Here is a 71,611-nt window from a genome sequence, read left to right on the forward strand (position 1 = left end):
TGACTAGTGCTCGAGAATATAGGATTATGCATGCTTGTATATTTGATATTGCTCTTAGATAGGTTATGTTGAATCTTAAAGGTTGTTATACTAGGGATGAAATAAGGTATAAGATATGCATGTCATTGGAAAGCTAGCGAAAAATTAAGAACTTTTCATTTAGATATCGAATGGATTCGATGAACGGTTAGAAAGTTATGAATTAAACAATTAATTTCGTAATTAAAATTGCTGATAATAATTAGTGAACTAATTTTCTGGGTAATAAAAAGTGGTTATTTGGATTCTACTCGTCGAGTAGATGAATTTTCATATAAAGCACGTCTCGTTTCGTTGAACGGTTGTCAAGTTATGGATAAAAGAAGTTTTGTAAATTTTGATGAAACGTCAATACGGAAACTGAAATTCTCGCTTATCTGCGTTGTTTCAGATTAAAACAAAAATACCACTGAATTCTTTGCTGTAAGGTCTAACAAACCACTCTAGCCAATTGTCAATTCGAGTCTCGACGATTTTTCTAAAAATCGTCAAAGTTGACTGTTGGGTCACATTTTAAAATTCTAAAAAGAGCTGAAACTTTTTTGTTAAAAATGTCAGTTTTGTATCAGTTGTCATGGTCGACCTGATGTGTGTTTACTTTTGCTAAAAATCATGTTATATCTTTGTGGTAACGAGAATTTGAAGGCTTTGACCGTTTGTCAATCCGAGTTTCGAGGAATTTTCTAAAAATCTCCAAAGTAGGCTACTCGGTCACTTTTGTAAATTTATTAAAGTTGAAAAATTAACTTTAAAACACCGAAACCGCGTTGGCAACTACGAGTTGTCTAGGTTTAGTTTACTTCTGTAAAAATTTATGCTTAATCTTTTTGGTAATGTGTAACTTTTATCTTTGGCCGTTTATCAATCGGAGTTCCGATAATTTTTCTAAAAATCGCTGAAGTGGCCGTTTAGTCATGTTTGACCGAAAAATCATTTTTGTATAAGTTATTGTATTTTTGCATGCGACCTCGTTTTTACTTTAACCTTTGACTTTTGCACATTAGTCTCGAGCATTAGATTGTGGTACACTATGACTTGGCCTAATTTATTAGACAAATATTGACAAATACATAAATATATATAATTACTATAGGTTCGTGAATCCGAGGCCAACCCTACACTTGTTCAATGATGTTATATGTATTTTTACTACAAAATACAGTATGGTGAGTTTCAATTGCTCCCTTTTACTCTTTACATTTTTGGGCTGAGAATACATGCAAATGCTTTAATAACTGTTTTACAATATTTATATGCGTGAGTTTCATTTGCCTTTTTACCCTTTATATTTTTGGGCTGAGAATACATGCGCAATTTTTATAAATGTTTTTCGAAATAGACACAAGTAATCGAAACTACATTATATGGTTGAATTATCGAAATCGAATATGCCCCTTTTTATTAAAGTCTGGTAATCTAAGAATTAGGGAACAGACACCCTAATTGACGCGAATCCTAAAGATAGATCTATTGGGCCTAACAAACCCCATCCAAAGTACCGGATGCTTTAGTACTTCGAAATTTATATCATGTCCGAAGGAGGATCCCGGAATGATAGGGGATATTCTTATATGTATCTAGTTAATGTCGGTTACCAGGTGTTCACCATATGAATGATTATTTTTGTCTCTATGCATGGGACGTATATTTATGAGAACTGAAAATGAAATTCTTGTGGTCTATTAAAATGATGGAAATAAATGATTATGATAAACTAATGAACTCACCAACCTTTTGGTTGACACTTGAAAGCATGTTTATTCTCAGGTTTGAAAGAGATCTTCCGCTGTGCATTAGCTCATTTTAAAGATATTACTTGGAGTCATTCATGACATATTTCAAAAGACGTTGCATTCGAGTCGTTGAAGTTCATTAAAGATTATTATTAAGTAAATGACAGATTAGGTCATTTATAGTTTGAATATTATGAAATGGTATGCATACATGTCAATTTTCGATGTAAAGAAAGATTGTCTTTTAAAAACGAATGCAATGTTTGTAAAATGTATCATATAGAGGTCAAATACCTCGCAATGTAATCAACTATTGTGAATCGTTTATAATGTATATGAACGGGTCCTTTCACATATGGCTCGTGAGTGTCCGAAACCACGTTCCGGGAACAAAGTCACTTGTTTTAATTGCGGCAAAGAAGGGCATAAGAAGCCGGAGTGTCCCGACTTGCGAAACGACAATGTGAAACGGTTAGAGAAGGCGGCGGGTACGGCTAGGGGTCGCAACTATTTGATGACCAATGATGAAGCCAAACAATCGCATGAAGTTGTCTCACGTACTTACATGGTTAATTCTAATCCGGCAAGGATTCTTTTCGATAGCGGTGCAAATTTGTCGTTTGTGTCTCCTAAATTTGTGCCTAAACTTAATAGACCGTTAGCTAAGTTAAGTCGTCCGATAGAAGTCGAAATAGCGGACGGCAAGACGGTGCTAGTGGTTGATGTGTGTGAAAATTGTGATGTTGTTTTTGGTGCCGAAACCTTTAAAATTGATCTTATTCCAATGACCTTGGGCGACTTTGATATTGTCATTGGTATGGATTGGCTCGATCGTTATAGAGCCGATATTGCATGCCATGATAAGTTTATTCGTGTGAAGACCCTAAGTGGGGGAGAGTTAATTATTCATGGTGATAAGCGAAGGAGACCGGTGCCGATATGCACTTTTGTACGGGCACGTCATTTTGTTGTTACCGGTGGCATGGCTTTCCTTGCTCATGTTGTTGATACTCGCAATGAGCCACCACCTATTCGTGAAATTCCGGTTGTTAGTGAATTCGAAGACGTTTTTTCGGACGAATTACCGGGTGTTCCGACGGAAAGACAAGTTGAATTTCGCATCGAGTTGGTTCCGGGGGCTACCCCCATTGCTAAAACTCCTTATCGTTTAGCGCTAACGGAGATGCAAGAGTTGTTAAATCAAACCCAAGAGTTGGGCAAGAAGGGTTTTATTCGACCGAGTGCTTCGCCATGGGGCGCTCCGGTGTTATTTGTGAAGAAGAAAGATGGTAGTATGCGTATGTGCATTGAATACCGTGAGTTGAATAAAGTGACGATCAAGAATCGTTATCCATTACCTAGGATTGACGATTTATTTGATCAACTTCAAGGTGCAACGTATTTCTCTAAGTTCGACCTACGGTCCGGCTATCACCAAATGCGGGTCCGTGAGGAAGACATAGAGAAAACGGCTTTTCGAACGCGTTACGGGCATTATGAGTTTGTAGTTATGCCCTTTGGTCTTACGAATGCACCGGCGGCATTCATGGATCTTATGAACCGAGTGTGCCAACCTATGTTGGACAAGTCGGTAATAGTGTTCATTGACGACATACTAGTCTACTCGAAAAGTATGAACGAACATGAACGTCATTTGCGTGAAGTATTGAAGACGCTACGAAAGGAGAAGTTGTATGCTAAGTTCTCCAAATGTGAATTTTGGCTAAGGGAAGTCCAATTCCTTGGTCATATTGTGAACAAAGACGGTATTCAAGTAGATCCGGGGAAGATAGAGACGGTGAAGAGTTGGGGACGACCGACTACACCTACGGAAATCCGAAGTTTTCTCGGATTGGCCGGTTATTATCGTCGGTTTATCCAAGACTTTTCTAAGATTTCTTCTCCATTAACGAAGTTGACGAGGAAGAATGCTAAGTTTATTTGGGAGAACGAACAAGAAATTACTTTTCAATTGTTAAAAGTGAAGTTGTGTCAAGCTCCGGTGTTAGTATTACCGGAAGGTGTGGAAGATATGACGGTTTATTGTGATGCTTCGCTAAATGGGCTCGGGTGTGTTCTAATGCAAAGAGGTAAAGTCATCGCTTATGCCTCTCGACAATTAAAGGAACACGAAACAAGATATCCGACTCATGATCTTGAGTTGGCGGCGGTAGTGCATGCGTTGAAAATTTGGCGCCATTACTTGTATGGTGTCAAGTGTACGATTTATTCGGATCATAAGAGTTTGAAACATCTCTTTAATCAACGAGATTTGAATTATTGCCAACGTAGGTGGATGGATGTGGTGAAAGACTACGATTGTGAAATACTTTATCATCCGGGTAAGGCGAATGTTGTCGCGGATGCGTTGAGTCGAAAGAGTCAACATCCGGCAATAAAAGTGGGGTCGTTACGTTTGATTATTTCCAACGATTTTCTTGAGAAGCTTGGCGAGATTCAAATAGAGGCTTACGTTCACAATAAGCATGTGGAACGAATCGTGGGCCAATCGGAGTTCATTACTATGGGCGCGCGTGGTTTGTTGTCCTTTCAAGGAAGGGTGTGGGTGCCTAAGATGGGTGATTACCGACGGGTGCTACTTGATGAAGCACATAAGTCAAAATATTCCATTCATCCGGGCGCGACAAAATGTATCATGACTTGAAGAAAGATTATTGGTGGCAGGGCATGAAACGTGATGTTGTGAAGTATGTTGAGCAATGTGTCACGTGTTTACAAGTAAAAGCCGAACACCAAAAGCCGTATGGTAAGTTGCAACCGTTATAAATCCCAAAATGGAAATGGGAGCACATTACCATGGATTTCATTACAAAGTTACCTAAAACGGTGAGAACCCAATTCGATTTGATTTGGGTTATAGTTGACCGATTGACAAAAAGCGCTTTGTTTCTTCCCATTAAAGAAGTGATATCGTCGGAGACCTTGGCTAAGTTGTTTATCAAGGAAGTGGTCTCGCAACATGGGGTTCCTATATCTATTATTTCGGATCGAGATACCCGTTTTACATCTCGGTTTTGGGAAAAGTTTCATGGAGATATGGGTACGCAATTGAAGTTGAGCACGGCGTATCATCCTCAAACGGACGGTCAAATCGAATGTACGAATCAAACTTTGGAAGATATGCTAAGAGCGTGCATCATTGACTTCGGTGATAGTTGGGATGAGCATTTGCCTTTGGTGGAATTCTCGTACAATAATAGTTATCATACTAGTATCGGGATGCCACCTTACGAAATGCTTTATGGGCGTAGGTGTCGAACTCCCGTTTGTTGGGGAGAAGTGGGTCAAAGGGAGATCGGGAGTACCGATTTGGTTTTAGAGACTAATAGCAAGATCGATTTGATTCGGGAACATTTGAAGAAGGCTCAAGATAGGCAAAAGTCGTATGCCGATAGACGTAGGCGATTGATTGAGTTCCAAGAAGGCGATATGGTGATGCTTAAGGTTTCGCCATGGAAAGGTATTATTCGATTTCGAAAACGGGGAAAGTTAGCTCCTCGGTTTATTGGACCGCTCAAGGTTTTAGCTCGTGTTGGTGAAGTTGCATATCGATTAGAATTACCCAAAGAGCTTGCGGGGATCCATAATACATTTCATGTTTCCCACCTCCGTAAGTGTCTTGCGGATGATTCCTCATGGATGCTTTTAGACGAGATCGAGCTAAACAACAAGTTAGAATATGTCGAAGAACCGATTGCTATCCTTGACGAGAAGGTGAAAATGTTGAGGAATAAAGAGGTGAGGACGTTTAAGGTTCAATGGCGACGAAGTAAAGGTTCCGAGTTCACTTGGGAGCCCGAAGAGTTCTTGTTAGTTTATCTTCCCTCGTGTCATGCGGCTTGGATTGCGAGGACGCAATCCGAATAAGTGGGGGAGAGTTGTAAGACCCGAATATTCGTAGTGTACATATGTGTATATGAGTTACTCGAGTTTGGGGTTTTTGTGGCACATAATTAAAAAGATAAAAGATGCTGAACTGGGAGGTCGCGCACCGCGCGACTAGGTGGCGCGCCGCGCCATCTGTCTGCGACAGATTCCCCTTTTCTTTTTAATTAGATATTTTGAGGGCATTTTGGTAAAATCACCTTGGGGTCCGAAATTTAATGCCTTAGATCAGTTTTGGGAGCTCATTAACTCCATTCACAACCACCTTATCCTCTCCAATTCAATTCTAGTGAGAGAGTGCATTTCTTGAGTGAGAAAGCTTCATTAAAGGGTAAAGGAGGTTGAATCGGGTCTTAGTGCGAGTTCTAAAGTCGTTCATCTAGTCGCTAGCTACGTAGTGATTGTGTTGGTAAGTTCTAAAACCTAGATTCTTACTTTAATTGCATTAAGGGTTAGGGTTTGGGTTAGTGATGCACACAAAACCCACTTGCTAGTAATTTGGGGGTTTTGGGTGAATTTGGGTCATGTAGACTCAAAGGTAACTAATTAGGGTTTTCAAAGTGTTAATTTATGTTTATGAACCTAATTAGTTAGTTAAAGTACTAGAACACTTCAATGATATGTAAATGGGTGTTAATTGGGCATGGATGACCCAAATGGGTGTGTTGACCTTGAAATGGGTCAAATGGGTCTTTAATGACCTAAGTGGCCTAGCAATTATGAAAACGAGTTAGCCTTGTGACCTAAATGTGTTTTAAACCCATCTTGACGAATGATTAGGGTTTTGGTGTGTGTTGACCCAATTTAGGGTTAAGGGTGCAAATGGGTTGAAATTGCACCATTGGGTCAAAATGGCTTAGAATGGTGAAAGGGTTGGGTTGACCGACTTGAGTTGCGTTTAATGAGGTGTATGATATGATAGGTACGTTACTTTAAGGTCTTGCAAGCTCGGGTATCTTTTCACAAGACTTTGAGGTGAGTGGAATAATTATATGTGTATGTATATAATGTATCTATTTGTTGTAGCGTGAAAGGTGTAGTGCCGAGGTGTTAAGACACCACGTTTCACGTGAAGAGTGTAGCATCGAGGTGTTAAGATGCCACTCGGGTGTAGCATCGAGGTGTTAAGATGCCACCTAGGAGTGTAGTGTCGAGGTGCTAAGACACCACTCCGTAAATTAACGAGTGATGCATCGAGGTGTTAAGATGCCACTCGGGGTGATGTGCCGAGGTGTTAAGGTGCCACCCTAGGGGTTAGTGGTGCGAGGTGTTAAGTGCCCTAACGGATGTTATGAACACCGATGGCATTTTCGCGAGCGTCGTTCCCTTGTACTATTGGTTAACCATGGTTATTTGTGTTGTAAGCATATTATATTATTCGAGTTATATTTATATGCGGATGTTATGCTAGCTTGGGGGTATTGGTGAATTATAGCTTGTTATTGCGACGATAAGCTAATGTTGTTTTCTAGCATGTTTGCGGTTGTGTAAGTGTATGCAAGTAGGTATAATTATATATGTATTCGTATAATTATTGCATTCACTAAGCTTTGCTTACCCTCTCGTTGTTTACCATTTTATAGGTTCGGTTTTGGATAAGGGTAAGGGCATCGTTTTGGACTAGAGATCCCGCTTGATGCTAGGGGACGCTTTTGGCTTTAGTAGCTCTTGGAGTTTGACAGATAGTTGGGTAGTTTAATCCCAAACGCCATGCTCATTGTGTAGTTTGGAACTTAAACTTTTTGGTGGTCGAAACTCGTAAATTGTATTAAACTCGTAAAACGGCCGATGTGGGCCCCACTTGTAAAACATCATTTTTATGTTTGAATCGTGATAGTTTTACATATTTGAATGTGTGGTTAAAGCGTGTCGTCTAAAAATGTCGGGAACTAGCCGATCTTTTTCGCATTTTTAAACTTTCCGGACAGACCACTTTGGCGCGCCGCGCCCCTACCTGGCGCGCCGCGCGGGTATGCTGCACAGGAATATTTTTTTTTTGTTTGTATTTTCGCGTGGTTTGGTCGAGGGTTGGTTTGGGTTGTTACAAAAAGGCTTTCCTTTGATAGGTGGGGTATATCGCATTGGGGAGACCATAAGTTACGCCGTGTTTTCTTTAAAGCGTTAAATGCGGGGAACCCAAATGCAATTTTACGCTACGGGTTAAGAACCTATTTTGACTCAACATATCCCAACATAGGATTTCGTGAGTTAGAAAGAGCTTCTAACATGCAACATAAAGAAGCATGTTATACTTACGGGTTAGTGATGTTCGCTTCTTACCAAAGTGAGAAAAAAAACATCGGATTACAACTTTTAAATAAAACCTTCCCACAAGTGACAGATTCAGTAGTTGGGGTGAGAAACAAGGTTTTTAGATTATTACGGGGCTGTTGGACATTACGAAACCCTCGTCCTTTTGACGACATTACAACATGCTGCCTAGCCAATGGTCATAACGGTTACTTTCCACAAGACCAAGGATGGGAAGTCGTCTTAGTAAAACCAGAATGCATGACTTGTTTCTGGATTTATGAATTACGTGTCTTTATTTCTTTTGCTGAACAACTTGCGTATTAACTAGAATTGCCTTTATAGCTGCCGAGTAGCAAAGTTATTATGTGCTATATTTCATCCTATATGTATAATAGCGGTATTGTAAGTTTGTAAAATATTGTATAAAATTTGAACGGGAAATTTTATTATAATCAGTTTTTTCATATAGAATTGTAGTAGTTGAATTGTATATTAGCTACTAAGTATGAACTTAACGGGTAGGTACTACCCGAATTAAAACTATAAGACGCTAATATGAAGAAAAAGCTTTTATAAATGAGTTCATACTATGCTACGAAATACTATTGGCTACTCTTAAAATTCTATATGATTAACTTAATTCTGTTGGGCTATTTTTGAAGGAAATGGCACCGACGACTCGTCAGAATTTGAACATGAGCGAGGAAGACTTTCGTGTTTTCCTTGCAACAAACATAGCCGCAGTACAAGCTGCGATGCAAAATAACAATAAATCTGGATCTAGCAGTGGAACTAATGTCACAAGAAATCGTGTAGGATGCTCCTACAGAGAATTCACTGCCTGCAAACCTTTGGAATTTGATTGAACCGAAGGACCAATTGGATTGAAAAGGTGGACCGAGAAGGTCGAATCGGTGTTTGCCATAAGTAATTGTACTGAAGAGGACAAAGTTAAGTATGCTGCGCATACCTTCACAGGTACTGCATTAACGTGGTGGAACACCTATCTTGAACAGGTAGGACAAAATGCTGCTTACGCACTACCGTGGTTGGCATTCAAGCAATTGATGAACGAGCAGTACCGTCCTAGAAACGAAGTCAATAAGCTCAAGGTAGAGCTTAGAGAGTTACGAACACAAGGGTTTGACATTACCACATATGAACGACGATTCACAGAGTTGTGCCTATTGTGTCCAGGAACGTTCGAAGATGAAGAAGAGAAGATCGACGCGTTTATAAAAGGGTTACCAGTAAGGATTCAAGAAGATGTGAGTTCACACGAGCCCGCTTCCATACAAAAGGCAAGTCGAATGGCTCATAAACTCATAAATCAAATTGAGGGAAGAATTAAAGAGCAGGCGGCCGAAGAAGCCAACACGAAATAACTCAAGAGGAAGTGGGAGGAAAACGGTGACAAGAATCACCAGTACAACAACAATAACAATTACAACCACAATCGCAACAACTATCCCAACAACCGCAACAATAATCGTAACAATAACCGCAATCCTAACAATAACTACAATAAACGTCCCAACAACAACAACAACTACAACAACCGTTTCAACAACAATAACAATCCCAACAACAACCTCAATAACAACAACGGCAACAAAAACCAAAATCAGCCATGTCATAGGTGTGAAGAAAATCACCCGGGGTTTTGCACGACATTTTGCAACAGGTGTAAAAGAAATGGTCATAGCGCGACAAAGTGTGAGTTTTACGGACCAAGGTTTTACAGAACTAATGGAACAAATAGTGTCAGAACAAGTAATGCCAGAATGAATAGTGCCGGAGCAAGTAATACCAACGCTGTTTGTTATAAATGTGGAAAACCAGGCCACATTATTAGAAATTGCCCGAAACAAGGGAATACTAATGGGCAGGGCCGCGGAAGAGTTTTCAATATTAATGCGGCAGAAGCACAGGAAGACCCGGAGCTTGTTACGGGTACGTTTCTTATTGACAATAAATCTGCTTATGTTTTATTTGATTCGGGTGCGGATAGAAGCTATATGAGTAGAGATTTTTGTGCTAAATTAAGTTGCCCATTGATGCCTTTGGATAGTAAATTTTTACTCGAATTAGCAAACGGTAAATTAATTTCAGCAGATAATATATGTCGGGATAGAGAAATTAAACTGTGGGATGAAACGTTTAAAATTGATTTAATACCAGTCGAGTTAGGGAGTTTTGATGTAATAATTGGCATGGACTGGTTGAAAAAGGTGAGAACATAGGTCGTTTATTCGCATTGTGCGTGAAAAAGGAAAACCTTTAATGGTGTACGGAGAAAAGAATAACGCGAAATTAAATCTTATTAGTAGTATGAAGGCGCAAAAACTAATAAGAAAAGGTTGTTACGTCATTCTAGCACACATCGAGGAAGTTAAACCTGAAGAAAAGAACATCAGTGATGTTCCCGTCGCAAAAGAATTTCCCGATGTATTTTCGAAAGAATTACCGGGATTACCCCCACATCGATCCATTAAATTTCAAATAAACCTTGTACCAGGAGCTGCACCAATAGCTCATGCTCCATACAGACTCGTACCTAGCAAAATGAAAGAATTACAAAGTCAGTTACAGGAACTTTTAGAGCGTGGTTTCATTCGACCAAGCACATCACCGTGGGGAGCTTCTGTTTTGTTTGTCAAGAAGAAGGATGGTACATTTAGGTTGTGTATCGACTACCGAGAGTTGAACAAACTTACCATCAAGAACCGCTACCCACTACCGAGAATCGACGACTTATTTGATCAACTACAAGGTTCGTCGGTTTATTCGAAGATTGATTTACATTCTGGGTATCATCAAATGCGGGTGAAGGAGGATGATATTCCAAAGACTGCTTTTAGGACGCGTTACGGTCATTACGAGTTTATGGTTATGCCGTTTGGGTTGACTAATGCACCAGCTATGTTCATGGACCTCATGAACCGAGTGTGTGGATCATACCTTGACAAGTTTGTCATTGTTTTTATCGATGACATACTTATTTACTCAAAGAATGACCAAGAGCACGAAGAACATTTGAGAAAAGTGCTAGAGTTGTTAAGGAAAGAAAAACTGTACGCTAAGTTTTCAATGTGTGAATTTGGTTGGAAGAAGTTCAATTCCTCGGTCATATAGTGAACAAAGAAGGTATTCAGGTGGATCCAGCAAAGATTGAAACCGTTGAAAAGTTGGAAACCCCGAAAACTATGAAACATATACGCCAATTTTTAGGACTAGCTGGTTACTACAGAAGATTCATTCAAGATTTTTCCAAAATAGCAAAACCCTTAACTGCATTAACGCATAAAGGGAAGAAATTTGAATGGAAAGATGAACAAGAGAAAGCGTTTCAATTTTTGAAGAAAAAGTTAACTACGGCACCTATATTGTCATTACCTGAAGGGAATGATGATTTTGTGATATATTGTGACGCCTCAAAGCAAGGTCTCGGTTGTGTATTAATGCAACGAACGAAATTAATTGCTTATGCGTCCAGACAATTGAAGATTCACGAGCAGAATTATACGACGCATGATTTGGAATTAGGCGCAGTTGTTTTTACATTAAAGACTTTGAGGCACTACTTATATGGGGTCAAAAGTATTATATATACCGACCACAAAAGTCTTCAACACATATTTAATCAGAAATAACTGAACATGAGGCAGCGCAGGTGGATTGAATTGTTGAATGATTACGACTTTGAGATTCGTTACCACCAGGGGAAGGCAAATGTGGTAGTCGACGCCTTGAGCAGAAAGGACAGAGAACCCATTCGAGTAAAAGCTATGAATATCATGATCCGCACTAACCTTACTACTCAAATAAAGGAGGCGCAACAAGGAATTTTAAAAGAGGGAAATTTAAAGGATGAAATACCCAAAGGATCGGAGAAGCATCTTAATATTCGGGAAGACGGAACCCGGTATAGGGCTGAAAGGATTTGGGTACCAAAATTTGGAGATATGAGAGAAATGGTACTTAGAGAAGCTCATAAAACCAGATACTCAATACATCCTGGAACGGGGAAGATGTACAAGGATCTCAAGAAATATTTTTGGTGGCCGGGTATGAAAGCCGATGTTGCTAAATACGTAGGAGAATGTTTGACGTGTTCTAAGGTCAAAGCGGAGCATCAGAAACCATCAGTTCTACTTCAACAACCCGAAATCCCGGAATAGAAATGGGAAAACATTACCATGGATTTCATCACTAAAGTGCAGGTCTCCGATTTGTTGAAGTGAAGTGGGGGATAGACAGATTACGGGTCCAGAGATAATACAAGAAACTACCGAGAAGATCATCCAAATTCAACAACGGTTGAAAACCGCCCAAAGTTGACAAAAGAGCTACCCTGACATTAAAAGAAAAGATAGAATTTGAAATTGGAGAGATGGTCATGCTTAAAGTTGCACCTTGGAAAGGCGTTGTTCGATTTGGTAAACGAAGGAAATTAAATCCAAGGTATATTGGACCATTCAAGATTATTGATCGTGTCGGACCAGTAGCTTACTGACTTGAGTTACCTCAACAACTCGCGGCTGTACATAACACTTTCCACGTCTCGAATTTGAAGAAATGTTTTGCTAAATAAGATCTCACTATTCCGTTAGACGAAATCCAAATCAACGAAAAACTTCAATTCATCGAAGAACCCGTCAAAATAATGGATCGTGAGGTTAAAAGACTTAAGCAAAACAAGATACCAATTGTTAAGGTTCGATGGAATGCTCGTAGAGGGCCCGAGTTCACCTGGGAACGAGAATATCAGATGAAGAAGAAATACCCGCACTTATTTCCAGAAGATACGACAACACCTCCAACTGCTTAAAATTTCGGGACGAAATTTATTTAACGGGTAGGTACTGTAGTGACCCGAACTTTTCCATGTTTATATATATTAAATGAAATTGATATTTACATGATTAAGTGTTTCCAACATGTTAAGCAATCAAACTTTTTAAGACTTGATTAATTGAAATAGGTTTTATATAGACAATTGACCACCCAAGTTGACCGACGATTCACGAATGTTAAAACTTGTAAAAACTATATGAAGACATATATATGGATATATATATATATATATATATATATATATATATATATATATATATATATATATATATATATATATATATATATATATATATATATATATATATATATATATATATATATATATATATATATATATATATATATATATATATATATAGTTAACATATTATTATGATAGGTAAGTATCTCATTAAGTATTTTAACAATGGGTTATATACATAGAAATGAGACTATTGAATTAAGAAACTCGTAAACGATATATATATAACGATTATCATTATAACAACGTCTTACTAATTACATATGCATCATATTAAGATATTTTTACACTATATAAACATGATAAATGATAAGTAAACATATCATTAAGTGTATTAACAATGAACTACATATGTAAAAACAAAACTACTAACTTAATGATTTCGAAACGAGACATATATGTAACGATTATCGTTGTAACGACATTTAACTGTATATATATCATACTAAGATAGTAGTATATTAATATATCATAATATCATGATAAAGTAATAATTTAACATCTCTTTAGATATAATAAACAATGGGTTAACAACATTTAACAAGATCGTTAACCTAAAGGTTTCAAAACAACACTTACATGTAACGACTAACGATGACTTAACGACTCAGTTAAAATGTATATACATGTAGTGTTTTAATATGTATTCTTACACTTTTGAAAGGCTTCAAAACACTTATCAAAGTACTTCTACTTAACAAAAATTCTTACAATTACATCCTCGTTCATTTTCATCAACAGTTCTACTCGTATGCACCCGTATTCGTACTCGTACAATACCCAGCTTATAAATGTATTTAATATTGGTATATACACTCCAATGATCAGCTATTAGTAGCCCTTGTGAGTCACCTAACACATGTGGGAACCATCATTTAACATCTAACAAGAAATATCTAACAAAACAACAAACTAATGGAGCCTATATTGACTCATACATTCACGTGAATGAGGAACCAAAAACATACTTTCATTTTCAATTTTCATGCATCAAACTACTCTCTCTCAAGTGTTCTTCCATTATTCTAAGTGTTCTTCATTATCTTCATCAAAATCTAGCTCAATATAGTTAATAAATCCATACATAAACCAAGTTATAAAACAACTACTCAAGAACACACCAACAACACTTTCAAGTTTGCTAACTTACTTCCAATCTTGCAAATTCACTTTGAGTGATCATCCAACCTCAATAAATCTTTCTTATTTACAGTAAGATATCTTTCTAATACAAGGTAATACTCATATTCAAACTTTGATTCAATTTCTATAACTTTAACAATCTTATTTCGAGTGGAAATCTTACTTGAACTTGTTTTCGTGTCATGATTCTACTTCAAGAACTTTCAAGCCATCCAAGGATCCTTTGAAGCTAGATCTATTTTTCTCACTTCCAGTAGGTTTATCCACAAACCCTGAGGTAGTAATGATGTTCATAACATCATTCGATTCATTTATATAAAACTACCTTATTCGAAGGTTTAAACTTGTAATCACTAGAACATAGTTTAGTTAATTCTAAACTTGTTCGCAAACAAAAGTTAATCCTTCTAACTTGACTTTTAAAATCAACTAAGCACATGTTCTATATCTATATGATATGATAACTTAATGATTTAAAACCAGAAAATACGAAAAACACCGTAAAACCGGATATACGCCGTTGTAGTAACACCGCAGGCTGTTTTGGGTTAGTTAATTAAAAACTATGATAAACTTTGATTTAAAAGTTGTTCTTCTGGGAAAATGATTTTTCTTATGAACATGAAACTATATCCAAAATTCATGGTTAAACTCAAAGTGGAAGTATGTTTTTCCAAAATGGTCATCTAGACGTCGTTCTTTCGACTGAAATGACTACCTTTACAAAAACGACTTATAACCTGTATTTCTGACTATAAACTTATACTTTTTATGTTTAGATTCATAAACTTAAGTTCAATATGAAACCATAGCAACTTGAATCACTCAAAACGGATTTAAAACGAAGAAGTAATGGGTAAAACAAGATTGGATAATTTTGCTTGATGTAGCTACGTGAAAATTGGTAACAAATCTATATTAATCATATCCTAGCTAACTTATATTGTGTCATACATGTATTCTAATATATTATGTAATCTTGGGATACCATAGACACGTATGCAAATGTTTTGACATATCATATCGACCCATGTATATATATTATTTGGAACAACCATAGACACTCTATATGCAGTAATGATTGAGTTAGCTATACAGGGTTGAGGTTGATTCCAAAAATATATATACTTTGAGTTGTGATCTAGTCTGAGACGTGTATACATTAGGTCGTAGATTGATTCAAGATAATATATATCGATTTATTTCTGTACATCTAACTGTGGACAACTAGTTGTAGGTTACTAACGAGGAAAGCTGACTTAATAAACTTAAAACATTAAAACGTATTAAAAATGTTGTATATATATATTTTGAACATACTTTGATATATATGTACATATTTGTTATAGATTCGTGAATCGACCAGTGGCCAAGTCTTACTTCCCGACGAAGTAAAAAATCTGTGAAGGTGAGTTATAGTCCCACTTTTAAAATCTAATATTTTGGGATGAGAATACATGCAGTTTTATAAATGTTTTACGAAATAGACACAAGTAAATGAAACTACATTATATGGGTGAATGATCGAAGCCGAATATGCCCCTTTTTGCTTGGTAGCCTAAGAATTAGTAAACCGATCTACTAATTGACGCGAATCCTAAAGATAGATCTATTGGGCCTAACGAACCCCATCCAAAGTACCGGATGCTTTAGTACTTCGAATTCGTTTTTATCATGTCCGAAGGATTTCCCGGAATGATAGGGGATATTCTTATATGCATCTTGTTAATGTCGGTTACTAGGTGTTCACCATATGAATGATTTTTATCTCTATGTATGGGATGTATATTGAAATATGAAATCTTGTGGTCTATTATTACGATTTGATAAATATATAGGTTAAACCTATAACTCACCAACATTTTTGTTGACGTTTAAAGCATGTTTATTCTCAGGTGATTATTAAGAGCTTCCGCTGTTGCATGCTAATATATGGACAAGATTTGGTGTCAGCATGCTTGTATAATATTGTTTAAAACTGCATTCGAGATTTATTTTGTTGTAACATATTAATATTGTAAATCAATATGTATTGGTAGTGTGTAAGTGTGATATTTTTAGATTATCATTTCTGGATAATCTAGGTGGTGTCTTTTTAACCTTGTCGATAAAATAAAGGTTATCGTTTGTTTTAAAAACGAATGCAGTCTTTGAAAAATGTCTCATATAGAGTCAAAACCTCGCAACGAAATCAATTAATATGGAACGTTTATAATCAATATGAACGGGAGATTTCACATATGAGATGTTATATGGAAGAAAATGGCGCACCCCTATTTGTTGGGATGAAATTGGTGAACGTGAACTTGGTGGAACCGAACTCGTTATGAAGATTAACGAGAAGATTGATGTTATCCATGGACGCTTGAAAGCGGCTCAAGATAGACAAAAATCTTATGAGGATCAAAGAATGCGGTCGATTGTATTCAAAGAAGGTGACATGGTAATGCTCAAAGTGTCACCTTGAAAGGGAATTATTTTGTTTCAGAAGAGGGGTAAACTTGGTCCTCGCTATATCGGACCGTTCAAGATCTTGGAAAGGGTTGTTGAAGTAGCTTATCGCTTGGAATTACCTGAGAAGCTATCGGAAAAAGTATGGTTTTAATGGTATTATCTCATCCAATCGGATCCGAATCGGATCCAAGATCTGGTTTAGGTAATTCGTATGCCGGTTTTTTCGTGGCAGGATCTGGATTTTTCAAACGGATAGAAAATTAGTATTCCGGGCCTTGAATCACTGATGGAACTGTCAACTCCCTACAGCATAAGATTACTTAAATTAGCAAAATGAAAATATCGTTAGTTCTTTACACACTTAGCCAACTTATTGCTGAAATAAGGATAACTAGTCCACAAATAGTTTCATCCGGTCTTCATGATCCCTTACTGTTGTTAATACTATTGTCATTCGTTCAAGGTAAACTGATAACGAATGATAACTTTTCATGATCCCTTTGTAGGTACATAAGCAAAATAAGCAACTAGCAAGCATGCTCTTTTTGTCCTATTACGTGGCATTTATGGAGTTATGGGCAAAGGCATTTTGGCTATAAATAGAGTTTTAAATCTTCATTTTAATCAACATCAGAGATAACAATCTCAATACAAAGCATTAATAATTGAACCCGCACTACCAAATTGCATAGCATTTCTACCCGTGCTACCGGACTCACAGCATCTCAAACTTTACTTTAACAGTTACAAGTAACGTGCTATGAACACTAACCCCAATACCTCCCTCAAGCCATCGATACCGGCTATTTCGACGATGGTGGATCGATATTTAACCACCCATGTCAAGATCTTCATCTAACAACGGGGTTATTCACGGTAAATCGGACCGGAAAGTTAAACTCAGACGACCCTTAAATCTCCCTATCTTGTTGTCAATTATGGACCGAACCCATTCGATCTTTTCTATGTTTGACCACCAAGTATAAAACTAAAGTAAACAAAACGGAATAATGCAAACACAGGTGCAGAAAATGAAGGATTGGTGATAGCAAAAATCTTAGTGTTCTTAACGCGAATACAATGTACGTTTTAAGGAGAGTAGTTCTCAATGTCAAAATAGCATAGTTATATTTTAAACCAATTAAATAAAATGAAATAAAAAATTGGTGTAGAGTACACGTGCCAAACGGGTCGAGATGGGTCAGGTTGGATCAACGATTAAATGGATTCGGGTCGGGTTGGGTCAAGACCCGGGTCGGTTAGGTCGCGCAAGTTAAAGTTGTCCTTGTTTGTATTTTTTATGTATATATTCCGAAAACGCACCCCAAAAACGTGCATCGAAAACGCTCCTCGATAGACGTATGACGAAAATCGCGCGACGAAAATCGCGCGACGAAAATTGCGCGTCGAAAATACTGGTCGAAAACGCGTGTCTAAAATGCTAGTCGAAAACGCGACGAAAATGCAGGCCGAAAACGCGCGTAAAAACGTGCCTCACAAAAGCGCGTAGAAAACACGGGTCCGAAAACGCGGCTCGAAAACGGCGCATCGAAAACGCGGCTCGAAAAACACGCGTCGAATACGCGGGTCGAAAACGCGCCTCGAAACTGGGCGCCGAAACGCGTGGTGAAAACACCCATTGAAAACGCGCCTCGAAAAATGTGTCTCGAACTCGCGTGTCGAAAATCGAATCTTTTGAAATAAACCTATTTGGACCCATTTGGGTCTTCAAGTAATTTTCTATTATGTGATTGGACCTATTTCGGTCTTCAAGTCATTTTTTATATTATGTGCTTGGACCCATTTGGGTTTTGAAGTAAACCTAATGGACCCATTTTTGAAACTTTGGGTCTTATTTGCCAGGTCTAGTGTAGAGCAACTTCTCATCCGAAATATTGATGTACACCACCGATAGTATTGTTAATAACATTGACGGGGAGTGGTTGCATCGCTAGGTATAGTGTTCCGAGACATGAACACCAGGGGTGTTCAATATTTCGGTTGAAACTGTTTAAATAGAATATCAAATTGAAACCAACTCGAATTTGAAAAATGGTTTTCGGATCGAACAAAACTGAAACCGAATTTGAATCAGTTTTCCATTTTGAAATTTCTTTATTTGGTTAACCGAAACAGAATTTGAATTTATATATTATTAAATAAATATATTAAGTTATTAGTATTAGCGTATACACATACGAGATACGATTTCACTAGATATCTTAATTTTTCATGTCAAATTATGTCTAATCTCCTATTTAATCTTAAATTTCATTTCATGTTTTTTCTAATCAATTTCACTCCACATTTTTAAAATCGTAATCATTTCAAATCAACATATTCAAGTCGATCGATATAGTTGTGTATGGATATTGAATTAATCAGATTTATATACAACTTCCTTTACATCATTTTATTATTTTCGGAGTATTTTTTTTTTACAGCTGTTAGTTAGGGGTTACCTAGGAGCGACTTAACACCCCTGATAGAAATTTAGAGGTGCACAAACCGGATAAAAACCGGATCGGACAAAACAAAAACCGTATTTTTGTCCTGTTTTTCGGAATCGGATTTTTTCGGTTCTTGACCGATTTTTCGGACTAGAAGTCGATTTTACCGGTTATATTTTTACCGGTTCCATTTTTTTAACGTTTGAACAACAATAATATCATCAATATAAACAAAAGTTATAATGGTTAACACAATCAATAATATAAATAACAATATTTTTATACCACGAATCGGGATGAAACCAATAAGCGGTAATGGCTAAATAAGAATTTGTCGTTCCGCTTAGTACGCTCCAAACATCACAAGTTATAGAAACACTATGTTTATATGTTCGAAATCGTTCAATTATATCTATTTTAGCTTTTTTCCCATAATATAAAAGTGTCACGTCTAAGAGTAGTACGAATAACATTGTTATATCGCAGTTGTACTCACTTTTGAATTAGCTCCGTATGCCTTGGATTGTCGAAGTGGTTGAAATGAAGCCCTTGTTGAATGAAAAACCTTGACAAATCTTGCCGAAGAACTTCAGCATCGTATACAAAAATCGAACCATCCCGACCAAGTGTATGTTGTGTCGGGTCTTCGTTTCCATTACAACTATTTTCAAGATGTTTTCTTAACGTAGTGTTACCCGAAACACCTAGGAACTTCAAACATTGTGTACAACGAGCTCTTTCGTTACCATCGTTCATTACACACAACTCGAATTTAGACGAAACGTCACCTTTTCGACTCGTATTATTAATGTGGTGAACATCAGCGTTGATGTAACCACTCGTATTATTAATGTGGTGAACATCAGCGTTGATGTAACCTTGTGAAGATGTCCTAACGGAAGCGGAAGCGTGTGGATTATCGATTATAGGATTAGTAAATAAAAAGAGCCGGATCCAAATCGGTTTAAAACCGAATCGAATTTTATCCGGTTTTATCCAGAAAAAAATCTGTTTTAACGGATATATCTGATCCAATCAGATCCGGAACGGATCCAAGATCCGGTTTCATTCATTCGTATGTCCGGTTTTTTTCGTGTGCGGATCCGGAATTTTCAAACGGATCGGATTAAGCCCACCCCTAATGGAATTAGTGTTCCATGCAGAGCCGTCACTCCCTACAGCATAAGATTACTTAAATTAGCAAAATGAAAATACCTTCAGTTCTTTACACACTTGGTCTAACTTGCTGAAATAAGGATCTCAACAAATAGTTTCATTCGGTCTTCATGATCCCTTACTGTTGTTAATACTATTGTCACTGGTACAAAGTAAACTGATAACGAATGATAACTTTTCATGATACTTTCTAGGTACATAAGCAAAATAAGCAACTAGCGAAAAATGGGGAACCAAAAGTCGCCCTACTTTGTCGTATCAATACACAACTTAACCTAGTTAAAATTCCAAAAAGTTTCTCTTTTGCATATAAATTGTATAATAAAAATGATCCCTCATTGAGACTTTTTGTTTGTAGCATCAACTGATTTTGACTTCTTAATTGTAGGCATTTTACCAGGAAAGGCCCACCTCAAGAACCTTTCCCAAGTGTAGCATCCAAAGAACATCAATGCAGCCCATATCAAAAGCTTATCACGCAATTCACGTGGTAAAGGCACCAGCTTTAACCAGTCGTTCAAATCCCGAAACACATCGGATGTGATTACGGTGAAGAACACGACAGCACCCATAAGTGCCAACTTAAAGGGCTTGTTTTCTGATATACTTTGGTTAAACGGGTGACCCATGTAGTTAACTGCAAACGTAGCCACTTGAATCATCATGCTCACCATGTACGAGACGGTGTTGACTAAATTGCTCTCGAATTCAGAGTCTGGCTCAATGCATTCATCTGGCATGTGTTTTGAAGCTTCTTTAACGGATGAAATCAAGAAGAGTATATGCATAGCAAACTGACCCAATAGCGAGAGGAAAACGTAGAAGCAAAACACGTTAGGGTGGGGCCGTTCGGCGGAGAGTGTCGGCAGCGGGCGAGCATGTGAGATGAAGAGGAAAAAGGCGGCGGTGAAGACGCCGCTAATTGTGGCTTGAACATCTCCTAGTTTAACGCCATCCAAGTACATCACACTAAGAACATAAGCGGTTGCAAGGCAGTTAAGTCCTAGAATCTTGAACATTTGTAAGGTGGTTACGAGAGTGGAACGGCCCTGGCGGATGATGTCGGTGGTTGGGGAGACCGATGCATGTTTAGCGGTGAAAGGTGACGCCATTGATGCATCGCCGAGTTTGACAATGGGAGCTGACCGACCATCATCTCCTTCGTTTAGCTCGTCCATCATCTTCTTTAGCTTCTGTCTTTGAGCCTCTGCTGGAGTCAAATGACGGTTACTGGCGGCTGGGGTGATGCTGCTGGAACTTGGTTCAGTGGTGGCCTTAGGTTTCTTCGGTTTAGTTGGCTTTGTTTCTGATGCGGGCTTGTCACCAGGAGTTGGAGGAGGTACTGCATTCAGTAAAGCTACACCAACATGCGCCTAAAAACATAGATAACATCAATATTCAATACATAAAACATGCTCAAAAGTAGAGGTGGCAAATTAGGTGGATCGAACACATTGGGTACATAACAGGCGACTTTTTGTACAGATTAGGTTGGTTTACGTTTTACAAGAAACGCTTTTGTCAAAAAAAAAAAAAATAAATAAATAAAATAAAAGGAAATGATGTACATGACTTGTATCAAATATATGTTTTTTATGAACAAAATAAATAAAATAATTAAAAGATTTCATGTATAACACTTGAGCGAAGTTCGATCCATTTGACTCAGTTGACCTATTTGAAAAGTTTCCCATTAAAGCTAGGTTTTCTTGATTTTTCCAGCTGATCTAGGGATGTTGATTGGTTCAGTTTACGATTTTCTCTGTTTTATTTGGTTTTAAAAACTTTAAAGGCAAAATCGAAACCAACCGTAAACCGAATTCAATTCGGTTTTGCTTAAAACTGAAAAAACGAAAAAAAAACATAATTTAACCGAAATAATCATAATAAATCAATTTAAATTTGACTTTTAAATTCAAATAGATTAATTTTCTATATTTATTTATAATTTAATATATTATTAGTTGAATTTGGTTTTCAGCTAAACCGAATTCGAATGAACCAAAAACCGAATTCAAATTTGAAAACTGAACCGAAACCAAACCAAAAATCGAATTCAAATTCGGTTTGGTTTTTGCGGTATTCATACAGTTCTGTTTTCGGGTTAATCGGCTTGAAACCAAATTGAACACCCCTAATTTTGATCAGTTAGAGATACAACATAAACTCATTGGAGGTCAGAATGCCAATTCCAACGAGAAGCCATCACAATTTACCTGCTTCAAAGCTCCAACATCATTAGTGCCATCACCACACATCAAAGTGATCCGTCCGGATGATTTAAAAGTGGTCATTATGAGTTCTTTTTGTTCAGGGGCCACCCTCGCAAATACCTGACATTTGACAATGCTTTATTAGCTAAATCGATAAACTTGCATTTTGAATTATCGATCTCATATTTATAAATGTAATAAACAGTTACAACCTTTACATATGGAATAACTTTGGCAACAGCAGAGGTCTGGAGCAGCATTTCAAAGCAATCACCTCCAATACAAAGGTCATGACCCTCGGCTAAAGCCTCCACCATTTCCTCACTGCAAACAGCAACGTCTCAAACAAAATTTTAAATAAATAATAAATATAAATAATTATCCCAAAGGAAGAAGATATCATACAGTGGTTATGTTACCTGTAGCTCACAATTTCTGTCTCATCAGGCGAAACCCACTCAAATTGTTGTTTGTTCTTTGTGGGGACAAGAATCAATGCAGGTTGTGAAATTATATTAACTTGACGAGCGACATGGCAAGCCGTTAGTGCTTGATCACCAGTAATCATAACCTGATCACAAAAGTTGTCCCGATAAGAGCACAATATCAAAAGTTCAGTAACCTTGAAAGTGGGTTTATTTAGGGTATGTTTAATCTGGAATGTTTATAATATTAGCAAAAGGTCGAAAGTGTCCCATATCCATGAAACCTCCAAATTACTTCTATGCAAACAAGATCATTATTGATGAAATAATCAAATAACATAGTTTTGTAATCAGGCATGAACATTATAATAACATATAATGTGATATATAACTGGCCAGAAAGTGTTTTGGGTCAACCCGATTAGACCCATAATAATACAAACACCATGTTTTGATTAAAATTCAGCTATTTTATAAAAATAAAGCTTTAAATTTCTGTTGTGACAATTTTAACTAGATACCACTCACCAAGTCATGTGACGACTTTTTCAACTCAAGCAAGACAGTGGCAGAATCGGTTCTGATGGGACAATTAAATACCTGAGGTCAATTCGATGACAAAAAATATTACAAATAAGAATATTGATGATTGATACAACATGGTAAAATAGAATAAAAAATTAAAGTACGAAATAAATGAGTAAAAAGTGAACTCTTGATACTTGATATATATGTACATACCGCAAAACCAGCAAAAGTGAGCCCAATTTCCACGACCTCCCTATCCAAATTTCTAGCTTCACTTACCTATAACCATTGAACAAAAAGGAAACCACTTTGTGAAGAAAGATTACATATTCAAAATAATCAAACATACAATTGCAACAAAAATAAAAAATAAAAAAAAAATTCATAAAAAAAATAAAGGTTACCGTCATATCAGGAAGAGTCTTGTATGCTAAAGCCAAGACACGGGATCCTTGACGTGTATGCTTCTTGTAAGTGTTCACATAAAATGCTGGTATATCATTTAGTCTTTCTTGAATGGTCTCTGGTGCACCCTGAATTACAGCATAACATACGCTTTCAGATTGAATTGAGTACAAATAAGTGGTGTATACTCATCTTACATACCTTCACAAAAGCATAAAACTGCTCTTCTGTACGTACAACAACAGCCATTCTTTTCAAGTGAGACGCAAAGTGATGTCTCTGGACAATTTGGACGGTACTGCCACCTCCCCTGCAAACAATGTGAAAGAAATGGGTTGCAAGTTCATAGAGACTCTAAATTTGATTTCAAAATCGGTTTTTCATATGTATACGTTGATAATTTAATATATTAGTTGAATTCGGCTATGAATTCTGTTTTCGGATAAACCGTATTCGAAAAAGTAAAACCAAAAACCGAATTCAATGTTGAAAAACTGAACCGATAACCTAATTCAAATTCGGTTCGGTTTTTTCCGTTTTCTTTCGGTTCGGTTTTGGGTTAATCGGTTTGAAACCAATACCGAACAACCCTAAATTAATAAATTCCCTACTTCTTAGGTGTGGCCCTCTCATCAGATCTATAACTCCACTCTATCCCTTTGATTGCAGCCTTCTCAAGAGGATCACCGACCTACAAGCAAAAAAATTGTTATAAAGATACAGAATGTTCCTAGAGAACCGAACCAAATAAATTTGAAATGAAAAATTATAAGGCCTATTAACGTATGGTGTAGAGTTATAAGATGTGAATCCGTAGGAGAGCTCATTAAACAAGGCATATCAAGGACATTTTTAACAAACAATAATAAATCTTCAAGAAAGTGTATTTCATCTACAATCAACATTCACCACAGCAAATGTCTTCTTGTCAATGTAGGTAACAAAGAAATAACATGTTTACCCTTATACCTTCAATTGTTTTCTGAATACCTTTGATATGCGGAAGTATCAACTTTATAACATATTGTAACATCATATTAAAATCAGCAACTTCAGCTAAAAGCGTTTTCAGTTGATCATGAAGGTATGATTAAAAAGCATAGTTGCCTATTTACATGAATTAAACGAAATATCCATTGATAGAGAAAACAACGATAACAAAGGCGTACCAGCTTGTTGTCCACAAAAACCAGGGCATGACAAGAAGCGAGAATTTCTAGAGTGCGAGTAGGCACTTTTTTAGTATCTGTTTCTAAATCTGTATCGTCACTCAACCCACCAACTCCGGAAAATTCCTAGAAATAAAGGGGCAGAAATTAGCGGAATACTTTACCATGTATACCAAATATATGTAACTGACATACCATGTCATCAGATGTCAAAGTTCCCGTCTTGTCAAAACAACAAATATCAACCTGCATAAAAATATAATATATATTAAACCAAAAAAATGTAAATGACACTTAACCAAATTCACATAATTAAAGCAGCCTTACTCACCTTCCCAGCAAAGGGTATACGAAAAGGTTCTGTACAGAAAATACCACGTCGTGCAAGTGCAATCAAAGATGTATTAACTGCTATGGACAATTCCATTGGCAACTCAGGGGGAATCACCGAAGTTATAATTAAGGAACAGCTCAGAAGAAGCTTGTATCGACTCCTATTTGGGTCCTCAAGCCCCTACATCAACATTTATGGTAAAAAAAAATACTTTAGATAAGCCTAGAAAACAGGATTAGTCTACACACTCAGTCGAGATAAAAAGTTAGTTTACCTTTTTAAGTACGTAACCAGCTGCTATTATTGCAAAAACAACTAAGAATAAAATAAAAAGTCCACTCTCCCAGCTGTTTGCAGTAACCTGAAACATACAAATTTGTCAATAGGATAGGTTATATACACAAAATCAGGACATCAGCAATTGTCAATACATCATCAAATTTAAATATTACCCTCTCAGTTGAGAACAAAATAGTTCGCATCAGTTTCCCTTGGGTTGTCTCAAAACCAGTTCGCAAAACAATTGCTAAACAGCCACCATCAGGAGTTTTCATATGAAAGGTCTGAGACGATGAACAAAAGGAAAATGATAATAGTGAATAACAGACTAAAACCTATAACATAACTGGATGTAACGTATCGCAGAAACCTTATCAGGAGTATGCTGCAAAATCTTTGTGCCACCAAATAGAATATGGTTTTTATCTCTTTTAGAAGACAAACGCTCTTCGGGTCCTCTACCCATAATTGACACCTGTAAAACATCCATTTGTTACACATTCACAAAAGTCTTGGCATATACATAAGTGCACTCCCATAAAACCACACATAAATGCACAAGGTAGTAAAAGTCACTGGTCGGGACTAGTCCGGGATCTTTAGGGACTAATCGACCAAGTCAGAGACTAGTCAGAGACCAGTCGGACGTCGACCAAATTCGACTTTGAGTATATTTGACCTACTTTGACCCGTTTTGGGCATATGAATCCAAATTTGAAGTAATAAATCTAACTTTGACAGCCAAGTCGGATACTAGTCGGGAACTAACTGGACTACTTGAAAGTCCAGACCAGTCGGAGATTAGTCGGCCTAGTCGGGGGACAAGTCGGACATTGACAAACTTTGACTATATTTGACCTACTATGACCCGTTTTCGTTTGGGCATATAAATCCAACTTTGAAGTAATAAATCCAAATTCAACCACCAAGTTGGAGACTATTCGGAAACTAATAGGACTACTTCAAAATCCATACAAGTCAGAGATTAGTCGGCCTAGTCGGGGGACTTATCATTTCAACCATGTAGATGCATAAAATTACAATAGTACGAAGTATATAGAAACAGAAAATGACACAAAATATCGAAGAAATATCATAAGCAACAACCTTCCATTGGGGGGTAGACTCGCCTGTGAGGATAGCCTCGTTCACGATAGCATTCCCTGCAAGAATAAGCATGTCTGCGGGGACTGCTTTTTCCTCACCATCTTGACCAGCAGCACGACCAACGGATACAATATCCCCAGGAAGAAGCTCTGTCCCTGCTACCTTTGTCCACCTGCAACAGAGAAAGGCAACATAAGTCAACAATTTACAAAGACGTATGCACTGTTAAGTATTAGTGAATTCCCATTCCGATAACAAACTTACTTCCCACAACGGTATGCCATTAGTATCTGAGAATCTACTCTAACACGTCTAAGCTCTGATAGAGTCTTCAACCGACTTTTGGCCATTGTTGACTCAAACATAAACAGCATAAAGAGTGTAAACAGACTATAATACCAATATTCATCTAGACACCAAAGTCCCACACAGAAGACCTGCAAATCAAAGGTAACCATTTAATAAAAAAAAAAAGATAATACAAGCAGAGGTCGGAAACGGGTCGCCGTTGGAGACAGCATATCAAACCTGAAATACAAAGAAAGGCTCCATGCAGTGTTCTTTCATCAGTTTCTGGAATGTTGGCTGTGGATACTCAAATCTACATAGATGCAAGAAAATATAAATAAGATAATAGTAAAGAATGAGTTAGTAGAAAACCTGTTAATATACATTGAAAAACACCAGAAAATAATGTGACCATCAATTATATGCAAATATGGATCTGTCTAGAGGACTAGAAATACAGTTGGTGAAACAGGTTGTAACATGGGTCAACCATCAACTGCACACTGAGGCAAACTAATCATGCTTGCATTAATATTAATACACAAACAATAATGTGGTGAAATGCAAGCCTATACATAAAAACTACTGTTCTTGTTAAGATGTCCCAATTCAGTTGAAAACAATAATGTGGAGTATGGCGTCACCATGTTATTAGCTCAGTGTTAAGCTAAGATGCAGCAATATCAGTTAAAAAACCTCCATTTTTGCTTGACAATGCACATGTATACAGACAAGCCATGATTAACAATAGACGACAGAAATTACTAAACAAAACATAAAATAATACAATACAAAGCTCCTAAGTAGTTATCACTCTAAATCGACTACAAAATAATGTGGAAAAGCAATAGGCCTTATATGGCAGCAGGGTGAAGAACTCGTCTCAGGTATCTCAAGTATGAATACATTTTAAAGCTCAAAAGATTAGTTAAAAAGCAAATGAAAAAGTAAAGAAACTTACACATTGCGTCCCCACTTCTCAGCAGCAACTTGAACTTTAGCTTCGGTACCATGTCCAGTGCTTCTGAGATAGTAACCAAAAGTTTCCTTGGATGGGTAAGGAAGCTTACAGAAACTTTTTTTCTCATTAGAATAAATGAAGCACTGCTTCCGAAAATCAAAATAGATCTCCTCCGTCGTAGACCCTCCCAACTGAGAGATTCAAAAAACACGTTGATGTCAAACAATCGATACATCTAACTTCAACCAAAATCACAAATTTTTGAAGTAACGCCATTTCCTATTCTACAATCTAGGAATGGTACTAAAAACCTATAGTGTATAAATAACTTGATAAAAATTTAATCAGTCTTTCAACTAGTTCCCATATAATGAAACATATAATGTTCCGATAACTATGTGTATCAGTTAAAGTTACAACCTTTCGGAAATGAAGTGGTACTACTTCCTTAGAACCACAAAATTTAGCTGGAGTAATTTTGCATGCATTTGCCTGATTAATATCTTTAACCTGCCAAAACAAACAAATAAAAGCTTTAAACTTTCTTTCATAATCCATTGCAAAATGAATTACAACACTAGATCACACATCAAACTCCATGATTATGAATTTCGAACAATGGTATATCACAAAATTTCACAGTACCCCACTAACCTTCGAATACTGAACGAAACATTTAAAATCCACGGACCATACAGTAAAGAGAACCACCAAAATGTGGACAGCTAACAAACCACCAAAAATGATAAAAGCATCAAGGAAATCAAAACTCGGCACAATAACAATCATCCATGTCGCATATAGTATCGCAAATGGCCATGAATCAAGTCGCCACGGCCAATGCCTTTTCCTCAACAAATCAACAGTATCAACTACTTTACCATTGACATGAAACCTCGTCATCACTTTATATAATAACAATCAATAACCTAATCTGCAACAAAATAAGTATAATTAATAACCTAAACTGCAACAAAATTAGTATAATTAATAACCTAAACTACAATAAAACACGTAAACTAAACAAATTAAGTATAAACCCTAGCTCAGCAATAACTGATCATTACAAATTAAGTATTGAGTAAATCGGAAACTTGATAAACCCTAGCAAATCGGAACTATAACAAGTAAAGGTAATAACTGAAAATTGGTCAGGAATTGGCTTACTAATGATAATTGAAGATAATATAAGCGTGTCTGTATGTATAGGTGTGTATGAATAGATATAAAGGGAGATAATTTAGGGTTTATAAATAGTGGCTATGGTGGTGCCTCCGATTGAGGGGTATGATTAGGGCGGAGATCTGGTGGAAGGCGCGATCGGAGGTAACACCAAGAAAGAAGCGCAGAGAACTAACGGTGAAAGATTAATAGCCCTTTAACTTTGTTGTAAGTTACAACGTCAGTCCTTACACTACTTCATTCTTACACATGTAGGCCTATGCGTATTATGAGATCAAATTTTTATGTAAATGTTGAGAGAGTGATAAATGTAAATGTAAAAGTTTTTTTTTTTAGGACAACTAAGTGTTATTTTACGACAACTAAGTGTAAATGTAAAGTTTTTTTTTTTAATCCTTAAATGTTATTTTCCTTAATTTTTCTTTTTTTTATTCTTATATCAACCAACCATATGCTTCTATCTATATTAAAAAAAAAGATACTATGACCAAAACACCCTTACACTACCTTTTTTTAACTGCTAAAGAATAATTAAATTAGAAAAAAATGCTCCCTAGCAAGGCGCTAAGGGAGTAATAACAAAGGCATAGCAAACCATAAGTTACAATTAGAAACTAAATGACTCCTATTTTAATTCAACGAAAAGCAAGTAATCTAATAACATCAAAAAAAGTACTTCTAGTACAAAAAGAATCATTAAAAACAATGTCGTTTTGAAATCTCCAAATCGCCCAAATCAAAGTCATCGCCGAAGCTATAATACGATTCTTGATAGTAGACGATAGTCGAATCCCCTCTAGCCATTCAATGAAAGTATCCCATGAAGTAAAAGAAGGCATGGACAATTAAGTCAAACCCGCAATCTATACCAAAGATCTAAAGCCAACGTACATTCAAAAAATACATGATCATGCGTCTCTATAGCGTTGTTACATAGCGGGCAAACAATAGAATTAATATCTAGTCCTTTCGAGGAAAGAATCCAACGAACAGGAAGAGCATTTGATCTTAGTTTCCAAAGAAAAATATTTACCTTTCGTGGGACAAACTTAAACCAAGAAGTACTCGTCGACGTAGCAGGAAGTGATGCACGGTCTAGATAAAGTCGAGTATCTTTAACATAGAACAGACCATCCTATAATATCCCTAGACCAAGTCCATTTCCAAACACCGTTACCCCATTTATCCGCAATAGTATCATCCTTATTGATATCTAAATGAAAAAGACGATTGAATGTGGAAGATAGTGGCTCAGTTCCACACCAAGGGTCGTGCCAGAACCGCATGGTGGTTCCCGAACCCACATTTAAACGAAATGCATTAATAAGCACGTTGTCATTAACATACGGAAGAGAGAAAACATCAACAACATTGGACCAAACCGCTGCACCCGAAGCCACGTAAGTATCAAAACTCTTACCATGTATGGACCTGATAATGGTCACCCATAAATCATTCGAATTTGATAAATACCGCACTGACATTTATGAAGTAACACGATATTGAAAGCCTTTAACTTTCCACATTTAAACCGCCACAGTCCAAGGAAGCTAAGATTCTCTCCTATTTAACCCACGACATCTTTTTAACCGAATCGTTACCGCCCCAAAAAAATCTTGCTCGAATTGCTTCAATCGTTTTTAACACTTTTTCCGGACACTTGAATAATGACATGAAGTAGAGTCCCAAGCTACCCATGACAGATTTCACTAAAGTCAACCTTCACCCGGATGAAATTAAGCAAGCCTTCCACGAAGATAAATTGGTTCGAAACTTCTCAACCAAAGGATCCAAATTTTTAATCAACTTCATATTGGAATCAATTGGAATACCAAGATATTTAATCGGGAATACGCCCACTCTAGCACCTGAAGTCGCAGCAAACGAGCTTATCTCGTCATTTTCCACACCTATCCCAAAAAATGTGAGACTTAGCAACGTTGATCCTTAAACCCGACACCAAGTAAAAAAATTCAAATATAATGAGAATTCTGTTTAAATACCGCATGTTCCAATCTGATAAGATTATAACGTCATCCGCATATATAAAGTGAGACAAGCGAATATTTTCCGCCCCAACATTAATGCCGTGAATATAATTTCATTCCATGGCCCGATGGAAAGCTAGATGAAGACCCTTCATAAAAATAATAAAAAGAAAAGGACTCAAAGGATCACCCTGTCGAAGTCCTCTTTTAATATCAAATTCTCGAGTTGGACTGCCATTAACAAGAACGGACGTTTTAGCATAATCAAGACATCCCATTATTCAAGCACACCACTTCGCACCAAAACCTAATGAAGATAACATAAACATTAGGTAATCCCAATTAACAGAATCATACGCTTTCTTAAAATCCACCTTAAACATGAGCATCTTTTTATTCGATTTTTTGTACCATGATAAAATCTCGAAAAGCATCAACAGGCCATCTAAAATCTGATGAACTGCAATAAACATTGACTGGACCGAGCTAATTAGTTTATCAATAACAGCGAGTAACCCGTTAGTAAGGACTTTTGAAGCAATCTTGTATTAAAAACCAACCAATGAGATCAGCCGAAATTTGTGATAAGGACCGGATTCTGCACTTTCAGAATCAATGAAAATAAGGCAGATTTGGCACCTTGTGGCATGGTCATACTAAAAAAAATGAACGAATATCCCTGCACATGTCAAACTCAAAAATGGCCAAAAAATGTTTAATAAAACGAAAAGAGAAACCATTAGGACCTGGTGCTTTCGAACTACCACAATCTCAAACAGCACGTTTAATTTCTGTTTCATCAACTTCTATTTTAAGAAAATTAGCTTCATTAGTAGAAAGTTTGTAATGAGGTTGAATATAAGAAAAACACTCCTGACTGATGCTTATCAAATTTAGATTTGAAATAATCAAAGAATCTATCTTTTATCACACCAGGATCATCCACCCAAGCACCATCAATCATCAAACCATTTATACGTTGGACACTTCGTTTACATTTTAGAGAACAATGAAAAATTTTGAAATTTTCATCGCCCTCCACGTCCCATTTAACCCTAGCCTTTCGTAACGAATCCATATCAACTAATTTCAATAAGTCATCACGTTCAGTAAACAATTTGTTCCTTAAGGCAATTTGATCCTCATTTGCATTACTTTGATCAATAATAATGTCCAAGTCTTGTAACTGTTGCGATAGTTGTTTCAACCGCGTGGACTCCGTGGACCGAGACAAATGGATCCAACTTTTCAAATGTGCCTTTAGTAATCTGAATTTTGCCACAATATCCAAATTATTATCTACTTTAATCGTACACCATGTAAATCGAACAGTAGCATCACGACCAAACCATGAATAAAATATTTTGAAATTAGTTGGACCAAATCCACTTATCTTGAAAAAGAAAAATGGGAGAATGATCTGAGTCCCATCGATTCAAAAACGAACCCTTCAAATCATCAACAACATTAAACAAATTATTAGTAATAAAAAGTCTGTCAAGTTTGCTAAATTTACTACCGGCCTTATTTCGATACGTGAACCGCAAACCACCAAGAGGGATCTCATACAACACGTTACCCTCGATGAAATCATTAAAAACTTGAGAATCCCGAGAGCAAAACTCAGAACCACATCTATCTTCTCTACATCGACCGAGTTCCAATCCCCCATAAAAATGTAATCACCTGAATGCGAAGACATAAAAGCAGAGAGTTCATTTCATAACGACATATTATCCGGTATCAATTGAGGAGCATAAACATTAACCAAAAAACCTCGACATTCTCTCTAATCCACGTGCCTTTAACGACTACATAATTTTCATTACACCACATGCTACTTTTCGAAAATGCATTCGGATCCCATATAGCAATTATGCCACCCGAGAAGCCACAGGCGAAACATAAGGCATAATCAAAATTAACATTTCCCCATAAAGTTTTCAACCGAAACATTTAAAGTTTAGACTTATTTGACTCTTGAATACCCAAAAATTGAACCTTCAACGATACACACGTCTCCCGTATCCTATTCCTTTTAACAAACATCTCCGACCCGCAACTATTTAGTAAATAAAATCTTCATTTGAAACGGTTTAGTTCGGTAACACGTTGCTTGAGATTCACACAACCATTAAGATTGTAACCAAGAAGTTCACCAATCCCAAAGATATCGTCACTCAAATCAGGACGATTGGCCAAAATATTCTTCTTTAGGATCTTGATTCAAATCCATAAACAGTGTATTACAAGTAACTGAGCAACCGGATGCATGTTGTCCCATTCGAAAATTATGCTCTTGCGTGTAACCCTTATACTACTACCCTTTACACCACTTTATTTACATCTTTATAGTATAAAATGATAACACTTAACCTTCATATCATATATTCACTTTACATTTGCACTATAAGCTGATAACATTGTACCTTCATATCATATCACATACTATCATAAGTATCATATATCTATATCAAACAAAAATATAACAATTTCAGAAGAATTAAAATGCTCAAATATCTAATTACTTGTTAACATAATTATGGACAACCACCATAATCAAGCTCTACCCAACACCACACCAACCACCATGACCATCCTCCACCAGCAACTACTCTCGGCAGCAAACACTGACGGCTACATCCCGAAAAAACCACCGCCAGCAGCTACAACTGTAATCACCATTATCTCTCAGATTAGAGAAAATTGTACGACTACTTCCGGCAACAACAAACGGGAGCCACCATCGCCACTCAGATATGAAATAAAAAGTAATGTACTTTATGTTTATTTTCTAGTTTTACCCTTACTATTTCTTTATCTTTTATCTTATCCACATACATTCAGGGCATAATATAACTTAATATATCTATTTACAAATGTGAACAATTAATTTGGGACATTTCAAAATGAAATACTGGACAATAAATTAGGGACTGAGAGAGTAAGGGTCTGTTTGATAGCTTCTGAATGATGCCATTCAGATCTGAACACTGAATCGGTCAGCATTCAGGGTGTTTGATTTGCAATAAACATCACCTCTGAATGGAACCAAAACCTCAGAATCACTCAGCACCTTCACACACTCTGAACCCCCCCTTTCATTCAGTGCAAGTATTCCATATCTACCCTTGTAAGCAACTTCAATCTCTTCAACAATTGAATCATTCTCCACCTTTCTTCTAACCCAGCCATCAACAACTCAACAATACACCTCTCTTCATCCCCTTAAATTAGGGATTTTTCCTTCTTCCATTTGAACCGCTACCCACAAAATCGATTTTGTGATTGTCAAACACAAGCAAAGTAATTTTATCAATTCGTAAAAGCAAGCTTATAGATACTGTTCAGTTGATGATGACGAAGATCACGAAATGATTTAGATCTGAGATATTTGAAGTAATAGCGGGGAATTAATGATGGCAAGCATTGTAGACTTTTGGGGAAATGAAGTTGTGGATGAAACTAGAGTCAAACTTGGGGTCACCTAATATCAATATGACAAGATATACTCCGTATGATTTCAATTTTTTGATATATATTTTAATTTTTTGATGTATATATATGTTGATGCATATTAGTATTAGTACGAAGTATTATGTTGTTGAATTATACTAAATTAATAAAATTAATTTAAATTTATCGTTCCACATTACTATAATAGAATTAATTTAAATTTAATCACTCCACCTTACAATAAAGAGTAGAAGGTTAAAATAGTAATTTTCTTCATTCAGATTTGTCATTCAGAATATTTATCAAACGCTAGTTTTTCGTTCAGGATTCAGAGACTCTGAATCATTCAGGATATGAATCATTCAGCACTGAACCATTCAGTTTTATCAAACGCACCCTAACATTTTAATATCAAATTGGACTTATTACCCTTACATACTAAAACACACCCTTTTTGTGTCTTCGACTGCCGGAAATGACATTCAACCCCACCCTCACCCCCTCTTCTTTTTTAACTACATCCACCCTCACCAACTCTTCTTTAACCTACTCATCTTCCAAATTAATCACCTCCATCACCAATTAGGATTTCCACAAACTTAATCACCAAATTAATCACAAGTGGTGAGCAGCGCCAATGCCATCCCTCCCACAAACTCGATTGTTCAACATGCCACTCAACCATTTGCTCCAAAAGTCGTATCAGTACGAACGAATGTCACAAACCCTCTGTTGTTCGGAATCAATTGTGTTTTCCATAAATTTTCAGAATCAATTAGGTTTTTTGTCAATCTTCGGCTTCATCTATTGCTTTTGCTGGCCGAAATCAAATTGTTGGACGGACACTCCACCGCAACGAAATCAATCGCTGCTAAAACACCCTCTATCGTCGTCGGTGTTATTGGTAAATTGAGATTTCAGTTTGTATCATATTTTCAAGTTATAAATTTGTTTTTTAGTCGTAAATTTGATTTGTATCTGAGATATGTATGAGTCTGTATATGAGATTTGAGTTTGTATGAGTTTAAAACTGAGATGTGAATGTCAGCATAATTAAAATGGCTATGGAAATAGTGTAGAAGAAATAACAAACAAAAGGATGAGTACATGTACCTGTGTACACACATCGATGTGTATAATGTTGGTGTGTCTGATGTGTGTGGCAGACATTTGTCTATCTGTACATGTTATTGTATATGTTTCATCTATAGAATTTTTTGTACACATTTACATAAATTTGTGTATATTTGTTTATGTATAGACTATGCTATAATTTGTGTACTTAAAAAATTAAAGGAGCAGCTGTATGTGTATATATTTTAAGTTTGGGTTTTTGTTAAGATGTGTGAATCGGGCTAAATTTTGGATTGCATATTATTAATGTGCTCATACTTTTGTTGTTAGCTGATTGATTCTAGCTGAATTCTTTGTTGTTAGTATCGATTAAAGTGTATAATATGTATCAATGAATAAATAAATGTTTGAAAATTGTAGTTATTGTTCTTCTTGATGTTGTGTTCAATAGTTAAAGATTTAATTCGTACATAATTTGCTTTGTTGTCTTTTAGAGGGAGTTTATATTCTTTTGGATCTCACTTCTTGACCACAGTAATGTTGAAATCAATTAATTTATGTTTTTGTTTGGTTTCTTATATCTTATCTATTTTCCTTTGTTTGCTAATTTGTTGTCACAAACTATGAGTTGGGCCTTGACATGTGGATATGTAGAGGGCATTTGTATGTTTAGTTTTTTGAGATCTATTTTAAACTTGATACATGAACTATAGTATCATATATGACAATGGCAACTAAAACGAAGTAGCACCAGAATTCGATCTGTAGCAGATATCACTAGAAGAGGCATCACGAGTCTAGGAGGTCCTCAGTAGCACTAGATATCACTAAATTTCGATCTGGATCTTCTTTAGGAAGATTAATCATACCCGTTTCGTAATTTGTTCAATTCTTTTAATGTAGTTGTTTTACAAGTATTTCAGCTTCATTGACGCCGTTTAAGAGTCCCAGAATTGGACCTACAAACACGGTACTATTTCTTTATTGTTTTATTTTGCTCATGGCTTACATTTTCGATTTTGTACTGTAATGGCCTCTGCTATTGCACTTGCAGACACTTCCATGGGGCTAATAACAACTTTAACAAGTATTATTTTTTTTTACAACTGTCCGTGCTTAATACATTATTATTTACAGAACATGTATTGTTAATATCGACGTCATTAAGTTAGGCCTAATATAACTTTTCATAATGCATTACCATCAACATTCATTGGTAAGTCAGGTGGCAGTAGGGATGGCAATGGATCAGGTGATGATCCATATCCATATCCATTTAGGGTGTGTTTGGTGCATGAGCTTGTGAGAGCTTATAAGAGCTTGAGCTTATGATATTAATAAGCTCTAAGTAATAAGCTTTGTTTGGTAGACATCAAAAGTAGAGCTTATGAAAATCATAAGCTCTGGAAAAATAAGCTGTTGGTTAAGATTCAAAGCATAATACTCAAAAGATAATCACTTTATTTTGATGATGACACACAAGAACTGAGAAGTTAAATCATATGTAGGACGACATGAGTTCATGAGCCTAAACTATCTCTAGTAAAAGACCAATAATTAAGAAATCATTTTGGGAAAATTGCTACACGGCTGCACCACGGTCGACCATGACATCAACCGCGTGTGTCCTGCACTAACGAGTTCAAGCTGTTCTAAAACTGCAAACCCACGGCTGAACTCACGGACGACCGCAGTCCGACCGCAGTTCTTTCTGTTACCAATCTTGACCAAATAAAGTTTGACTAGTTTCCGGCATCTATAATTTACAAAACCTTTTTAAACATGGTTATAATAGTTGTCCTCTTTGATCTTAAAAGAGTTTTGAACCAAAAGATGCTAATTTTCATTAATCACACCCAATGACATCTTAATGACACTTTAAGCTTGATTTAGGCTAAAACACTCAAGTATCATATCCCTTTACCTAATTCATAATATCATTTAAACATACTAATAATGGTCATTAAAGTCCCAATTAAAGAGTTGCCCTCCCATTAGTTCTATGTATCATTATTTGTGCAAGTATGTAATTAGTTCAAGTCTAGTCAAGTTGTAACAAGAATCATCATGTTCAAACTAGATTCAAACTAGTTCAATTAAGTTGTAACAATGTTCTAAAGGGCAAGAAACTCCCATAATCTAAATGACAAGTGATTAAGAAGGTTGATGAAGATTTTTAGAAGTTAATAGTTTGTCAAGAGACAAAAATCTGCAATTACCTCTTTTGGTAATCAATGATGATTGGTCAAGGATTAAAGACTTTCTTCTTTAAAGGACATGTCAACTTCCAAGCTTATGTCCAAAACATAAAGGGTAATGAGGATACTTTTAGAAGTAATTGGCCACTAGTTGCAGCTACTCAACAAGGCAAAATGACAAATTTCAAAGGACAAAAACGGCCATAAGAATCAGATGTCAGAAGTACACGGTCGAACCACGTTCTACCGTGCAGTGAGCCGTATGACTTCCAAGCAGATTTCTCTTTCCTATAAAAGCCAAGCCTTGAAGCATTTGAAGACTCACCTCTTGCACTCATATTTTCTCATACTTACTGATATCATTCTTATACTCAATTTGTAATCTTTTAGAGTGATTCTAGCAAGAGTACTTGTAAGCTTAAAGTTGTAAGTTTACTTGTAAACTATCTTCTTAAAGGGATCTAGAGGATAGTTATGTTTTCACTAGGATAAGTTCATTAGGATCTTGTGGTATGAGCTATAGGTGTTTGTGAAGTCTTCAAAGGGACGTAAGAGTTCATAAGGGGCGGCTTATCGAAGTACTAGTGTTGTATCCGGACACTCCATCGAGTTTGGAGTATCTTAGTGAAGAAAAAACTCAATTCGTAGAATTGAGGAGTGGATTAAGGAAGAATAGTTAACATCTTCCCGAACCACTATAAATCATTGTGTTTTTTCTCTCTTCCCTTATCTTTTATTTACAATTTAACTTATATTTGTATTGTTAGCATTATTAGAGAACAAACATTTCAAATCACACTATATCAAGTTCAAGTTCAACAAAACGCTAAAGAAAATTTTTAAAAATCGACTAAGTAACTATTCACCCCCCCCCCCTTTAGTTACTTACATTTGGTATCAGAGCGGTTGCTCTAAACGTTTTGTCAAAAATTACTAATTCGAAATAAAAACTAATTTTTGTAAATCTTAGAGTTTAAGATCATGGAACAAAATTTTGAGAACTTGAACTATAGTGAAGGATGTTCCATGCAAAGACCTCCACTTCTTGAAAGTGAGGGATTTTGCTATTGGAAGCATTGATTTAAAACGTATGTCCGTTCCAAAGATATAGACTATTGGAACATTATTACTAAAGGTGATCATGCTCCATTTAAGCTTAGTGATGATAAGAAAACTAAAATATATATACGCGAAGAGGAATGGACCAAGGAACATAAAATAGAAGTAGGCAAAAACTATGAGGCTAAAATGACCATTTTTAATGCATTGCCTAAGAAAGAATATGAGAGGGTGTTTATGATGGGTAGTGCTAAGGAGATTTGGGATAGTATCATGGTTACTCATCTCGGAAACCCACAAGTCATAGAAAATAAAGTAGAATTGCTTATAACCAAATATGAACAATTTGTTATTGAAGATTATGAAAAAATAGATAGTGTCTACAGTAGATTTAACAATATTTGTTCAAGTTTGAAAGTGATGTGTGCGAGGTGTAGTACGAAATACTATTATATTTTACTACGAAATACTATTAAATACGCTACAATTTTACACAAGTTATTTATTTATTTTTAGAATGGGATATACCTAAACCTTGCTACAACACTTATAGGCAGTGTACCTAATCGTAGAGTAGTGTAGTTTTTAGTAAGTCCGGTTCGTTCCACAGGGAGCTAGCTGAGTTTAACGCTATATTTATTTTAAACTATATTTGTATAAATATATATATATATAAGTAATATAGTAGTCTTATTATTATTATAAAATGGGGTTTTTACCGTTTAGTGACCGGTTTGTCGATTTTAAGTCACAATTAAAACTTAATGTAAAATATTAAATATAAATACAACTTAATTTAAAGCGTAAAGTAAATGACGATAAATAAAAGTGCGATAATTAAAAGTGCGATAAATAAAATGATGATAAATAAAAGTGCGATGAGATATAAAATAAAGAGAATTATGCTTATATAAACTTCCGTAATCATGATGTTTGACGTTTTGATTTTAATTTATTACCCTAGGTAAATTGTCCTTTGTCCTGGTTTATTTGATACCTATCTGGTTTTTGTCCATAATAGTCCATCGGTCATAATTATAAAATGTTCGTCAAATTAACCTTATTTCTAAAGACAAATATTCCAACTAATTAGGGATTCGAACTGTAACAAGGTTTTAATACTTTGTTAATAATTACACCAGGTTATCGACTGCGTGTAATCCAAGGTTTTAATACTTTGTTAACAATTACACCAATTACCCTTGTATGTAATCCACCCCTGTTTTAATAAGATATATGAACATTAATTTACCCACTTGATCAGTTTGAATAATTAATTACCCAACCCGAATAATTAATTAAATGATCGTAAAAGATGTCGTATAAACGTCACTAAATAGGACATGCATAATCATTTAATAATTATTAGATTAAATAATTTGAAGATAGGTTCGACATATTCTAATGAGTTGTCATTCGATTAGACAATACCCCCATCTATTAATAGTTCATAGTCCAATGTCCACAAGCGTCGGTCTTTTGTCCAAACCCGAATTATGGTACAAAATCCAATAACCCCGTCTTAATATTTTAGCCCAGCATCACGATTACTTCGGCTCAAATAAGCATAATAATAACTTAGTTACGAGACATTAATTTAAAAAGGAAGAACATAGCTTACAGTGGTATTTAATCGCGTAGCGTTACACGGACATAGTTTCGACTTACAAACTTAAAACATTCGCCAACATAACCTTATTATTATTAAACTTAAATTAAAATTAAAATTAAAATTAAAATTATATATATATATATATATATATATATATATATATACATATATATATATATATATATATATATATATATATATATATATATATATATATATGTATTTACGTATATAGAAAAGAAAGAAAAGGGGTAAGGAATCGATCAGAATGCGCGCCCTTTTATAGGCCCACTTTGAACTGTACAGCTCCACGAGTGAGGAGGTTTTGTGCTTCACAGCTCCGCGAGTGCGGAGCTTCGGATTCCAGCTCACCAAATGAATTAAACGTGGGCTGCTTTGATTAAAATAATATATAATATATATAATTAATTATATATAATATTATATTCTTGTGCATAGTTGACTTGTAATTTAGCTCCGTTGAGTTGCACGTTGATAGTTGGTTCATGTCTCGGTTTCGGATTTTTGAACGCCTTTTCGTATAATTTAATATCTTGTACTTTGCTTTTCGCGGCTTGTACTCTTGTCATTTTTAGACGTTTCTCATCAATAAATTGAACCACTTGGATTGTACTTTGTACTTTTTAGCTTTTTGGTCATTTGCGTCTTCAAATCGTCGTTTTCTTCTTTTGTCTTCTCACTTATTTATTTAAACGATTATTACATAAAAATAGAACAATAGTAACTAAAAGCTTTACATATTGGAAGGATATTGATACTAAATATATGTTCCTTTTTAGCATTATCAAATATCCCCACACTTGAACGTTTCTTGTCCTCAAGCAATACAGAACTTGAAATTAAATCACACTTCACTCGAATCACTTTTTTATTCTCACACTTTATACATCATTGATTTTAATACGACGGTATAAACAATGATAGTAACGATGTGGTTTACAATCCCACATGACTATGAAAATGTAGATCCTTTAAGGAAATTGGATCTTTATGAAAATATTTGATCTTTTAAAAATTCATTCTAGCTTTTACCCTAGATAAGTTTTCCGGAATAACCCTTCACCGGTGTTTACAAAATATTTTTGTGGGTTGCGTGGGTTTCATATTTTAAAATTTTAGCTCAAAACTTGCGATTTTGTGTCACCCACTTGCTAACCTTGTATTAGGAAAGCACACGTCCAGTTTACTTGTCCCGTATATTACCTTTCGGTAAACGACCGTCCGATTGTAAAGGAAAGCGATGAACAAGAAACTGTTAAGGCAATGTCTAATGACATGCAGATAATTATGGTCAAAAACGTGTCGGATGCAATTACTATCCTTTGTAGGAGAAATAGTAAAGATCACCCTATATCATTTCGGTCTGGCACAAGGTCCTGTCTTCGACCATGCTATGCAACCACCATTCTTACGGTTGACACCCGATTTGGTTCAGGTGACCTAATGAATTCCAGGTGAATTCCTAGGATTTTACGTTCAATGGTAATGAACGCATTGAAAATAGGTTTTCAGAAAACAAATCGGTTTTAATTTGATCAAAATATTTTCTCGTTCAAGCTCGAGTTTAGATATCATCGAATTCCATGAGTTTGTAATTCTCAATCTTTAAGGTCAATCTCAAGGATTGAGTAATATCAGTCTTAAAAGCTGATTTTTGATCTTTAAGGAGATTATCCTTTCTGGGGGTCTGATTCATTAGTCTTATCAAGCTAATTTGCACGGCGCCCTCCCCATTTTACAAGACAGGTCCTCTCATGGTTAGAATAAGTCTGACCACATGGCGACCCTGTTTGATGCTGAGGTCCGTGGATTTCCTGCTGATTTTAGAGATGACTTTTCTAGATTTTTGGTCAACCTACAGCTGGTCTGGACGACAACTTTCTGACCTAAATCAAGAAGCGCGTGTCTTTTTCAGAAGACTTTACTTCCTTTTAATGATGGAATTGATTCATCGTGTAGATCCATCTTTCTTTCAAATATATTACAGTAAATCGGGTAAAACTAATTAGTTTAGTCCAAAGCAAAAGTACCTGCAATAATCTTGTACAAAAATATGTGATATATGTTTTAAAGAACTTGGTAAATTCTTCTCACACTTAGCTTTTATTTATTCTTTTCTTTGCCTTTTTATTCTCATTTATTCCATTTTAAATGAATTCTAACGTTTTAGGTTGTTTTTCAATTTATGTCCTTTCTGAGGTAACAATAATTTCGTTATTATCACCTAGTTTTATCGTTCATAAATATGTGTAAACATGATTTTGAATTCATTTAGTTGAAAATTTTTCAAATTTTCACAAAATTTGGCAATTAAACTAAGTGTAAACCCGAGAGAATTTATAACCCTTCCCCACACTTAAGATCTTGCAATGCCATCATTTGCAAGAAATCAGTAAAAATTTAAATTCATGAGGGTGATTAGTGTAGAAAAATGATTAAAAATACCGAGTTTGCAAACATATTGTTTTATATCACATTTGATATTTTACGTCTTGTCGTTAAAATTAGTAGCTTTTGCTGAACTTAATGTCAGTCTTTGAAAGTGCGCTGTTTTACCCTGTTTTGTAAATAAGATAAACTACAAACATATATAATATATATATATATATATATATATATATATATATATATATATATATATATATATATATATATATATATATATAATATATATATATATATATATATATATATATATATATATATATATTATAAAACCTTTATTTATTAAAACAATTTAAATGAATAATTTTTTAAAATTTTGTTTCCTTTTACTTTAGGTAGTTTCGGTACGTTTACCTAGTCCGTCCCTCGACAAAATTTAAAATTTTTCGTTTTTAAAGTGATTGTTTTAAAAGCAAAGATTTTTGGGATTTTTAATTTTTTTTGGTATACTTTAGATCAATAAAATTAAAAATAATGATAACAAAATTTTTCGCCCCGCCCTCGGGTAAAGCAATTTTAGTTCCATGACCTAGTCTTTAACTTACGACGAATTTTAGAAATCAATTTTTTAAACTTAATGAATTAAAGTAAATTTTGTTTTTAAATTCACACAAAATAGATTATATTTTACTACGAAATACTATTAAATACGCTACAATTTTACGCAAGTTATTTATTTATTTATAGAATGGGATATACCTAAACCTTGCTACAACACTTATAGGCAGTGTACCTAATCGTAGAGTAGTGTAGTTTTTAGTAAGTCCGGTTCGTTCCACAGGGAGCTAGCTGAGTTTAACGCTATATTTATTTTAAACTATATTTGTATAAATATATATATAAGTAATATAGTAGTCTTATTATTATTATAAAAGGGGGTTTTTACCGTTTAGTGACCGGTTTGTCGATTTTAAGTCACAATTAAAACCTAATGTAAAATATTAAATATAAATACAACTTAATATAAAGCGTAAAGTAAATGACGATAAATAAAAGTGCGATAATTAAAAGTGCGATAAATAAAATGACGGTAAATAAAAGTGCGATGAGATATAAAATAAAGAGAATATGCTTATTTAAACTTCCGTAATCATGATGTTTGACGTTTTGATTTTAATTTATTACCCTAGGTTAATTGTCCTTTGTCCTGGTTTATTTGATACCTATCTGGTTTTTGTCCATAATAGTCCATCGGTCATAATTATAAAATGCTCGTCAAATTAACCTTATTTTCGATGTCAAATATTCCAACTAATTAGGGATTCGAACTGTAACAAGGTTTTAATACTTTGTTAATAATTACACCAGGTTATCGACTGCTTGTAATCCAAGGTTTTAATACTTTATTAACAATTACACCAATTACCCTTGTATGTAATCTACCCCTGTTTTAATAAGATATGAACATTAATTTACCCACTTAATCAGTTTGAATAATCAATTACCCAACCCGAATAATTAATTAAATGATCGTAAAAGATGTCGTATAAACGTCACTAAATAGGACATGCATAATCATTTAATAATTATTAGATTAAATAATTTGAAGATAGGTTCGACAGATTCTAATGAGTTGTCATTCGATTAGACAATACCCCCCATCTATTAATAGTTCATAGTCCAATGTCCACAAGTGTCGGTCTTTTGTCCAAACCCGAATTATGGTACAAAATCCAATAACCCCGTCTTAATATTTTAGCCCAACATTACGATTACTTCGGCTCAAATAAGCATAATAATAACTTAGTTACGAGACATTAATTTAAAAAGGAAGAACATAGCTTATAGTGGTATTTAATCGTGTAGCGTTACACGGACATAGTTTCGACTTACAAACTTAAAACATTCGCCAATATAACCTTATTATTATTAAACTTAAATTAAAATTAAAATTAAAATTATATATATATATATATATATATATATATATATATATATATATATATATATATACACACACGTATATAGAAAAGAAAGAAAAGGGGTAAGGAATCGATCAGAATGCGCGGCCTTTTATAGGCCCACTTTGAACTGTACAGCTCCGCGAGTGCGGAGATTTTGTGCTTCTCGCGGAGCTTCGAATTCCAGCTCACCAAATGAATTAAATGTGGGCTGCTTTGATTAAAATAATATATATATATATATATATATATATATATATATATATATATATATATATATATATATATATATATATTAATTATATATAATATTATATTCTTGTGCATAGTTGACTTGTAATTTTAGCTCCGTTGAGTCGCACGTAGATAGTTGGTTCATGTCTCGGTTCCGGATTTTCGAACGCCTTTTCGTATAATTTAATATCTTGTACTTTGCGTTTCGCGGCTTGTACTCTTGTCATTTTTAGACGTTTCTCATTAATAAATTGAACAACTTGGATTGTACTTTGTACTTTTTAGCTTTTTGGTCATTTGCGTCTTCAAATTGTCGTTTTCTTCTTTTGTCTTCGCACTTATTTATTTAAACGATTATTACATAAAAATAGAACAATAGTAACCAAAAGCTTTACATATTGGAAGGATATTGATACTAAATATATGTTCCTTTTTAGCATTATCAGAAAGCTCTAGGTACAACTTACACGGATAAGCAATATGTTCGTAAGTTCTTATAACAACCCTCATATTTCCATGCCTGAATTGACTAATTTGACTGTAGGGTTGTTATCCATACGTAATATATAATTAAATTTGACATTGATCAAATATTTATTTTTAGTCGACACTTTTTGTTAACTAAAGTTTACTCTAATTATAAAAAATAACTTTAGTTAATATTAATGTGTATTATATTTAAAACTATATGTAACATAATTATTAATTAAATGATAAGTTATTTTAATCATTATATATATTTTTAGCTTATAAAAAATAAAAATAAAAAGAAATAAGATTTTTTTTATAAATTAAATAATGAGCCCATGAATTTTGACTAAATATTTTCAAAAACAAAAACTTATTAAAAACATTTTTAACATGTTTTTATTATTTTGTCAAAATTGGCACCTTTATTTTATTATTTTTTTTCTTTTCACCAACCAGTTTTTACCTATAAATACATGGATCCTCATTCATTTTTTCTTGCCAAACATAAAAACTTAAGTTATTCTCTCAAAACTTTGAAGAAAATTTGAGGTACTTTCTATTTTTATTAATTTTTTTCAATATTGTCATTTATATTTATATTTATTGTATATTCTTTGTAAAATTCGAAATTAATTATGTTTATATGTTATAATTAGTATTATAAGTGTTATGATGCATAAAAATAATTTTGATAATTTATGGAATATTATTTATAATTAAATACGAATTATGTAGTGTTTAAACGTAAAAACAATGTAAAATTCGTAATAAATACTTTTAACCAAAAATAAAATATATATAATTTTTTTATGAGTTTTTAAAACTTATATAGATCTGAAAAAAATTATAAAAATAATTACTTGGGTTGAATTGGTATTTATTATATAATTAAACTCTATTATTATGTAATTCGAAGGTAAATTAAGAATAAATATAAAATAATAAAAAATATTTTTTTAAATATTTTTCTACAGGTTATTAGACTGATAGAAACTTATAAAAATTATAAAAATAATTATTTGGGTTTATTTAGTAATTATGTAGAATTAAAATTGTTTTGTGAATACATTAAGGGTAAAAACAAAAATAAATACAAAAATATAATAAAAACGTTTTCTTAAATTTTTCTACTAATCTATATGATTAACTAAGACTATAAAAATTATGTATGTAATTTTTAGATATTTAATTTATTACTTAGACATTTTTGAATAATGTTCGATTAATAAAACACTATTATTTTTGAAGTAATTTAGGTATTTATTTAAAGATAATTATATTTAATATATATAAGACATACTAAGGTATAATAACTAAATATTAAATAAAACTTAGGTTATATTATCACATATATAATTATTAAGTACATTAATAATTCGTTGTGTGTATACACCTAAAGTGAAGGTTAATCAAAGATAATGTATAATTCATGTGAACTTCATCGCTACTCACGGTCGTAAGTGAATGATGTCTAGGTTGCCATTTATGGGTAAGCTTGTGGATCTCGAATGCCATGACTTAGATTCTGGTCAAGAGTCCTGGGCCCCCGGTTACATCTGGTCATTCCTGACTTATTTGATAGCAACGAAGTTTGAGTAAAGTTATACAACGTCTTGCTAAAGATTAACCCGAACTTTCTAAAATTGGAAAATTACTATAAGTGGAAACTTTCCATAAATAGTAACCTTCCGAAAATGGAAATTCTTTAGTGAACCATTACTATCATTATAGTACTATATACTATTGTCTGTTAGGCAATGTCTGATCATACGTTCAATCTCTAGGTTGAGATCTCGGTCACGTCCTTCCGTTCAATTCTTTCGTGTGCTACTAAGGTGAACTTCATAGCCCCACTTTTTACTGTTTCATAACTGTTTTATAACTTTTGGGGTGAGACACATGCTTGCTTTATAACTGTTTTACGCTCAGACACAAGTACTAAATTGTTAACTATGGTGTCATGCTTTGATTCATGCTAAATCCCTACCGTAATATCGTCAATTGCTACGTTTAAATGCAAACTTAATTATTGTGAGTAGGCCTATTGAGAGTAACGTCTCTAACCATTCGACTGTTGGTCTTTGGTTACATAATAATGATTCCACGACACTGACAGTACAAGGTGTCATAGGGTAAACTTGTTTAGTAGCGATATTACAAAATGCAGCAACACTTTTAGATTGATATTTCTATATCAATCAACTTTAAACTAAATCTTGTGGTCTAAAACTTTGGATATTATTTATAAACCTGTGAATTTCACTCAACCTTTTTGGTTGACACTTTAAGCATGTTTTGTCTCAGGTGATGATTGAGCTAGCTGTTTGCAACTTTGTGATGATAGATTTGATGCTTTCATGGAGTCCACATCGCATATTATATTTTAGTTCATAAACATTTATTTTACGTTTTAATAATAATGTAAACATGTATTACTGCTTCTGCTGTTTTATTAACAAAGGTTTTATTTAAAAAGTCTCATATAGAGTCGTTCTCGTTTATACAACTGTGTTATGATATGATTGGTCACAATTACCCCTGGTCCATTTTGGGGGGTGTGACAGATTGGTATCAGAGCAGGCTGATGTAGAGAACTAGGATTGCATTTTATGTGTGCCTTATACAATTAGGTACCTTAGCAATGTAGGACTACAACTTTCCTTGACTATAGTGCCTTTAATTGTTGCCTTAAACTGTTAAATGCTACACTATACTTTAGAAACTTTACTTATCTTAGAATGCCGAGCCAACCTAAGAACTCTGCTCACTTTCCTAAGTACTATTCAATTCGGCCACCACATTTAAATGCGACACCATTCTCGACATTCCTATGTCATCTATCATAGTTTTGTGTATTACATATGTATTACATGAAATGTTATCCATGATTTTTGAAACTCCTATATTTGTTACTATTCATACTCAAATGTATATAACCTCCTTGTTATATTACGTACCTATATGCTTTATGCCTTTATGCATCGGTTTGTGAACCGAAAAATGTCATTGAGTTATCTCAAAGACATTATAATGTCATCACTACTCATATTCATTACTTTTAAATCTTTGATTTCTCGTTATTTTTTTATCATTGAATTTTCTTGATGGATGGCGTCTACGAAACTCTAGAATAGAAGGGTTTGGATTATCGATTTAAAGGATCCTATAGCTCAAGCCGTAGACCTGAATAGGCCATTACGAATTGAAAGTCTTTAATCGAAAGATTATCAGATTACATACTTATCATTTTATGATCTCGACACGTCATACTGCTATTATTGGAGTATAGACACATCATATCTTATTATATCTATCTTAATAGACTTTGTCTAACACTTTTTCTAAATTTCCTCCGTAAATTACGGAAATCTTTTTGCTATATATACGTATATCAAGAAGACAAATATATCATTCAATATTCAACACTCATCTTATAACAAAAACCCTTATTCCGATAAGATAATATGGATTTATCACTTGATTCCTTGAACTCCTCAAGCTCTAATGGCAGCGTAACCGGAATGAACCAACCAATTAGTCATCACCTTTTCTGGATGAATTGGGGGTGGGTTCGTAGTCTACTTAATCAATGGTGAAGTCAAGAAGGTGATCCTTTTCACCCACCACATTGCCCTATTGGCGAAGAACCTGAAGCACTTACCGGCGAACCCGTTCGGAACACTATTTTCACCCTCATTTCCAGGATATCCCGTCACGAATATATAATATCTAGAATTTCAGATCTTATTCATCCCCTTGTCCTAACCGCCAATCATCCCGGAATAATAGAAGAAGTCAACGAGCTTCGCGCTCGAGTAGTGGCTTTGGAAAATATGGTGCAAAACCTACGAGCACCAGCAGCAGCACCAGCAGCATAACCAACACCACCAGTACCATCAGCATCACCGCCAACAGCATCAGCTTCACCAACAACAACATCTGCATTCCACGCCTCAACATCACACTTAGTACCTCAAACATTAACATCATACGCCCCATAGATACCAAGGAATATTAGTAATAATGAGTTAAGATGTATTGACTCATTCTTTCTGAAGAATTATATATGTATACTTTATATATATATGGTTTGGAACAATAATAAATATTTTCGTACTAAGCTATTACGTGTGAATCTTAACTAGTAAATACTACTCGGATAATTCATATCACTAATATGCTATGATGTACATCCTTCGTTAATGACTTAACAATCGTTAATCACTGCTTCAGCACACTAAACTCTATTTTCATAATAAATCAAGTGTATTATTCAAATACATGTTTGATTTTACACTTCCATTTTCGATGTACTCAAAACTTTCTAGAAAACATTATTCGTGCCTTGTGAATTTCACAAGAAATCCACAAGCACCAACATCATATACCGAGATATATCAATAACAATGAACGATGAAGTATTGATTCATAACTTCATTAGCAAAATATTTCGCGACAATTATTAAATCTCTAAGGTTTTGGAGATTATTAATTCTCATTTCAACCGTAAATCAAATGAGTTTAATATTATATTAACTCATTAAATCCATGATTACATCTGAAAGAAAATATATATGTACGTATATTTTCATAAAGATTGTAATTAAATATTATGTTGTACAAACTGTTGACGGTGAAAATATTTTAACGGGTAGGTAATACCCGAGAAATATTTATATCTCACATTAATATGTTACACCATACATTCTTCAATTCTGATTCAACAGTCATTAACTATACTACTTACATCTACATATGTATCCGTTCACTAAAGAACAACCATTTTCATACAAATTCAAATACATATTCTGATTTTGACATATCGGAATTTAAGTAAAACTTTAGCAAGTGTTATCTTCTTAAAGATCACTACATTCATGAATTATATTCATTCGTATTCTATGATGAATTATCACATCAAACCACCGAACTTACCATTCCTTACTTTTGAAAATCACAAACATTTCTTCGTCAACTGTTAGATCCATTGATGGATGCATCTTACGCTTAAACACTTCAAATTCAAAATTTTTGAAAACATCCTTTGAATCTTGACGATCACAATCCGCGTTCAATCATCTAAAAACGAAATTTCTTGAAACCATCTCAGATTGATAACCGACGATTCAAATATGGCTGCATTAAATGCAGAGGAAACAGCAAAATTGTAGATGGCCTAAATGGCCAGGAGTTTGATGATAAAGAATGGGGTATTGGGAACGCTCGATAGAAAATTTGGTGCTGAAAAATGGATTGAGCAAACCATGAAGGAGACCGTGGACAAATCACAAGGATTAAACCTGTAATCAAAGAATCTAGATGATTCGATTTCTGATGAAAATCACAAAAGATCTCCTTACGCATTCTAAATCCTTACAGAAGAATTTTTCTCGGTATCATTTGATCTTAGAAAATTCTAAGATATCATCGTATCTTTCGTTATAAATATCCTCCATATTTCTGAAGATACATTCATAACTACTATTATCCGAAATTATTTATCACTTCGCACTTTCTGTGTTACATAATAAAGGAAACTGTTTTAGTTTCTATATTTCTATAACATACAAGTTTAAATTTTGAATGATTTGAGGTAGTGTTGGGAATTGAAGCATGAGTTAGTATAATATAATGATGTCAGGCCAACGTGATTATATTACAGTAAGTCATGCTAAATTTTTAATGGAAGATGATGATTCATAGACTTTATAATCATCATTTGCCATGTTACATGACTTTTACATTCTACTTAACCTCTGAACATATCAAGAACATATATTCTTGATAGTTCTATCCTTAGTAATTCTAGTAATTTGACAAATCAAATCGTGCTATTACCTTTCCTTCTGCTTTGTATATTATGATCATTTGAAACTCCATACCTACGAATTCTAGACCATTATTCGCTTGGCTTGAAGTCGGGAAGGAAAAACAAGAGCATAGAGCTCCGACATATAAGGGAAAATATAAAGCCCGATAACAACACGGAAATTACAAACCGTGTATATCAATGCGTATAGCAACATAAAGACACGGGAGAATTAAAAACACTATAACCCCAAGGTAATAGTAGAAGTAAACAGATTCCTCTGGGGGTAAATGAAAAAGAAGAATGACAGAAACGATAGTCAGAAAAATATCCAGGATAAAAACTGGATGGAGCATTTTCACAATCTTTGGAAGTATGAATCGAGAAAGAAAGTATAGAAGTGGTGAAGATAATGAAACAAAAGAAGCTAATTTATAGCAAAATTCTAGACACAACAATCAAGGAAATTTTAATTTCCTTAATTACCGGAGAATCAAATCTTATACAGATTATAAAGATTTCCTTTAAATCCCTTGAATTCCGGAAATCACCTTTAATTATGTCAAAAGTTAAGGCAAACTGATATTTTCTTATTTCAAACTTTTAAGATAACTTCATTTATACTCTTCCTATAATCGAACCGTTTTATCCATATTACCCAATGTTGATAAAACAATATTTTCAACTCATATTCATCATTCTTGTTGTAAAGAATGACAATCTCTATCAAATTTCACGACTATGATTTTCATGAACTCCTTTCTATTTTGTCTACCCTAGCGTGGTGGCATAAACGCTCAAGGTTTAAATGAGTTCTATATTATTCATAACACATTTTATATATCCAATTTACTGAAATGACTTGTATAATATCATCATTTTGAATGATCTCCGCATTAATAATAAAATGCACTTCGTAGAAGAACTTGTAGAAATTATGGTTTGTATGATTTTAATTCTTGAAACAGAACAATATTCTATCCGTTGGAATTCACGCAAGGCCCCGAGCATACCTGAGAACGTGAAAACCAAATAAAACGTAAATATCCTCGTCTATGTACGAACAACACCGATTAATGGCAACAACTAAATTTCGGGACGAAATTTCTTTTAACGGGTAGGTACTATAACAACCCTCATATTTCCATGCCTGAATTGACTAATTTGACTATAGGGTTGTTATCCATACGTAATATATAATTAAATTTGACATTGATCAAATATTTATTTTTAGTCGACACTTTTTGTTAACTAAAGTTTACTCTAATTATAAAAAATAACTTTAGTTAATATTAATGTGTATTATATTTAAAACTATATGTAACATAATTATTAATTAAATGATAAGTTATTTTAATCATTATATATATTTTTAGCTTATAAAAAATAAAAATAAAAAGAAATAAGATTTTTTTTTATAAATTAAATAATGAGCCCATGAATTTTGACTAAATATTTTCAAAAACAAAAACTTATTAAAAACATTTTTAACATGTTTTTATTATTTTGTCAAAATTGGCACCTTTATTTTATTATTTTTTTTCTTTTCACCAACCATTTTTTACCTATAAATACATGGATCCTCATTCATTTTTTCTTGCCAAACATAAAAACTTAAGTTATTATCTCAAAACCTTGAAGAAAATTTGAGGTACTTTCTATTTTTATTAATTTTTTTCAATATTGTCATTTATATTTATATTTATTGTATATTCTTTGTAAAATTCGAAATTAATTATGTTTATATGTTATAATTAGTATTATAAGTGTTATGATGCATAAAAATAATTTTGATAATTTATGGAATATTATTTATAATTAAATACGAATTATGTAGTGTTTAAACGTAAAAACAATGTAAAATTCGTAATAAATACTTTTAACCAAAAATAAAATATATATAATTTTTTATGAGTTTTTAAAACTTATATAGATCTGAAAAAAATTATAAAAATAATTACTTGGGTCGAATTGGTATTTATTATGTAATTAAACTCTATTATTATGTAATTTGAAGGTAAATTAAGAATAAATATAAAATAATAAAAAATATTTTTTTAAATATTTTTCTACAGGTTATTAGACTGATAGAAACTTATAAAAATTATAAAAATAATTATTTGGGTTTATTTAGTAATTATGTAGAATTAAAATTGTTTTGTGAATACATTAAGGGTAAAAACAAAAATAAATACAAAAATATAATAAAAACGTTTTCTTAAATTTTTCTACTAATCTATATGATTAACTAAGACTATAAAAATTATGTATGTAATTTTTAGATATTTAATTTATTACTTAGACATTTTTGAATAATGTTCGATTAATAAAACACTATTATTTTTGAAGTAATTTAGGTATTTATTTAAAGATAATTATATTTAATATATTTAAGACATACTAAGGTATAATAACTAAATATTAAATAAAACTTAGGTTATATTATCACATATATAATTATTAAGTACATTAATAATTCATTGTGTGTATACACCTAAAGTGAAGGTTAATCAAAGATAATGTATAATTCATGTGAACTTCATCGCTACTCACGGTCGTAAGTGAATGATGTCTAGGTTGCCATTTATGGGTAAGCTTGTGGATCTCGAATGCCATGACTTAGATTCTGGTCAAGAGTCCTGGGCCCCCGGTTACATCTGGTCATTCCTGACTTATTTGATAGCAACGAAGTTTGAGTAAAGTTATACAACGTCTTGCTAAAGATTAACCCGAACTTTCTAAAATTGGAAAATTACTATAAGTGGAAACTTTCCATAAATAGTAACCTTCCGAAAATGGAAATTCTTTAGTGAACCATTACTATCATTATAGTACTATATACTATTGTCTGTTAGGCAATGTCTGATCATACGTTCAATCTCTAGGTTGAGATCTCGGTCACGTCCTTCCGTTCAATTCTTTCGTGTGCTACTAAGGTGAACTTCATAGCCCCACTTTTTACTGTTTCATAACTGTTTTATAACTTTTGGGGTGAGACACATGCTTGCTTTATAACTGTTTTACGCTCAGACACAAGTACTAAATTGTTAACTATGGTGTCATGCTTTGATTCATGCTAAATCCCTACCGTAATATCGTCAATTGCTACGTTTAAATGCAAACTTAATTATTGTGAGTAGGCCTATTGAGAGTAACGTCTCTAACCATTCGACTGTTGGTCTTTGGTTACATAATAATGATTCCACGACACTGACAGTACAAGGTGTCATAGGGTAAACTTGTTTAGTAGCGATATTACAAAATGCAGCAACACTTTTAGATTGATATTTCTATATCAATCAACTTTAAACTAAATCTTGTGGTCTAAAACTTTGGATATTATTTATAAACCTGTGAATTTCACTCAACCTTTTTGGTTGACACTTTAAGCATGTTTTGTCTCAGGTGATGATTGAGCTAGCTGTTTGCAACTTTGTGATGATAGATTTGATGCTTGCATGGAGTCCACATCGCATATTATATTTTAGTTCATAAACATTTATTTTATGTTTTAATAATAATGTAAACATGTATTACTGCTTCCGCTGTTTTATTAACAAAGGTTTTATTTAAAAAGTCTCATATAGAGTCGTTCTCGTTTATACAACTGTGTTATGATATGATTGGTCACAATTACCCCTGGTCCATTTTGGGGGGTGTGACAGTTCTTAAGGGCTCTACCATCAAGATGGAGACCAAAGGTGATGACAATTGACGAATCAAAGAATACGGAAAAATTAACTCTAGATGAACTCATTGAAAATCTCAAAGTACATGAGGTCATCCTAGATAAAGATGATGAGTTAGAGAAAGCCAAGAGAGAAAAGAACAAGTCAATCGCTCTAAAGGCTAAGATTCATGATGAATATGACATTGATGATGATGATGATGATGATGATGATGATGATGATGATATTCTCAATGATGATGAGCAACTCGAATTTATTGTTCGCTCATTCAAGAAATTCTATCGAAGACCGGGAAACCAAGTTCGCCCTTAGATGGAACAAAGAAAGACGCCATTCGATCCCAAGAAAAAGTTTGTACGAAAATGTTTTGGGTGTGGTGATCCAAATCACTTGATAAGTGAATGTCCTAAAAGAAAGAATGAAAAGGCCTTCCTTGGAGGCGCGTGGGATGATGAAGAAAACGACACTTAAGAAGAAGGAAAGGAAACATGTCTCATGGCCATTGACACACCAAGTGATGACGACAAAGGATCACAAGTCGGACAAACCGACAACGAGGTACTTCGAAATTTCTTTGAATTTAGTATTGACAACTTTGCTAAATTGTGTACCTTGAGTAGTAAAGTAAGTGACAAAAACACAAGTCTAAAGGAAGAAAATAACTTGCTTAGGTTAGAAATCTTACAACTTAAAGAAAGAATATCTAACTCACAAGAATGTCTTACATGTGATGACTTAAAACATGAAAACTATGCCTTGAACAAAACTAACAAACTACTTGAAAATAAAATTAAGTTTTTAAAATATGACGGAAGTAGTAAAGTGTTAGAAAACATTTTGAGTGTTCAAAAATCAACAAATGACAAACAAGGGCTAGGATACAAGGAAAATACTCTTGAAACAAAATCATCCAAACATATGCCAATAGTGTTTGTTAGACCTCAAGTAGTAGAAACACCAAAACCAAAGGCCTTCACAACCAATCAAGTTAAGACAAGAGGTAGAGAAATCAAGTCATTTGCAAAAAGTTCTTCAAGAAAAATGATTAATCAAAACTCTAAAAATAGAGTCAAAACTGTAGCAACCCGACAAAATCGTCATTGATGGCGCCGTCTACTTAGGTCCCGTTACGTGGTCATAAGTCTTTAAAACAACGTTTGACCAAAAGTATGTCGCATTCATTTCAAAAGTAAGGATGTTCCAAGGTTTACAAAGTAGTTCGACAACTAGTTACGTTACAAAGTTTAAAGTACAATTGAAACATATGCGACACAATTTAAAAGTAGTCAAAAGACGCTCCACGTATGCATGTATACTCGACATTCAAGCAAGTACCAAAAGTAAAGAGCGAAAGCACGTATCACAAAATGTTCAAGGACCTGAGAAAAACATAGAAATCTGTCAACGAAAACGTTGGTGAAATCATAGGTTTAAGTAAGTAAGTACAAGTGAACCACAAGATTTGTAACATTGATATAATAGTAATACATTCCAAAAGTTAATATTCACGAACACCCAATTATCAATGCTTAACATTCCTTCCATAGAACCCCATCACAATAGTGTTAGAACATACACTGTTTCTCGAAAATACATTCCATTCATAAACGGTAGCGAACCGTCTGAATGAGGGTTTGTCAAACCCATATGGATCCATACAACATAAGTTCTCGCTTACACCCGGCAAGTGTAACTAATGATAATCGAATTGATGGTTTTGTTCTAAACTCGTATGTAGAATGTTTGTTTTCCTGTACTTGTGTTCACTTAGTAAAAAGAAATGTTTATGTTTTCTCATCCCAGTTGTAAGTTCAAAAGAGTAAAAGTGAGACTATGATCTCACCTTGAGTGCACGTATTTAAAAGTACTTCAACAAGTAAACGTGTGCAAGAACGAATGCTAGTCTTGACCTAAACAAATAGGTTTGTATCAATATCGGTAAACACGGTCGGTCAAAGTGTTCAATTAGTCCTATGGCTCGTTACGACTCGATTACTATAGCATGTGAGTCAAATTGTCACGTCTCATGCAAGATACAAGTATAAAAGCATGTTAGAATGATTGCATAAGTATTTGGTTAAGTTTGATTAAAAGTCAACTTTGGTCGGGTCAAAGTCAACGAAAAAGTCAACACATTCGGGTCGGGTCCCGAACTATTTTTCTGAGGTTTTTAATCATATATGAGCATATTAGAACAAGTTATATGTGAATCGGAGGTCCATAGCATGGAAAACATTTTTTGTAATATGACCAAACAAAACAGAATCTGGTAGTGCATCTGGACGGCGTCCAGATTTGCTGGACGGCGTCCAGTATTGAAGGCCTGGACGGCGTCCAATAATCTGGACGGCGTCCAGATCTATATCAAACCCTGTTTTGCTGAAACAAAGAAATGCACGAACCCAAACTCAAACAATCCCAATTTATGACCCGCAAACAATCAAAACATGTATCTTATATCATCGGGAAGGTATTTTGACGAGGAAAACAATTAAGCACATTTCATCAATCAATCTACTACTTACAACAACTAAAACCGCATTTAATGTTCATCATTTATCACACTCAAGATCATAAATGCATAGTGATGATTCGGGAAATTAAATGCACACATGTGATACGCCGTTTCGTAGGTAATCAAGCATACAATCCAACTAACACTTACCAACAACAATTCATGGCATTCAATGCATCAAATATTCACATTTAGTTCTATCAAACCCTAACCAATATCACCAAAATCAATAATCAAGTTTATGAAGTTTTCTAACACAACCTACACATTAAATTGAAGCTAGTGATACTAGTAACACAATTAAAACATGAACTTTTAACATCTAACAACTTTCAAGCAACCAAATCACCAAATCAAACACACCAAAATTCAAGTTCATGCTAGTTGCTTAAAATAACGAGATCGAGCATACAAATCATATATTCATGTTAGACTTGAGTCATAGACACTAATTAACACTTCTATAAGTTAAAAACATCAAGAACACAAAATCTAGTGATTTTAAAAAGTTACCCAAATGTAATGAAATCGGTATGGAATCGAAGAGGAAGATGCAAGGATTCCAAATATGTAATTTGTTTAGATTGAAGCTTGCTCGATTTGAAATAGATGATGATTCTTTGTAATTGGGTGTTGAGAGAAAATGGAGGAAGTAACAAAGAAGAAGGAGATGAATGAATGGACGAGAGGAGTTTGACTCCTTTGACCTAGTCACCATTTTGGCATTTTGGCAAGTTTAGTCCCTTAAGTTTCATTCGGGTGCGTGAATTACCTAAACGAGATAATTTAAAACGTGTATCAACGGGAGATGTTATAAACATATAACGGACTTTAAAATGAATAAACAGAAAGTAAACGGAAAAAGGCGGGATGTTACATTACCTACTCCTTAAAAGAAATTTCGTCCTGAAATTTAAATAGGCGTAGTAGTCGTTGTTTCTTCCTCAAGATCTTGCATTTCCGAATTCACGAATAGATGAGGATACTTCCTTTGCATTTGATCTTGTCTTTCCCAAGTAAACTCGGGTCCCCTTTTGGCGTTCCAACGGACCTTGACAATTGGAATTCGGCTTTGTTTTAACGTTTTGACGGAGGTGTCCACAATTTCAACCGGTTCTTCTACGAAATGAAGTTTGTCATCAATGGTAAGCTCCTCGAGAGGGATGACGATATCGGGTTCGGCAAGGCACTTTTTCAAGTTAGATACATGGAAAGTAGGATGAACGGAGCTCAATTGAGGCGGAAGATCTAAACGATAAGCAACGGTTCCAACACGCTCCAAGATTTCAAAAGGACCAATATACCGCGAATTTAGCTTCCCGCATTTCCCGAAACGAATTACACCTTTCCAAGGCGCGACTTTTAACATTACGCGGTCACCGACTTGAAATTCGAGGTCGTTGCGTCTTTTGTCGGTATAGCTCTTTTGACGACTTCGGGCCGTCCTAAGCATATCTCGGATTTGAACGATCTTCTCGGTTGTTTCATGAATGAGTTTGGGTCCGGTGATTTGTGTGTCGCCTACCTCAGCCCAACAAAGGGGTGAACGACATTTTCGGCCATATAAAGCTTCGAATGGTGCGTCGTTAATACTCGCGTGATAACTATTGTTGTAGGAGAATTCAGCGAGAGGCAAGTGCTTATCCCAAGCTTTACCAAAGTCGATAACACAAGCTCGTAGCATGTCTTCCAAAGTTTGAATCGTGCGTTCGCTTTGTCCGCCGGTTTGTGGATGATATGCGGTGCTCATGTCTAAACGCGTCCCCAACGCTTCTTGTAAGGTACGCCAAAATCTAGAAACAAAACGGCCATCTCTGTCGGAGATAATCCATAAGGGTATACCGTGTTGGGCTACGATTTCTTTAATGTAAAGTTGTGCGAGTTTCTCCATGTTGTCGGTTTCCTTCATGGCTAGGAAGTGCGCGGATTTGGTGAGACGGTCAACAATAACCCAAATAGTATCATAACCGCCAACCTTCTTTGGTAGTTTGGTGATAAAATCCATCGTTATCCTTTCCCACTTCCATTGCAGGATTTCGGGTTGTTGAAGTAGTTCGGACGGTCTTTGATGTTCGGCTTTGACTTTGGAGCAAGTTAGGCACTTTCCAACATAAGTAGCAACGTCCTTTTTAATGTTCGGCCACCAATATTGTTCTTTGAGGTTGTGGTACATCTTATTGGCACCGGGGTGAATCGAATATCTTGACTTATGGGCTTCGTTTAAAATAAGGCTTCGCAAGTCCCCATAACTAGGCACCCAAATTCTTCCGGCGAAATATCGGAGTCCGGTTTCTTTAACTTCGAATCGAGAGGTGAGGACGTTCAAGTGTTTAAGAGAGATGTTTTCATCCTTGAGAGCCTCGTCTTGGGCTACTCGAATTTGACTATTGAGGTTGGTGTGAATGGTGATGTTTAAAGCTCGGACACGAAGAGGCACCGCTCTTTCCTTTTGACTTAAGGCATCGGCTACTACGTTTGCCTTCCCGGGATGGTAACGAAGCTCACAATCATAATCGTTTAAAGTTTCAATCCACCGTCGTTGTCTCATGTTTAGTTGCTTTTGATCGAAGATGTGTTGAAGGCTTTTGTGATCGGTGAAGATGGTACTTTTGTTTCCATAAAGATAGTGTCTCCACATTTTAAGTGCGAAGACAACGGCTCCGAGTTCGAGATCATGTGTCGTATAGTTCTTTTCATGAATTTTGAGTTGTCGGGAGGCATAAGCAATGACTTTCTTTCGTTGCATCAATACGCACCCAAAACCATGTTTTGAGGCATCGCAATATACAACAAAATCATCATTGCCTTCGGGAAGTGACAAGATAGGAGCGGTGGTTAGCTTTGTCTTCAAGATTTGAAATGCGGATTCTTGTTCGGTTTCCCAAATGAATTTCTTTCCCTTGTGAGTTAACGCGGTTAGAGGACGAGCAACCAAAGAGAAATCCTTGATGAATCTACGGTAGTATCCGGCGAGACCCAAAAATTGACGAATGTGAGTAGGAGTAGTAGGAGTCTCCCATTTACTAATGGCTTCGATTTTCGTGAGATCGACTTTAATACCTTGATCACTTACAACATGACCAAGAAATTGAACTTCCTTCAACCAAAATTCACACTTAGAGAATTTGGCATAGAGCCGTTCTTGTCTCAAGAGTTCAAGCACAAGTCTGAGATGTTGTTCGTGCTCTTCTTCGCTTTTAGAATAGACCAAGATGTCATCTATGAACACAATAACGAATTTATCGAGATACGGTTTGCACACGCGGTTCATAAGGTCCATGAACACCACTGGTGCGTTAGTGAGACCAAATGGCATAACAAGAAATTCATAACTACCATAACGAGTCCGGAAATCGGTTTTGGAGACATCTTCCCCTTTAACCCTTAATTGATGATAACCTGAGCGGAGATCGATTTTAGAATATACACGAGATCTTTGTAGTTGATTAAAGAGGTCATCGATGCGAGGAAGAGGATATTGGTTCTTAACCGTCAATTTATTTAGTTCACAATAATCGATGCACATTCGTAGGGATCCGCCTTTCTTTTTAACAAACAAAATCGGAGCACCCCATGGTGAATGGCTAGGTTGGATAAAACCACGGTCAAGTAGTTCTTGGATTTGACTTTGCAATTCTTGCATTTCGGAGGGGGAAAGTCTATATGGTGCACGTGCTACAGGTGCGGCTCCCGGAATAAGATCGATTTGGAATTCTACCGGTCGATGAGGTGGAAGACCCGGCAATTCGTCGGGAAATACATCGGAAAATTCACTAACAATTGGGACATCATCGATATGCTTCTCATCGGACTCGACTTTCTTAACGTGGGCAAGGATTGCAAAACAACCCTTACGGAGTAGTTTTCTAACTTTAAGGCACGAAACGAGGTTAAGTCCGGTGCAACTCTTATCGCCATAAACAATCAAAGGTTCACCATTCTCGATAGGAATTCGGATTGCGTTAAGATCACAAAGGATGTGAGATTTCGTTTTGGCTAACCAATTCATACCGATTATCACATCGAAGCTTCCTAGTTCCATGGGTATCAAGTCAATTTCAAACTCATTACCCAAAATGTTTAATGTACACCCCCGGTAATATGTGTCGGTACTCAATAGTTTCCCGTTGGCCACTTCAATGGTATAAGTGGCATCTAATGGAAGTGGTAGAGTGCTAAAAGAATGAGTCAAAGTCTTGGATACAAAACTCTTATCGGCACCCGAATCGAATAAATAAGTAACGTAAGTGTTGTTGAGAAGAAACGTACCCGTGACTAACTCATTGTCATCTCGGGCTTCCTCGGTGTTGATGTTGAAAGCTCGGCCGCGCGTATTGGGGTTATCTTTCTTCTTCGGGAATGCATTTCTATAATGGCCCGTTTAGCCACATTCGTAACAAGTGACCGTATTTGGTGCATTGGGCCCCTTTCGAGCGATGGGGGCGCACTTTTACATTCATTGGCCTTATGACCAACTCCTTGGCACCGATGGTAAATTAGCTTGCCACATTCACCAAAGTGGTGCTTGTTGCATTTGTTGCAAAGAGGTAGGTTTCCGGCATAACCCTTCTTGTCATCGGAGGTGAAAGGCTTCTTGGCAAAGTTGTTGTGGCTTGATTGGGGGCTTCCCATTTTCTTTTGTTGTTACCCGACTTATCCTCGGCTTTAGGTGCCGGCACTACGATTTCGTCCACCGTTTCTATCAACTTGCGGGCCATGTTCAAAGCTTCTTGATGATTAGTGGGTTTGGATGACATTACCCCGTGTTTGATGCTCTTTGGAAGACCATCCATGTAAAGTTCAACCCTTAAAGATTCGGGGTTCACAAGGTTTGGGCACATCAAGGCTAGTTCGAAAAATCGTTGATTATAAGCCTTGAGATCGTTTCCGACCGCTTTCAAAGTTCTTAGCTCTTGTTTGAGACTTCGGCTTTCTTCACGAGGGAAATATTCGACGATCATCTTTTCCCTTAAGTCGGCCCAAGAGAGGGCGTGAGCTTCATCGGTACCCACTGTAACGACCCGACAAAATTGTCATTGACGGCACCGTTAACTTAGGTCCCGTTACGTGGTCGTAGTCCCTATATGAGACACGTTTGACCAAAATTATGTCGCATTCATTTGAAACGTACAAAACTTACAAAGTTTAGTTTACCAAACGGATCGACAACAAGTTTAAGTTTACAAAAGTTATGAAGTGTAAATGAAACCACTTGCGACATAATTAGTTTAAAATCACGGTTTGCTATAAATAGCGAAAGTATGTATGCTTTAAGTTGAATCCAAAGGTGCTATCACTAGCGTATGCATGTATGCTTGACCTCAAGCAAGTAATCAAAGTGTGCGGAAGCATGTATCAAGTAGCCAAGTATGAACCTGAGAAACATATAGAAAACTGTCAACGAAAAACGTTGGTGAAATCATAGATGTAGTAATAAACGTTATTTTTGAATCAAAAGATTTAGTATTTCCATAAAATTGATCATCCAAAAGTTGCATTCCAAAAGTTTGTCGCGAACACCCAATTATCAAGACTTAACGTTTCCTTCCATAGAACCCCATCACAATAGTGTTAGAACATACACTGTTTCTCGAAAATATATTTCATCCGTAGACGGTAGCGAACCGTCCGAAATGAGGGTTTGTCAAACCCGTATGGACACACAATATAAGTTCTCGCTTACACCCTGCAAGTGTAACTAATGATAATCGAATTGAGGATTTTTGTTCTAACTCACTGTGGAATGTTTGTTTCATCGTACTTGTGTTCAAAGTATAAAAGTATGTAGTATAAAACTGTATATGTTTCTCATCCCATGATTTAAGGTATAAAAGTTGTTGAAAGATGGGACTATGATCTCACCTCGAGTGCACGAGTATAAATGTACTTCACAAAGTAAACGTGTGCATGAAAGTTGCTTAGCCTTGACCTAAACAAGTAAGTTGTATCAATTAACCGGTTACAACACAAGGTCGGGCGAAATGTGTTCAATTAGTCCTATGGCTCGTTACGACTCGAATGTATACAACATGTGAGTCATGTTGTCAAGTTTCATGCAAGAATCAAGTATAAAAGAAAGATTAGAACGATTGCATAAGTGTTTTGTTTAAGTTTGACTAAAAGTCAAACTTGGTCAAAGTCAAAGTCAACGGGGTCGGGTCGGGTATCTGACAATTTTTATAAGTTATATAATCATATATAAGCATGTTTGCCAAGTTTCATGTTAATCGGAGGTGCGTAGCATAGCAAACATTTTTCGTGAAACGACCAAGCAAAACAGAATCTGATAGTGCATTTGGACGGCGTCCAAAGAGTCTGGACGGTGTCCAAGTCTAAAGGGCTGGACAGTGTCCAAGAGTCTAGACAGTGTCCAAGTCTGAAGGGCTGGACGGCTCCAAGAGTCTGGACGGCTTCCAGATCCGTATACAGACCCTGTTTTGCTGAAACACACAAGTGCACGAACCAAACTTCAAACAATCACATTTTATGATCCGCAAACAATTAGAACATGTATCTTATATCATCGGAAATGTATTTTGACAAGGAATACAACTAAATGCATATCATCGATCAAAACATCATTTACGACAAGTAAATCCGCATCAAAAATCATAGGATGCTCATTGTCAAGAGTTCAAAGTTCACAAAATGCATTTCATGATTCGGGAATCCAATTTACACTTATTATATGCCGTTTCGAAGGTAATTAAACATACAATACAATTAAAATTTTACTAACAACATTAACAAGCATTCAATGCATCAAAAATCCGTTTTAAGTTTATCAAACCCTAACCAAAATTCACAAACTCATTAATCATGTTCTTGAAGTTTTCTTAATCAACTAACACATCAAAATGAAGCTAGTGATACTAGTAACACAATTAAAACATGAACTTTAGCAATCTAACAACATATGAGCATCCAAAACTCAAGATTAAGCAAGTCATCTTTCAAGTTAAGCTAGTTACATCAACACATCAAGATCGAGCGTACAAATCATATATTCATGTTATACATGAGCCATGTACACTAACTAACACCATTTCAAGTCAAAAACACGAATTTAGAGAAATCTAGAGTTTTAGAAATGTTACCCAAACGAGATGAATTTGGTATCAAATTGTAGAGGATGAAGAGAGGATTCCAAATATGTAATTTGTTTTGTTGCTAGCTCCCTAAACCGAATTTAGATGATGAATTTTTGTTTGTGTTCTTGAGAGAAGAAGGAAGTAAGAAAGAAAGAAGAAGGTGGATGAATGAATGGATGAGGAAGGTGTTGACCATTTGACTAGTCACTCTTTGGTCTCTTGGCAATATTGGTCCCTCAAGTTTGTAGTCGGGTGCGGGAATTAACCAAACGAATTATTTTAAAAACGCTCGAGTAAACGAGTGATGTTATAATTAAATAACGGAAATATTAGTACTTTAGTCAACGAAAGGTACGAATTTAGATAACGAAAGATATTATCTAAAAAAACGGTGTTAAAAATAAATTTAACGGAAAAACGCGGGATGTTACATTACCTACACCTTAAAAGAAATTTTGTCCCGAAATTTAGTTAGAAGTAGTAGTCGTTGTTTCTCCCTCGAGATCTTGTGTTGTCAATTCTACGGATAAGTGAAGGTACTTCCTTGAGCATTTCAACGAACCTTGACATTCGGGATTTTACGTTGTTTCAGAGTTTGGTTCCATGATTCAAAATTTCAACCGCTTCCCCTAGGAAGTGAAGTTTTTTATTGGAAGTAAGCTCGTCGAAGAGGATATCAAGTTCTTGTTCGGCAAGACACTTCTTCGAGTTTGATGCATAGAATGTAGGATGAACGGAGCTCAAATGAATCGGAAAATCTAAATGGCTAGCAACGGGTCGAAAACGCCCAAGATTTTTAAAGGATCAAAATATCGCGGATTTAGCTTTCTACGTTTCCCGAAACGGATTACACCTTTCTAAGGTGCGACTTTTAACGTTACGCGGTTACCCACTTGGAATTTGAAATGTTTACGTCTAACATCGGTGTAGCTCTTTTGGCGACTACGGGCTGTCTTGAGCCTTTCTTGAATTTGAATAATTTTTCGGTTATTTCATGAATGAGTTCGGGTCCGGTGGTTTGCTTGTCACCTACTTCGGTTCAACAATTTAAGAAATCGACAATTGCGGCTATACGGGTCCTCGAAAAGTGTGGCGTTAATACTCGAATGAAAATTATGTAGTAAGAGAATTTAACTAAAGACAAGTACTTATCCTCAAGTAAATTTGAAGTCGATAACACAAATTCGTATTATGGTTTCCAAGGTTTGAATCGTATGTTTGCTCGGTCCGTCGGGTTGTGGTTGATGTGCGGTGCTCATGTCTAAATGTGGTCCCGAGACTTTTTGTGAGGCACTCCAAAATCTAGAAGTGAAACGAGGATCTTGATCCGAAACGAGGTACATCTCTTTAAGGTATATTGAACAAGTTCGTTAGGACTTGAAAACGTTAGTTAGAACAAGTTTCTCAAGAATTTGCGCCGCGAAAGATTTATCGGTTTTCGAAAACGTTCGTTAGGAATATTCCCCCTCGTGGCGAATACTAGTATAATGTGAAGAGTCTCTCTCTCCATTGAGAATTTAGATAAAAGATTTCCTTAAACGGAAGTATGAGTGTAATGCGAGAGAAGTTTCCGCCTCGATGTGAGCATACCAAACATTTTGTAGTTCGTCGATAAAACTGTGCAAAAACGAGATAGTATACACGTATAACGTATGTTTGAAGTTGAAAGAATTTTCTATTCATTCGGAAGCATAAATATGGTTCGAAAATAATCGAAGGTGTGTCCTTGGTATGGTTGTTATCAATATTCTCGGAGTTTTCAGATATCCAACAAGAAAAATGAAATCATGTACATGGCACATGGTGGTGATTAGGTTGACCGAGTCCAATCATCATCACGTGTCATTAGAACTTTGGTATGACTTACCGTAATATAACCACATTGATCGAGTGTCGTTATATTATGCTAACGCATACCTCCATTCCCACATCACACCATAGATTCAAGTTCGTATAATCGTGAAGTTTTAAAATGAACAAAGTATAGCGACATCACTAACGTGACTCGTATTGAATCGAAAGTATTAGTGCAACTCCTAAGAAGCGTTCCCCGAGGGAAGTGTATAAATGATTATTCACGTCAAAGCGATTCAAGTCAAACAATAATGTATTCCGATACGAGAAGTGTAACGAATCATGATAACGAATAGTACACGACCGTAGTGATAAATAGTGATGACGATACTCACTTAGAGTAGTGATGGTAGTAACAAGAAGTGGTAGATAGTAAGGAACACCGGTGTGACACTGATAGTAAGTTGAAACGGTGGCGAATAACAATCTGGGAGACAGAGTTCCCGAACAAGTATGACTAATGAAGTCGTTGTCGTCCTTACGCGTATGAATCTTGAATTTACGTGTGTTACCAGAAAGTGGTAGAATACGGATTCGTATGATGAAAAACTTGGTACCATTAAGAAGTTTGCCTAAGAATGATTCAAGTATAATGCACAAGTAGTCAAGTAAGTGCTATCTATAGCAAATGTATGTCAGAATGCAATGGCTAACTATCCAGTTGTAGTCTAGATTCACTAATGCGTCCTAACGACTCTGTCAGACACACTAATGCATATCCTAGTTCCCTACAACCAACGCTCTGATACCATCTGTAACGACCTGACAAAATCGTCATTGACGGCGCCGTTAACTTAGGTCCCGTTACGTGGTCGTAGTCCCTATATGAGACACGTTTGACCAAAATTATGTCACATTCATTTGAAACGTACAAAACTTACAAAGTTTAGTTTACCAAACGGATCGACAATAAGTTTAAGTTTACAAAAGTTATGAAGTCTAAATGAAACCACTTGCAACATAATTAGTTTAAAATCACGGTTTGCTATAAATAGCTAAAGTATGTATGCTTTAAGTTAAATCCAAAGGTGCTATCACTAGCGTATGCATGAATGCTTGACCCCAAGAAAGTAATCAAAGTGTGCGGAAGCATGTATCAAGTAGCCAAGTATGAACCTGAGAAACATATAGAAAACTGTCAACGAAAAACGTTGGTGAAATCATAGATGTAGTAATAAACGTTATTTTTGAATCACAAGATTTAGTATTTCCATAAAATTGATCATCCAAAAGTTGCATTCCAAAAGTTTGTTCTCGAGCACCCAATTATCAAGACTTAACGTTTCCTTCCATAGAACACCATCACAATAGTGTTAGAACATACACTGTTTCTCGAAAATATATTTCATCCATAGACGGTAGCGAACCGTCCGAAATGAGGGTTTGTCAAACTCGTATGGCCACACAATATAAGTTCTCGCTTACACCCTGCAAGTGTAACTAATGATAATCGAATTGAGGATTTTTGTTCTAACTCGATGTGGAATGTTTGTTTCATCGTACTTGTGTTCAAAGTATAAAAGTATGTAGTATAAAACTGTATATGTTTCTCATCCCATGATTTAAAGTATAAAAGTTGTTGAAAGATGGGACTATGATCTCACCTCGAGTGTACGAGTATAAATGTACTTCACAAAGTAAACGTGTGCATGAAAGTTGCTTAGCCTTGACTTAAACAAGTAAGTTGTATCAATTAACCGGTTACGACAACAGGTCGGGCGAAATGTGTTCAATTAGTCCTATGGCTCGTTACGACTCGAATGTATACAACATGTGAGTCACGTTGTCAAGTTTCATGCAAGAATCAAGTATAAAAGAAAGATTAGAACGATTGCATAAGTGTTTTGTTTAAGTTTGACTAAAAGTCAAACTTGGTCAAAGTCAAAGTCAACGGGGTCGGGTCGGGTATCCGACAATTTTTCTAAGTTATATAATCATATATGAGCATGTTTGCCAATTTCATGTTAATCGGAGGTGCGTAGCATAGCAAACATTTTTCGTGAAACGACCAAGCAAAACAGAATCTGATAGTGCATTTGGACGGCGTCCAAAGAGTCTGGACGGCGTCCAAGAGTCTGGACGGCGTCCAGATCCGTATACAGACCCTGTTTTGCTGAAACACACAAGTGCACGAACCAAACTTCAAACAATCACATTTTATGATCCGCAAACAATTAGAACATGTATCTTATATCATCGGAAATGTATTTTGACAAGGAATACAACTAAATGCATATCATCGATCAAAACATCATTTACGACAAGTAAATCCGCATCAAAAGATCATAGGATGCTCATTGTCAAGAGTTCAAAGTTCACAAAATGTATTTCATGATTCGGGAATCCAATTTACACTTATGATATGCCGTTTCGAAGGTAATTAAACATACAATACAATTAAACACTTACTAACAACATTAACAAGCATTCAATGCATCAAAAATCTGTTTTAAGTTTATCAAACCCTAACCAAAATTCACAAACTCATTAATCATGTTCTTGAAGTTTTCTTAATCAACTAACACATCAAAATGAAGCTAGTGATACTAGTAACACAATTAAAACATGAACTTTAGCAATATAACAACATATGAGCATCCAAAACTCAAGATTAAGCAAGTCGTCTTTCGAGTTATGCTAGTTACATCAACACATCAAGATCGAGCGTACAAATCATATATTCATGTTATACACGAGCCATGGACACTAACTAACACCATTTCAAGTCAAAAATACGAATTTAGAGAAATCTAGAGTTTTAGAAATGTTACCCAAACGAGATGAAGTTGGTATCAAATTGTAGATTCCAAATATGTAATTTGTTTTGTTGCTAGCTCCGTAAACCGAATTTAGATGATGAATTCTTGTTTGTGTTCTTGAGAGAAGAAGGAAGTAAGAAAGAAAGAAGAAGGTGGATGAATGAATGGATGAGGAAGGTGTTGACCATTTGACTAGTCACACCTTTGGTCTCTTGGCAATATTGGTCCCTCAAGTTTGTAGTCGGGTGCGGGAATTAACCAAACGAATTATTTTAAAAACACTTGAGTAAACGAGTGATGTTATAATTAAATAACGGAAATATTAGTACGTTAGTCAACGAAAGGTACGAATTTAGATAACGAAAGATATTATCTAAAAAAAAACGGTGTTAAAAATAAATTTAACGGAAAAACGCGGGATGTTACACCCACCGATTGTACATAGGTGTTCCACCATGTGAGGGTGACACCGGCGAAAGTGTGAGTGGAGTATTTGACCTTATCTTGGTCCCGACAACTGCTTATGCTAAAAAAGGCCTCCGTTTGTTCGAACCATCGAGTGAGAGTAACCGGTCCCCCGGTCCCATCAAAAGTATAAGGTTTGCACCCCATGAAGGCTTTGTAGGAGCACCCTTCGCTTGAGTTACCGGCCCCTTGATTTTTGTTGTTGTGGTTGTTGTTATTGTTGTTGTTGGAGGAGTAACCGGCCATGGCCGCATCCACAGCGGTGGCTATCATCCGTTGAAGAGCTTGTTCGGGAGTCTCATGGCGTGGCATACGGCGAAGAGGCATTGTTCCTTCAAAACACAAGAATACCGTTGATTAGTATTTTCAATAATACTAATCATGATATGGAATAAGGATAGAGAGAAAAAATTTCCTTGACATGCCTTTAATTCTTTATGTCATAATGTCGGAACGTTCATATGAGTCACCGTAATATAATCCCGGAAATTATATTACCCTAATTCATATGTGCATTCGACATTATTTCACTAAGTCAAGGTGGCGCGTCAATCAAATCAAACATCGTGAGATTAAGATGAAATAAGAGTATATATGAGTAGTAACATTCGAGTATAAATGCACAAGTAGTCAAGTAATTCCTACTTCAAGTCTATATGCCGGTTGTAGTCTAGATTCACTAATGTACCCTATGACTCGGGGTTGACACCAATGAACTATAAATCCCTACAACCAACGCTCTGATACCATCTGTAGCGACCCGACAAAATCGTCATTGACGGCACCATCTACTTAGGTCCAGTTACGTGGTCATAAGTCTTTAAAACAATGTTTGACCAAAAGTATGTCGCATTCATTTCAAAAGTAAGGATGTTCCAAGGTTTACAAAGTAGTTCGACAACTAGTTACGTTACAAAGTTTAAAGTACAATTGAAACATATGCGACACAATTTAAAAGTAGTCAAAAGACGCTCCACGTATGCATGTATACTCGACATCCAAGCAAGTACCAAAAGTAAAGAGCGGAAGCACGTTTCACAAAACGTTCAAGGACGTAAGAAAAACATAGAAATCTGTCAACGAAAACGTTGGTGAAATCATAGGTTTAAGTAAGTAAGTACAAGTGAACCACAAGATTTGTAACATTGATATAATAGTAATACATTCCAAAAGTTAATATTCACGAGCACCCAATTATCAATGCTTAACATTCCTTCCATAGAACCCCATCACAATAGTGTTAGAACATACACTGTTTCTCGAAAATACATTCCATTCGTAAACGGTAGCGAACCGTCTGAATGAGGGTTTGTCAAACTCATATGGATCCATACAACATAAGTTCTCGCTTACACCCGGCAAGTGTAACTAATGATAATCGAATTGAGGATTTTGTTCTAAACTCGTATGTAGAATGTTTGTTTTCCTGTACTTGTGTTCACTTAGTAAAAAGAAATGTTTATGTTTTCTCATCCCAATTGTAAGTTCAAAAGAGTAAAAGTGGGACTATGATCTCAGCTTGAGTGCACGTATGTAAAAGTACTTCAACAAGTAAACGTGTGCTAGAACGAATGCTAGTCTTGACCTAAACAAATAGGTTTGTATCAATATCGGTAAACACGGTCGGTCAAAGTGTTCAATTAGTCCTATGGCTCGTTACGACTCGATTACTATAGCATGTGAGTCAAATTGTCACGTCTCATGCAAGATACAAGTATAAAAGCATGTTAGAATGATTGCATAAGTATTTGGTTAAGTTTGATTAAAAGTCAACTTTGTTCGGGTCAAAGTCAACGAAAAAGTCAACACGTTCGGGTCAGGTCC

At 35.2% G+C, this 71,611-nt stretch overlaps 2 protein-coding genes across 2 annotated transcripts; both read right to left on the minus strand.

Moving 5' to 3' along the window:
* Positions 1-20,322: 20,322 nt before the first annotated feature.
* LOC139865803 (probable manganese-transporting ATPase PDR2) lies at positions 20,323-29,289 on the minus strand. The gene is made up of 22 exons (XM_071853903.1): positions 29,132-29,289; positions 28,619-28,898; positions 28,385-28,474; positions 27,965-28,155; positions 27,244-27,316; positions 26,980-27,152; positions 26,716-26,887; positions 25,979-26,083; positions 25,782-25,892; positions 25,604-25,690; positions 25,327-25,509; positions 25,191-25,241; positions 24,996-25,121; positions 24,438-24,517; positions 24,028-24,136; positions 23,826-23,954; positions 23,635-23,700; positions 23,422-23,493; positions 22,888-23,039; positions 22,681-22,792; positions 22,472-22,588; positions 20,323-21,628 (listed from the first exon to the last, which is right to left on the minus strand). Exons 2-22 carry the CDS (start codon positions 28,865-28,867, stop codon positions 20,591-20,593), a joined length of 3,486 nt encoding a protein of 1,161 aa, XP_071710004.1. The 5' UTR covers positions 28,868-28,898; positions 29,132-29,289; the 3' UTR covers positions 20,323-20,590.
* Positions 29,290-30,261: 972 nt separating this feature from the next.
* On the minus strand, positions 30,262-31,412 carry LOC139868649 (uncharacterized). The gene is made up of 3 exons (XM_071856980.1): positions 31,325-31,412; positions 30,873-31,092; positions 30,262-30,577 (listed from the first exon to the last, which is right to left on the minus strand). The coding sequence occupies exons 1-3, from the start codon at positions 31,410-31,412 to the stop codon at positions 30,262-30,264; spliced, it is 624 nt and encodes a 207-aa protein (XP_071713081.1).
* Positions 31,413-71,611: the final 40,199 nt, after the last annotated feature.

The sequence above is a fragment of the Rutidosis leptorrhynchoides genome, chromosome 9 (genome assembly GCF_046630445.1).
Source record: "Rutidosis leptorrhynchoides isolate AG116_Rl617_1_P2 chromosome 9, CSIRO_AGI_Rlap_v1, whole genome shotgun sequence".
Taxonomy (NCBI): domain Eukaryota; kingdom Viridiplantae; phylum Streptophyta; class Magnoliopsida; order Asterales; family Asteraceae; genus Rutidosis; species Rutidosis leptorrhynchoides.

Bases quoted from the DNA above. Each gene is read 5' to 3' on its own strand.
- LOC139868649 (XM_071856980.1), bottom strand. From the start codon at position 31,412: ATGGGATGTCTTGATTATGCTAAAACGTCCGTTCTTGTTAATGGCAGT. The intron at 31,093-31,324 runs GTGATCCTTTGA...GTCGGGTTTAAG, and splicing joins TAAAAGAGGACTTCGACAGG to GATCAACGTTGCTAAGTCTC. The intron at 30,578-30,872 runs GTGAAGGTTGAC...GACCATTATCAG, and splicing joins GCTTGCTTAATTTCATCCGG to GTCCATACATGGTAAGAGTT.
- LOC139865803 (XM_071853903.1), bottom strand. From the start codon at position 28,867: ATGACGAGGTTTCATGTCAATGGTAAAGTAGTTGATACTGTTGATTTG. The intron at 25,691-25,781 runs GTAATATTTAAA...TGTATGTTTCAG, and splicing joins TTTTGTTCTCAACTGAGAGG to GTTACTGCAAACAGCTGGGA. The intron at 23,040-23,421 runs GTGAGTGGTATC...TTTTGTGATCAG, and splicing joins AAAAGTCGTCACATGACTTG to GTTATGATTACTGGTGATCA.